This window comes from Bufo bufo, chromosome 5 (genome assembly GCF_905171765.1).
Source record: "Bufo bufo chromosome 5, aBufBuf1.1, whole genome shotgun sequence".
Classification (NCBI taxonomy): domain Eukaryota; kingdom Metazoa; phylum Chordata; class Amphibia; order Anura; family Bufonidae; genus Bufo; species Bufo bufo.
In genome coordinates this window covers 13,723,169-13,784,116 of record NC_053393.1, presented here as the reverse complement: position 1 = coordinate 13,784,116, position 60,948 = coordinate 13,723,169, and the positions used below count along the sequence as shown (strand labels likewise).

Below are 60,948 nucleotides of genomic sequence, written 5' to 3'. Positions count from 1 at the left end.
GCAACCGTGACCCCAAAGTGAACGAGCGTGTCACAGAGTGCCCCCATATACAGAGCCAGACATAGAGTGCCCCCATATACAGAGCCAGACATACAGTGCCCCCATATACAGAGCCAGACATAGAGTGCCCCCATATACAGTGTAGGACATAGAGTGCCCCCATATACAGTGTAGGACATAGAGTGCCCCCATATACAGTGTAGGACATAGAGTGCCCCCATATACAGTGTAGGACATAGAGTGCCCCCATATACAGTGTAGGACATAGAGTGCCCCCATATACAGTGTAGGACATACAGTGCCCCCATATACAGTGTAGGACATACAGTGCCCCCATATACAGTGTAGGACATAGAGTGCCCCCATATACAGTGTAGGACATAGAGTGCCCCCATATACAGTGTAGGACATAGAGTGCCCCCATATACAGTGTAGGACATACAGTGCCCCCATATACAGTGAGTCCAAACGACCATAAGAGCCCGGAGCACATACTGGGACTTGCAGTACTACACCCTCAGCACGGCCTGGCTGGAATCCATGGACTCGGTGACGTCATCACGTAGGGGCACTTCGGGCCAGTCGCTAGGTAATCGCTCTATAGCGGAAGTGGAGAGTTCAGTGCGTGTGACGTCACGGCCCGCAGAGGCGGAGCGTCATCGGGCGGGAGAGCTGGGCGGCTCCGTGCGGCGGCGTGGTGGTCAGGGGCTTCCTGGTGAGTGAGGCCGAGAGACTGCGGGGAGGAGGGGAGGACAAGCGGCTGGTAGTCAGTCAGGTCTGTCTGTGCCTGGGAAAGCTGGGTGACCGGCAGTGTGACCTCCATCATAGTGGTCTGTGCCTGGGAAAGCTGGGTGACCGGCAGTGTGACCACCATCATAGTGTCCTGTACTGGTCTGTGCCTGGGAAAGCTGAGTGACCGGCAGTGTGACCTCCATCATATTGGTCTGTGCCTGGGAAAGCTGGGTAACTGGCAGTGGGACCTCCATCATAGTGTCCTGTGGGAAAGCTGGGTGACTGGCAGTGTGACCTCCATCATAGTGTCCTGTGGGAAAGCTGGGTGACCGGCAGTGTGACCTCCATCATAGTGTCCTGTGGTCTGTGGGAAAGCTGGGTGACCGGCAGTGTGACCTCCATCATAGTGTCCTGTGGGAAAGCTGGGTGACCGGCAGTGTGACCTCCATCATAGTGTCCTGTGGGAAAGCTGGGTGACCGGCAGTGTGACCTCCATCATAGTGTCCTGTGGGAAAGCTGGGTGACCGGCAGTGTGACCTCCATCATAGTGTCCTGTGGTCTGTGGGAAAGCTGGGTGACCGGCAGTGTGACCTCCATCATAGTGTCCTGTGGGAAAGCTGGGTGACTGGCAGTGTGACCTCCATCATATTGGTCTGTGCCTGGGAAAGCTGGGTGACCGGCAGTGTGACCTCCATCATATTGGTCTGTGCCTGGGAAAGCTGGGTGACCGGCAGTGTGACCTCCATCATAGTGTCCTGTGGGAAAGCTGGGTGACCGGCAGTGTGACCTCCATCATAGTGTCCTGTGGTCTGTGGGAAAGCTGGGTGACCGGCAGTGTGACCTCCATCATAGTGTCCTGTGGGAAAGCTGGGTGACCGGCAGTGTGACCTCCATCATAGTGTCCTGTGGTCTGTGGGAAAGCTAGGTGACCGGCAGTGTGACCTCCATCATAGTGTCCTGTGGGAAAGCTGGGTGACTGGCAGTGTGACCTCCATCATATTGGTCTGTGCCTGGGAAAGCTGGGTGACCGGCAGTGTGACCTCCATCATATTGGTCTGTGCCTGGGAAAGCTGGGTGACCGGCAGTGTGACCTCCATCATAGTGTCCTGTGGGAAAGCTGGGTGACCGGCAGTGTGACCTCCATCATAGTGTCCTGTGGTCTGTGGGAAAGCTGGGTGACCGGCAGTGTGACCTCCATCATAGTGTCCTGTGGGAAAGCTGGGTGACCGGCAGTGTGACCTCCATCATAGTGTCCTGTGGTCTGTGGGAAAGCTGGGTGACCGGCAGTGTGACCTCCATCATAGTGTCCTGTGGGAAAGCTGGGTGACTGGCAGTGTGACCTCCATCATATTGGTCTGTGCCTGGGAAAGCTGGGTGACCGGCAGTGTGACCTCCATCATATTGGTCTGTGCCTGGGAAAGCTGGGTGACCGGCAGTGTGACCTCCATCATAGTGTCCTGTGGTCTGTGGGAAAGCTGGGTGACCGGCAGTGTGACCTCCATCATATTGGTCTGTGCCTGGGAAAGCTGGGTGACCGGCAGTGTGACCTCCATCATAGTGTCCTGTGGTCTGTGGGAAAGCTGGGTGACCGGCAGTGTGACCTCCATCATAGTGTCCTGGGAAAGCTGGGTGACCGGCAGTGTGACCTCCATCATAGTGGACTGTGGTCTGTGGGAAAGCTGGGTGACCTCCATCATAGTGGACTGTGGGAAAGCTGGGTGACCGGCAGTGTGACCTCCATCATAGTGGACTGTGGTCTGTGACCGGCGGTGTGACCTCCAGAGCAGCGCTCACCGATAGACCCGCCCTGAACTGTGGGTCGGGGCGGTACGGGCTCCTTCAGTGATTGGGGCCCTTCTGTTTCATGTGGCCCTCTGCCCTCCGTTGAAATGTACAATAATATCCAGCATTTCATAGGTTAAACCTGAATCTGTGGGAATGTGACTGGGCTTCTACTCCACTGAGGGGGGCTTCTCTGTGCCCCTCCCCCAGTCACTGATCGGTCCATGAGGCTGAGTATTCTGTTGTGACGATGTCCTCCTTCTGTCCTCGCAGATCATGGTGGCCGAGGACGTTCTGCGCCAGAAGCTGGAGGAGCCCAAACTGGTAATCTTGTGTTACTGGTCTGTACGTGTGAAAACGTCCGCTGCGTCCAGACTCGCCGTACAGTGCGGGCGCACGTAGCCGGACCGCCATGGGGAAGTCGAGCCGGACTGTGTGGACACGCTGTGGATCTGCAGCAGGTTTCACCCTGTACATTGCGAAGGATGAGATCAGCTGCAGATTCGGAGTGGGTTGTGATGTGGCGGGTGCAGCGTCGTACAGTCCCTGCAGCGCGGAGCAGATGTTAGAGGGGTTTGTTTCCTTACGGTATGCGCAGTAATGTTTCCACTATCTGGACTCGTCCTGCGCAGGCGCCGTGTTATCCACCTCCTCATGTCCCATCAGGGGTTGTTACTTGTACCGCGCGGAGGCAGGAGGAAGCGGTCTGTATATGACCAGTCTTCCCCCCGCTTCTTGTTACAGTATCTCAGAAAAGTCAGTGCACCCCTCACATATACAGTGTCTCGCGTCGGTGCACCCCTCACATATACAGTGTCTCACGTCGGTGCACCCCTCACATATACAGTGTCTCACGTCGGTGCAGCCCTCACATATACAGTATCTCACGTCGGTGCAGCCCTCACATATACAGTGTCTCACGTCGGTGCACCCCTCACATGTACAGTGTCTCACGTCGGTGCACCCCTCACATATACAGTATCTCACGTCGGTGCACCCCTCACATATACAGTGTCTCACGTCGGTGCACCCCTCACATATACAGTATCTCACGTCGGTGCACCCCTCACATATACAGTGTCTCACGTCGGTGCACCCCTCACATATACAGTGTCTCACGTCGGTGCACCCCTCACATATACAGTGTCTCACGTCGGTGCACCCCTCACATATACAGTGTCTCACGTCGGTGCACCCCTCACATGTACAGTGTCTCACGTCGGTGCACCCCTCACATATACAGTGTCTCACGTCGGTGCAGCCCTCACATATTCAGTATCTCACGTAGGTGCAGCCCTCACATATACAGTATCTCACGTCGGTGCACCCCTCACATGTACAGTGTCTCACGTCGGTGCACCCCTCACATGTACAGTGTCTCACGTCGGTGCACCCCTCACATATACAGTGTCTCACGTCGGTGCAGCCCTCACATATACAGTGTCTCACGTCGGTGCAGCCCTCACATATACAGTGTCTCACGTCGGTGCAGCCCTCACATATACAGTGTCTCACGTCGGTGCAGCCCTCACATATACAGTGTCTCACGTCGGTGCAGCCCTCACATATACAGTGTCTCACGTCGGTGCAGCCCTCACATATACAGTGTCTCACGTCGGTGCAGCCCTCACATATACAGTGTCTCACGTCGGTGCACCCCTCACATGTACAGTGTCTCACGTCGGTGCAGCCCTCACATGTACAGTGTCTCACGTCGGTGCACCCCTCACATGTACAGTGTCTCACGTCGGTGCACCCCTCACATGTACAGTGTCTCACGTCGGTGCACCCCTCACATGTACAGTGTCTCACGTCGGTGCACCCCTCACATGTACAGTGTCTCACGTCGGTGCACCCCTCACATGTACAGTGTCTCACGTCGGTGCAGCCCTCACATGTACAGTGTCTCACGTCGGTGCAGCCCTCACATATACAGTGTCTCACGTCGGTGCACCCCTCACATGTACAGTGTCTCACGTCGGTGCAGCCCTCACATGTACAGTGTCTCACGTCGGTGCAGCCCTCACATGTACAGTGTCTCACGTCGGTGCAGCCCTCACATGTACAGTGTCTCACGTCGGTGCACCCCTCACATTTCTGTAAATATTTTCTCCTATCTTTTCCTGGGACATCACTGAAGATCTGACCGTGTAACGTCGTCCGTGTACGGCTGGTATAACGGTGTAAATTGGGCGTGCCCTCAAAATAACTCCACACACAGACATTAAAGGGATTCAAAAGTAGGATTTGGATTAAACCAGAAATAGAGCGCACTGCTGTGTGAGGCGGCCTGGATGGTGCTCTCAGCCCACGTGTGAGGCGGCCTGGATGGTGCTCTCAGCCCACAGATTCACCCAATCTATAAGCTGCAACAATGTTTCAAAAGTGCGAGTGCCCAGCCCTTCTTTTGAAACATTATTAAGGGGATTCTGTCACCTCTTTTTACCCTATAGAGATGCGGAGATTATGCCAGCACTGCGCATGCGTCAGCTCGGCTCGCGCACTGCGAGATTACGGGGTTCTGACTTCGTGACTCGTGAGCAAGGAGGAGATTCCTGGATATGGATACAGGCGGTGCTGGGCTCCTTACCAGGTGCGTGGCTGGGCTCCAGAACGGTTAGTGCGGCCCCGTGGGCTCCTTACCAGGTGCGTGGCTGGGCTCCAGAACGGTTAGTGTGGCCCCGTGGGCTCCTTACCAGGTGCGTGGCTGGGCTCCAGAACGGTTAGTGCGGCCCCGTGGGCTCCTTACCAGGTGCGTGGCTGGGCTCCAGAACGGTTAGTGCGGCCCCGTGGGCTCCTTACCAGGTGCGTGGCTGGGCTCCAGAACGGTTAGTGCGGCCCCGTGGGCTCCTTACCAGGTGCGTGGCTGGGCTCCAGAACGGTTAGTGCGGCCCCGTGGGCTCCTTACCAGGTGCGTGGCTGGGCTCCAGAACGGTTAGTGCGGCCCCGTGGGCTCCTTACCAGGTGCGTGGCTGGGCTCCAGAACGGTTAGTGCGGCCCCGTGGGCTCCTTACCAGGTGCGTGGCTGGGCTCCAGAACGGTTAGTGCGGCCCCGTGGGCTCCTTACCAGGTGCGTGGCTGGGCTCCAGAACGGTTAGTGCGGCCCCGTGGGCTCCTTACCAGGTGCGTGGCTGGGCTCCAGAACGGTTAGTGCGGCCCCGTGGGCTCCTTACCAGGTGCGTGGCTGGGCTCCAGAACGGTTAGTGTGGCCCCGTGGGCTCCTTACCAGGCTGATTTACATATATATAAAATCATTTTTTACACTCAATAAAACCACTCAGAGATATGGGAGCGGTATATTGCGGCGATCTAGCCGTGCATGTCCGCATCTCTGTAGGGTTAAAAGAGGTGACAGAATCCCTTTAATGTCTAAACCGCTGACCACAAAAGTGAGTGCACCCCCCTGGTGTCAGTGAGTGCACCCCCCTGGTGTCAGTGAGTGCACCCCCCTGGTGTCAGTGAGTGCACCCCCCTGGTGTCAGTGAGTGCACCCCCCTGGTGTCAGTGAGTGCACCCCCCTGGTGTCAGTGAGTGCACCCCCCTGGTGTCAGTGAGTGCACCCCCCTGGTGTCAGTGAGTGCACCCCCCTGGTGTCAGTGAGTGCACCCCCCTGGTGTCAGTGAGTGCACCCCCCTGGTGTCAGTGAGTGCACCCCCCTGGTGTCAGTGAGTGCACCCCCCTGGTGTCAGTGAGTGCACCCCCCTGGTGTCAGTGAGTGCACCCCCCTGGTGTCAGTGAGTGCACCCCCCTGGTGTCAGTGAGTGCACCCCCCTGGTGTCAGTGAGTGCACCCCCCTGGTGTCAGTGAGTGCACCCCCCTAGTGTCAGTGCCCAACGTGTCAGTATTCTGCCACCATTACTTTCCAGCAGGGCTGTGGAGTCGGTAGATAAATGTCCCGACTCCTCTGTATTAATATGCGAATGTATTTTATACATTCCTTGAGGGAAAGAAACGCAACCTACCACAGGACTACTGGCCGGGAAGCCAACACGTTGTTATAGCCTTAGCTAAATGACAGCAGTTTTCCCGATGGTTTACAGCTTCAGTCTTGATCTATTGACCCTCCATTCCCTTCACTTATACAAGTGTCTCACTCTCTAGTCCTGCAAAAACCATATTTATTTAACCCCTTATCAGCGAGCGGCGAGGTTACACATGGGCGCTGCCTTCCCTGTAACAGCGGAACACAATGGAAAGTATAAGTATTGCAGCTCCTAATTGTGCGTTGCGTGCCATATAGTGAAGCATGTGAAAAGCTTCTTCACGGTCACTTAACGTGTTCGTTTTGCGGTTACGTGAGGCACTGCGTGCATTGGCCTTTATTCTTACAGTAGAGAAGTCATTAATTATAACTTTTTGTGAATTGGAACATTTAAACTTGCTTTTTTTATTTTTATTCCAATCTAAATTTAGTAGGAGTTGGAGTCGGTGCATTGTTTGCCGACTCCGACTCCAGGTACCCAAAATTTCCCCCGACTCCGACTCCACAGCCCTGCTTTCCAGCCTTTACCTCTCTTGGGCATGGAGGTCCCTGGAGCTTCACAGGTTCCTCTGGAATCCTCTTCTCTCCTCCATGATGACATCGCAGAGCTGGTGGATGGTAGAGACCTCGCGCTCCCTTACCTTCCATTTGAGGAGGCCCCTAGGGTTTAGGTCTGGAGACGCGCTCGGCCAGTCCTGCTTCTTAACCCTCGGTTTCTTTACCAGGCAGTGGTCGTCCTGGAGGTGCTTGTTGGATACTGCCCTGCGGCCCAGAAGGGAGGGGGTCAGGCGCTGCTTCAGTATGTCACAGGACATGGCGGCTTTCATGCAGCCCCAAACCATGACACTGCCACCACCATAGGCAGGACACACTGGTCTTTGTGCTCCTCAGCTGGTTGTCACCACACGCGCCTGACACCATCTGAACCAGATAAGTTTACGTACGGTGTATGCGAGGGGTGCACCGGCTTCTCTGAGGCGCGCGGTGCATGCGAGGGGTGCACCGGCTTCTCTGAGGCGCGCGGTGCATGCGAGGGGTGCACCGGCTTCTCTGAGGCGCGGTGTATGCGAGGGGTGCACCGACTTCTCTGAGGCGAGGGGTGCACCGACTTCTCTGAGGCGCGGTGTATGCGAGGGGTGCACCGACTTCTCTGAGGCGCGGTGTATGTGAGGGGTGCACCGACTTCTCTGAGGCGCGCGGTGCATGCGAGGGGTGCACCGACTTCTCTGAGGCGCGCGGTGCATGCGAGGGGTGCACCGACTTCTCTGAGGCGCGCGGTGCATGCAGGCTCCAGTCCTAGTTTTCACTGTGCCGACTCCCTATGAAGCATTCGGCGCATGCGATATCAAGTCTCAACGCGTCATAGGCGTAGTGGGCGCAGTGAAACCTAGGAGCGGAGCCTGCGTATATCAGGATGCGGAGCAGAAGATGATTGGGCGTGTGCAGAACGCCTCTGCGCGGTACAAGTAATAACCCTTGACGGGACATGAGGAAGCGGAGGTGGATGACGCTGAGCCTGCGCAGTAAAGGCCGGGAGCGTGCACTGCTGAATGGAGGGGTGGGTGAAGCGGTTAACGGGGAGCGAGGTAAGTACATTGTGTGTGAACACGCTGCCTACAGAATCCACAGCATATCCCGCGGTGCGGATTCTAGATCTGCAGGATGGCGGTTTACCTCCTCCCCGGAGCCGACACTTTGCAGTGGAGAGGATATCGGCAGCAGAATCGTCAGTGTGCGCTGCTGCCTGTACAGCAGGTGGAGCCCGCCGGCAGATCCCCATGTGGATGCTCTCCATACAGGATGGATGCTGCCGCCATACTACACTGCCGTCTTCTGCACACATTTCCTCTATGTGGCCGTGCCCTTAAAGGGGTTGTCTGGGCTTCAGATCAGTGGGGTCTGACCCCGAGCAGCCCCACCGATCAGCTGTCTGGCCAGCCGCGGCACCAGGGATTGTAGTGTGTATGGTGCAGAAGAAAGCGTCTCTGTACGCTGTGGCCGTGACGGGGTAACGCAGCGCCCATTCCTGCGATCCCCAGATCCTTCTGCTCTGTACGCCTGCAATCTCGCGAAACAGCTGATTGGTGCAGGTCCCAGGTGATGGACCCCATGAATCTCATCTGGAGGATAGCTCATAAGTGTCAACACCCCTGCCCCTTCATAGCTGCTGCCCAAGTTTATCTGCCATAGATCTAAAGTTATGTACTACTTCATGGCACTTTGTTTTTCTGATACAGAGCTCCAAATCTGCATACAGTTACATGACAAAATCCTGTTCTCTGCAGCTGCCCCTAGAGGGAGCTCAGGAGCTTACTGTATGCACAGCTCCCCTAGTGGTGGCTGTATATATCTGTATGTAGTAATCTCCTGAGCTCCCTCTAGTAGTGGCTGTATATATCTGTATGTAGTAATCTCCTGAGCTCCCTCTAGGGGTGGCTGTATATATCTGTATGTAGTAATCTCCTGAGCTCCCTCTAGTGTTGGCTGTATATGTCTGTATGCAGTAATCTCCTGAGCTCCCTCTAGTGGTGGCTGTATATATCTGTATGTAGTAGTCTCCTGAGCTCCCTCTAGTGGTTGCTGTATAGATCTGTATGCAGTAATCCCCTGAGCTCCCTCTAGTGGTGGCTGTATATATCTGTATGTAGTAATCTCCTGAGCTCCCTCTAGTGGTGACTGTATATATCTGTATGCAGTAATCTCCTGAGCTCCCTCTAGTGGTGGCTGTATATATCTGTATGCAGTAATCTCCTGAGCTCCCTCTAGTGGTGGCTGTATATATCTGTATGCAGTAATCTCCTGAGCTCCCTCTAGTGGTGGCTGTATATATCTGTGTGTAGTAACCTCCTGAGCTCCCTCTAGTGGTGGCTGTATATATCTGTATGCAGTAATCTCCTGAGCTCCCTCTAGTGGTGGCTGTATATATCTGTATGTAGTAATCTCCTGAGCTCCCCCTAGTGGTGGCTGTATATATCTGTATGTAGTAATCTCCTGAGCTCCCTCTAGTAGTGGCTGTATATATCTGTATGTAGTAATCTCCTGAGCTCCCTCTAGGGGTGGCTGTATATATCTGTATGTAGTAATCTCCTGAGCTCCCTCTAGTGTTGGCTGTATATGTCTGTATGCAGTAATCTCCTGAGCTCCCTCTAGTGGTGGCTGTATATATCTGTATGTAGTAGTCTCCTGAGCTCCCTCTAGTGGTTGCTGTATAGATCTGTATGCAGTAATCCCCTGAGCTCCCTCTAGTGGTGGCTGTATATATCTGTATGCAGTAATCTCCTGAGCTCCCTCTAGTGGTGACTGTATATATCTGTATGCAGTAATCTCCTGAGCTCCCTCTAGTGGTGGCTGTATATATCTGTATGCAGTAATCTCCTGAGCTCCCTCTAGTGGTGGCTGTATATATCTGTATGCAGTAATCTCCTGAGCTCCCTCTAGTGGTGGCTGTATATATCTGTGTGTAGTAACCTCCTGAGCTCCCTCTAGTGGTGGCTGTATATATCTGTATGCAGTAATCTCCTGAGCTCCCTCTAGTGGTGGCTGTATATATCTGTATGTAGTAATCTCCTGAGCTCCCTCTAGTGGTGGCTGTATATATCTGTATGTAGTAATCTCCTGAGCTCCCTCTAGTGGTGGCTGTATATATCTGTATGCAGTAATCCCCTGAGCTCCCTCTAGTGGTGGCTGTATATATCTGTATGTAGTAATCTCCTGAGCTCCCTCTAGTGGTGGCTGTATATATCTGTATGCAGTAATCTCCTGAGCTCCCTCTACTGGTGGCTGTATATATCTGTATGCAGTAATCTCCTGAGCTCCCTCTACTGGTGGCTGTATATATCTGTATGTAGTAATATCCTGAGCTCCCTCTAGAGGTGGCTGTATATATCTGTATGTAGTAATCTCCTGAGCTCCCTCTAGTGGTGTCTGTATATATCTGTATGCAGTAATCTCCTGAGCTCCCCCTAGTGGTGGCTGTATATATCTGTATGTAGTAATCTCCTGAGCTCCCTCTAGTGGTGGCTGTATATATCTGTATGTAGTAATCTCCTGAGCTCCCTCTAGAGGTGGCTGTATACAGGGCCGTTTCTAGGGGCGGGCGGGCCGGGCGGCCGCCCGATGCGCTGTCAGAAGGGGGGCGCCGGCAGGGGCGCCCTCTTGTCGTTTCTCTGCCGTGCGACCTGCGCCCGAGTGCCGAGTCCTCTCATTCAGGGCCGGCGCAAACATGGGCAAATGCCGGGGCCCCCTGCTCCTGGGGGGGGCCACTGTGCCCGCTCACTCCTGCAGCTGTGTCCTGCCTGTTCTGAGTTCTAGGGCCGCTTACCCCAGCAATGCAGACAATTTTCGCCATGTGCACTGCTGGGGTAAGCGGCCCCAGAACTCAGAACAGGGGAGATGGAGTTTCGGTAGATGATCGATCCTATGCTAGAATGTAGTTGTTAGAAGGAGGTCTGTGACATCACTGGTCACATGCTCCTTCATGGTCACATGACAAACCCTGACGGCAGCAGCAGCTTGTGGAAGGAGGAGGGGCTGTGCCTGCAAGAGGCAGAGTGAGGTAGGATGTGCTGCTGGAGAACCAGAACTTCGTGAGGGGCAGCATATGGAGCTGAGATATGAGGGGGGCAGGTGGAGCTGAGATATGAGGGGGGCAGGTGGAGCTGAGATATGAGGGGGCAGGTGGAGCTGAGATATGAGGGGGGCAGGTGGAGCTGAGATATGAGGGGGGCAGGTGGAGCTGAGATATGAGGGGGCAGGTGGAGCTGAGATATGAGGGGGGCAGGTGAAGCTGAGATGTGAGGGGGGCAGGTGGAGCTGAGATATGAGGGGGGCAGGTGAAGCTGAGATGTGAGGGGGGCAGGTGAAGCTGAGATGTGAGGGGGGCAGGTGGAGCTGAGATATGAGGGGGGGCAGGTGGAGCTGAGATGTGAGGGGGCAGGTGGAGCTGAGATATGAGGGGGGGCAGGTGGAGCTGAGATGTGAGGGGGCAGGTGGAGCTGAGATGTGAGGGGGGCAGGTGGAGCTGAGATATGAGGGGGGCAGGTGGAGCTGAGATATGAGGGGGGCAGGTGGAGCTGAGATATGAGGGGGGCAGGTGAAGCTGAGATGTGAGGGGGGCAGGTGGAGCTGAGATATGAGGGGGGCAGGTGGAGCCCTGAAAATGTGGGAGACATTATTTTTAATAAGGATCACTATGGACATTATTTAGAATGGAGGCTGCTGTGGGTGTCATTATAACTGTATAATGTCTGATAGGCCTAGTCCTGAGCTGAGTTATATTACCCTGCCTATGCCCTGTATAATAATGTACCCATCCCTGATACCCCTTAGTTATATTACCCCGCTGGGGTAATATAACTAAGGGGTATCAGGGTACATTATTATACAGGGCATAGGCAGGGTAATATAACTCAGCTCAGGACTAGGCCTATCAGACATTATACAGTTATAATGACACCCACAGCAGCCTCCATTCTAAATAATGTCCATAGTGATCCTTATTAAAAATAATGTCCCCCACAGGCAGGCTCTGCGGGCGGCAGCGCTCACTCACTGTACGTCACGCGCCGCGTGGCGTACAGTGAGTGAGGAGAGCACCGCCGCCCGCACTGATTGCCTGTTACCGCCCGCCCGGAGCAGTGCTGAGAAAGAAGCCTGCTGTGAGTGAGAGCCTGAGTCTGTGGGTCACTGAGTGCCTCACTGTGACCGTCCGTGCAATGTGGTGACACATTTTTTACAATGGGGAGACACTTATTTCATCGAGCAGTTTTGAGGGGGGGGGGGGCGTTTTTTTTGACACTCGCCCTGAGAGAAATTTTACCTAGAAACTGCACTGGCTGTATATATCTGTATGTAGTAATCTCCTGAGCTCCCTCTAGTGGTGGCTGTATATGTCTGTATGCAGTAATCTCCTGAGCTCCCTCTAGTGGTGGCTGTATATATCTGTATGCAGTAATCTCCTGAGCTCCCTCTAGTGCTGGCTGTATATATCTGTATGCAGTAATCTCCTGAGCTCCCTCTAGTGGTGACTGTATATATCTGTATGTAGTAATCTCCTGAGCTCCCTCTAGTGCTGGCTGTATATATCTGTATGCAGTAATCTCCTGAGCTCCCTCTAGTGGTGGCTGTATATATCTGTATGCAGTAATCTCCTGAGCTCCCTCTAGTGGTGGCTGTATATATCTGTATGCAGTAATCTCCTGAGCTCCCTCTAGTGGTGACTGTATATATCTGTATGTAGTAATCTCCTGAGCTCCCTATAGTGGTGGCTGTATATATCTGTATGCAGTAATCTCCTGAGCTCCTCTAGTGGTGGCTGTATATATCTGTATGTAGTAATCTCCTGAGCTCCCTCTAGTGGTGGCTGTATATATCTGTATGTAGTAATCTCCTGAGCTCCCTCTAGTGGTGGCTGTATATATCTGTATGTAGTAATCTCCTGAGCTCCCTCTAGTGGTGGCTGTATATATCTGTATGCAGTAATCTCCTGAGCTCCCTCTAGTGGTGGCTGTATATATCTGTATGTAGTAATCTCCTGAGCTCCCTCTAGTGGTGGCTGTATATATCTGTATGTAGTAATCTCCTGAGCGCCATCTAGTGATGGCTGTATATATATGTATGCAGTAATCTCCTGAGCTCCCCCTAGTGGTGGCTATATATATATCTGTATGCAGTAATCTCCCTAGTGCTGACTCTAGGTAGTCAGTTATATTGTGTAACTCTGTATTTTCAGGGGATTTTGAGCTCTATATCAGAAAAATAAACTTCAGAACATTAGTAAGATCTCTTTAGCGGCACTGCCCTATGGAGTTGTGCCAGGAGATGCCTGCGCAGCCATACACGAGCTGATGTGGGTCAGTGATTGTCTGAATGGGCATCTCCTGTGTGGGATCGGGACCATGATGTAGAGACTAGTGGGGATCGGTTCCCCTGAGTCCTTTGCGTGGTTTTTCCCACTGGACCGCCCTTTTTAAGTCTGTGTTCACATGCGCAGGTTTTATCACATTATTGTTCTTACAATGAAGTCTGCTGCAGATTCGGCTCATGTGAACGCAGCGTAATGGTGGCAATGTCTGCTCTGTATACTGTAGAGTCACAGAGGTCCCATCAAAGCTGTGAAAATAAATCGGAAAAACAGCGTGGAGGGAAGCCTCGGATCTCCCACATCGGATCCGCACAGGTAGGGCGACCTTCACCACTGCACAGGAGGATATTACTCCTACAAGTCATACACGGATGGAGGAGCACCGCAGAGTCTTCATTCTGCCCCCCGCCCCTGCTCTGCATGGGTTTTGTATGGCCATTGAATTCCCAAGCAAGATACCTGCAGAGGGCCCACATTATGGTTATACGTATTGCCTGCACTACCACACTTCAGCCTGCTGGTGGCGCCTCTACATCTTTACAGCTTTTCCATCACCTATTTAGGAAACGAAAGTTTAATGGAGACAAAAAAGGAGAAGATGTTAAGGAGGATTCCAGCAGAAAGGAGACGTCTTCCCCTCCGCGGTCACACAATGGTTGTATGGCGGTGAGTCTTGACAGTACGCTGTGTAATCAGCCGGGCCCTAGTCTCCGAGATTTTACTTTCGTACTTTTATTTTGGCCCCCTCTCGCTGTGCGCTGCCAGAACTTCGCCCCGCCCCAATTATAGTCAATGGGGCCGGAGCAGTAGTTCGGGGGCACGTGTGCACTAGCGGCAGCACGGATCCGACAGCCTGCTGGAGTTCCTTGCCGCTAGTGTGAAAGAGGCTAAACACCGCTCACCTGTCTGCGTTCCCTCTGCTGCTCCGTTCCTGGCCGTCCCAGTCCCCACAGGACCAAGAAGCAGCTGGGTGCCATGACCTCCTCCAAACCACCTGTTTTGGCAGTCGGAGATTTGAACGTTACCGCACTGCGACATAGCGGTATCTTACTGCCAAGGCGTGTGGTTGGCTGCGGTGGTCACGGGACCTGGCTGCTTCTTGGGCCTGTAATGGGAATGGAGTAGCGGCAGGACCGCGGACACAAAGTGCTGTTTGTTACTTTCAGGGAGGCCCGAGAGTCCCTTTAACATGTTTGGACTGATTTTCTTTCATTTTGTTTCTTTTATGATGCAGGATTCTACCTGTCGTTTTGGATGTTGACATCCTTTCTATGGTTACTTGGGGCATTTTTTTTTTTTTACTTTTTTCTCTCATCTATAGGTTGACCCAGCCGAATCCTCAGAGAAGGTGATACAGGAGAATGTAGTGTCCTGGTAAGACCCCTGCACCCAGGGCCGGTGCAAGGATTTTTGCACACACAAGCGAAGTTACATTTCGGCGCCCCCCTCCCCCCCCCCCACACAACTTGGTGGGGGTGATGTAAAAAGGAGGGAGTAATGTGACATGGAGGGGGGAGAAATGTGACATAGGGGGGTGATGTGACATGGAGGGGGAGAAATGTGACCTTTCTCCCCCTCCATGTCACATCACCCCCTTTGTGTCACATTTCAACCCCTTCCATGGCACATTTCTCCCCCTCCATGGCACATTTATCCCCCCCATGTCACATTTCAACCCCCTCCATGGCACATTTATCCCCCCCATGTCACAACACCCCCCCCCCAACATGGCACATTTCCCCCCTCTATTAATGTTGTGTAAAAAATGATGCTCCTCATCTGGGCCTGTTCCCGTCTGCTGCAGCTCCCCTTCTCCTCTGTGTCCTGGTATCTTCTCTCTGTGCTCCCGACAAGACTTTGAGGACCTTTCCCACTCAGCCAATCAGTGGCCGCAGCTGTGTCATGTGTCAGAACAGTGATTGGCTCAGCGGGAAATCACTGCCCTGACACGTGACACAGCTGCAGCCACTGATTGGCAGAGTGGGAAAGGTCCTCAAACAACTTGTCAGGATTCGGGAGCCCAGAGAGAAGATATGAGGACCACCACACAGAGGAGAACAGCCGCAGGAGGCCGGCGACATGCAAGTGATTAATGAAAAAAGTTTCATTTTTCCGCCCCCCTCCCCTTCTCAGCGCCCTAAGGCGGCCGCTTGGTCTGCCTTATTATAGCACCGGGCCTGCCTGCACCCTTACACTAACCGAATGCCTTCCTGGCAGTTCACTAGCATGTCATCAGCTTCTGACTATTGGGGGGGGACTGATCTATGAAACCCCCATGAATGTCTTCGTAAAAACGCTGAAAGGGCACTGTACCGAGGACTGAAGGGTTAGGATCGTTTCTCGGTGCTGGGTCAGGACATAGCTGCACGTCCCCTTAAGGGTGCATTCACAAGACCGTAAGTGTCTCTCGCCCATATTCATTGGGGGACACAGAGACCGTGGGTATAGCTATGTCCTCTAGGAGGCGCTGACACTAGATAAAGCGGTTAGCTCGTCCCCTGGCAGCCATACCCCCTCCAGCCTGGAGAGAGAGCTTCAGTTTCTTCTAGTGTCAATAGGAGGCAAGACCTGCCTGCTCTGCTCCTGAAGATTTTTTGTTTTAGTTAGTTTTTTTTTCTCTTCTTTTAGGTGGGAAACAGTGGCCGCCTCGCCTCCCTGTTCTCACACCAGCGTTGGTCCGCCACGCTGCCTCCTCCCCCCACAAGAAGACAAGGTGGACCAGGGCAGCCTCACTCCCTGCATCCCGCCAGCCAAGGGGTCACCCGTCCAAGTCCCTCTTCTAGCTTCCTGCCACTACAGTGCCAGTAGCTGAAGGGGTGAAGGGTGAAGATGGCGGCTGGACAGATAGGTAGATGCCTGCTCCAGGCCATCTATTTCGCCCGCCTGCCCACATGCAGCTTCACCTGGATGGATCCTCCTTTTAGTGTGGAGAACTTGCCTCATAAACAACCTGCAAGGATTATTCTTAACAGCAGCAGCAGTTTATTCTCAGCAGCATCAAGCATAGCGCTGGGGCACAGACATGGGCTTCAATCGGGGGGCGGAGCTTAGCGCTTACAAGCAAGGAAGTTCGGGGGGGGATTCACCGCTGCGGCTGGTGGCGATCCGGCTTCCACAACAATCGGGCGGCCGCCTTATGTATGGCGCAGCCTGGCAAGCAGGGGGAACAAGGGGTCACAACTGGATTGTTCCAGCCATGCGGGGGTTAATGGATGCGTACGCATCGCAGCGGCTCTCTGGAGGGATGCAGGACCTGAGGGGGCGGGGCTTATTCTTTCCCGCCTCAGCGCTCAGCCAGTTCTCTCTGGACACTTTCGGACGGCGTCTCCTGGTTCCGGTAAGAGCTGTATCCCTCCAGCCTCGGGTATCTCCTGGATACACCATGTCTGAACCCTCTGGGGCTCCTCCGCAGCCAATAGCTATTCATTACGCCTGCTCCTTATGTCAGGCTAAATTCCCTTGTGGGCAACAGGATTCTGTCTGCACCGCTTGTCAGACGCTCAGGCAGGGTCCCCCCCTTCAACCCATACCGCTGATCCCCCTCTGGCATCTGAGTTATCCGACTGGGCCAAAACGCTCTCTCAGGCGGTGTAAAACCTTGCTCAAATCTCCCAATCCACCCTATCCATAGTGTGTCGCTTGGTTAAGAATCCACCGACAGCGCAGGCTGCGCCTCCCTCAGATGCACCCTCCGGACCTTCTGGCTCGCGCGATCCCCCTAGGTCACTTCCTCCCTGTGATTCCGTCAGCGCACGGCATTCACAAAAGCGTCCCAGAGTAGACCATGTTTCCACTTGGACATCCCCTCCTAAGGTGGACCCACCTGTAGCATGGCTGGCCAAAAATACGGCTATTCCTATAGCCGATGGATCCTCCCTTCAGTCCGCTGAAGATCGTCGGATGGAATCCTTGACAAAGTCCCTCTTTGCAGCCACGGGGTCAGCCCTTAGGCCCGTGTTCGTCTCCGTGTGGGTGGCTAAGGCGATCTCTGAGTGGGGCAGCCAGCTGGACCAGGACTTGGTATCTGAGGTCCCTGCTCAGGACTTCCGATCCTTGGTGCACCTGATCATTCAGGCAGGGAAGTTCCTCTGTGAGGCGCCCTCATCGCGCGCTCTTCAGCGCTTGCAGTCACCTTAAGCTGCGAGCTTTGGCTGAAGGTGTGGGCAGTGGACGCGACCTCCAAGAGTTCTTTAGTCGGTCTCCCCTTTGCCAGTGCCCGTTTCTTTGGTTCTCGGCTGGACGAAATTATTTCTGAGGCCAGTGGCAAGAGCTCCCATCTCCCACAGCCTAGAGCCAAGGGGCCTCTCACGTTAGGTCAGGTTCCTCGCGTGGCAGACCTTTTCATCGTTTCGCTAGTTCCCACCCAGCAGCGAGTTCCTCCACTGGGGGCGGCGGCTTTCCTTCCCAGGATAGGACGTTTTTTTGCGCCTGGGGGCGTCCCAGACCCCAGGCCGCTCGACCCCCTGCGGCTAAGCAGACCTTGGCCTGAAGGTGCGCCCCCACCCAACAGGGTGGGAGGCCACCGCCTCCTCTTCCAGGACGTCTGGTGGGCCCACATGTCTGACGCTTGGGCGCTTGAGATTGTATCCTCGGGATACCTGATCGAGTTCCTGTCTCTTCCCCCAGACAGGTTTTTTCAATCCAGTCTTCCACGGGACCCCGATCGGGCAGCCGCCCTCTCCCAGGCCATTCAGTCCCTCTTGGACCGGGGAGTCCTCTCTCCCGTTTCCCCAGCAGAAAGGTTCAAGGGGTTCTATTTAAATCTTTTTGTGGTCCCTAAAAAGGAGGCCTCGGTGCGTCCCATCCTGGACCTCAAACTGCTAAACAAGTTCCTTCACCTTCGGCGGTTTCGGATGGAATCCCTTCGTTCCGTAATTGCTTCTCTGGAGTAGGGTGAATTCCTTTCAGCCATAGATATTTAGGACGCATACCTCCACGTCACCAGCGCTTTCTGAGGTTCGCGATAGGAGACTGTCATTACTGGCCCCTCTTGTCGTCCTGCTCCGTTCCAGAGGCATCTTCCTTATGCCCTATCTGGACGACATCCTCATCAAAGCCTCCTACTTTGCTCAGGCATCAAACAGCGTACAGATCACGCTGGAGGTTGCTCAACCTGCAGAAGTAATCTCTGACACACTCCAGACAATTGGTCTTCCTGGGTATGCTTCTGGACACGGACGCGGCACGGGCTCGCCTTCCCCCGGACAAACGACTGGCCTTGCACCGTTCCGTGAGGAGCCTTCTCAACTGCAGACTTCCATCCATTCGACTCTGCATGAGGACTTTAGGGAAGATGGTCGCCTGTTTCGAGGCGATTCCCTTTGCCCAGTTCCACTCTCGCACGTTCCAGAGAGCGATCCTGTCCTCCTGGCACAAATCTTCAGAGAGCCTGGACCATGTCATCCGTCTCTCCCCTCAGGTACGGTCGTCCCTTTGTTGGTGGCTGTCTGTTCCGGTTTTGGGAAGATCCTTCCTTCCGATCTCCTGGACGGTGATTACCACCGACGCCATTCTACTGGGTTGGGGAGGGGTGTTCCCTCCCTGGACAGTCCAAGGCACATGGTCAGGGTCGGAGTCCAAGCTCCCGATCAATGTCCTGGAACTCAGGGGCGATTCTTCTGTCCCTCCGGCAGTGGAGCCTCCTCTTGAAGGGTTGCCCAGTCAAACTCCAGTCGGACAACGCCATGGCTGTGGCGTACATCAACCAATAAGGGGGAACACGCAGTCTCGCGGTGATGCAGGAATCTGCAGAAATCTTACGGTGGGCGGAAGCCCATGTACCGGAAATTTCAGCAATCTTTATCCCGGGGGTGGAGAACTGGACTGCGGATTTCCTCAGCAGGACCACGATAGATCCGGGCGAGTGGTCCCTCCACCCGGAAGTATTCGAGGCCATCTGTTCCCGTTGGGGTTGCCCCGACGTGGACTTGATGGCCTCAAGGCTTAATCGGAAACTTCCAACCTTCCTTTCCCACACAAGGGATCCGGAAGCTTACGGCGCGGACGCTGTGATGTCCTCTTGGAAGGGGTTCTCTCCCTCCTCTATGTGTTTACCCCCCTCCTGCCCAGGGTTCTACGGAAAATCGGGATGGAGTGCATTCCGACGATCCTCATCGCCTCAGATTGACCCCGTCGTGCGTGGTAAGCCGACCTTGTTCTTCTTCTGGGAGACCGGTCTTCCATCAGCATTTAAGGTCTCTTCGTTTGACGGTGTGGCCATTGAAACCGCCATTCTAAAGCAGAGGTTTTTCGGTGGATGTTATCCGCACTATGATTCAGGCTAGGAAGCCTGCTTCTTCCAGGATCTATTACAGGACCTGGAGGTCCTTCCTGGGTTTCTGTGAAAACCGAACCATTCCTCCTCTTTGTTTTTTATCTCCCGACGATCCTGTCCTTTCTTCAATCAGGGTTGGTCCTTGGTTTAAGCCTTAGCTCTTTGAAGGGTCAGGTCTCGGCGCATTCTATTTTTTTCCAGCGCCCTCTGGCCCCCCTAGGGCCTGTAAGGACTTTTCTTCAGGGAGTGGCACATATGGTTCCTCCGTACCGTCCTCCGTTGCCGCCTTGGGATATGAATTTAGTCCTCCTAGCGCTCCAGGCTTCCCCCTTTGAGCCTCTACGGGAGATTTCTCTCCGACTCCTGTGTTTTCCTTGTGGCTATCACTTCCATCAGACGGGTGTCTGAGTTGGCGGCCCTTTCATGTAGAGAACCCTCCTGGTTCTTCATAAGGATAAAGCTGTTCTCCGGCCCGTTCCTTCCTTTCTTCCGAAGGTGGTCTCCGACTTCCATATCAACGAGGAAATTGTTCTTCCTTCTGTGTCCCTCTCCTTTACACCCTAAAGAAAGGGAGTTGCATCACTCGGATGTTGTCAGAGCTCTAAGGATCTATTCAGCATCCTCCGCTCCCTTCCGCCGTACGGACTCCCTCTTTGTCATTCCGGAGGGTCCTTGCAAGGGATTGGTAGCCTCCAAGGTGGCAATCGCACGTTGGATTCGGGCTGCAATTGCGGAGGTTTACCGCGCCCAGGGCAGAGTTCCGCCCTTAGGTTTCATGGCTCACTCCACCAGAGCAGTGGGCGCATCTTGGGCTTGGAGGAATCGTGCTTCAGCTGCACAGTTGTGTAAGGCGGCTACTTGGTCCTCCTTACATACTTAAACAAAATTTTACCAAGTGCATACTTATGCATCGGCGGACGCTGCCTTGGGCCGCTTGGTCTTGCAGGCGGCAGTTTCCTAGATGTCTGCAGGGATGATGTTTCCATGGGGCTGTGTTTTTTTTCCCCTGCTTGTGGACGTCCCACGGTTCCTGTGTTCCCCAATGAATATGGGCGAGAAAAGGAGATTTTTGTATAACTTACCAGTAAAATCTCTTTCTCGCTCTTCATTGGGGGACGCAGCACCCACCCAGTATTGGACCACAGTTGTGGCTGTTGCTGGTTAGAACCCCGTTGGGTTTTCGGCATGATTGATGATCCATGTTTTTCTTGGTTGGCTTGCTTCTCCTACTGCTTCTCACAAACTGAAGCTCTCTCTCCAGGCTGGAGGGGGTATGGCTGCCAGGGGACGAGCTAACAGCTTTATCTAGTGTCAACGCCTCCTAGAGGACATAGCTATACCCATGGTCTGTGTCTCCCAATGAAGAGCGAGAAAGAGATTTTACTGGTAAGTTATACAAAAATCTCCTTTTTGCGGACCACACATGGCCGGCTCTATGTAGAGAATGCCTCTTGCGGACAAGAATAGGACATGCTCCATTGAAATGAATGGGTCCGCACCTGTTCCACAAAATTGTGGAACGGATGCGGATCCATTTATACTGTTATGGAAGGTCAGTTCTTCTGAAGAGATTGACTGCTCACATTCTGCTCCTCCATTTTTATTGCCCCCAGGGTTTAGTCCTTCCCTCCCTCTTCTGCATTGAGTTGTGCAGAATGAAGGCCTTGCTCTGCCGCCTCCTGGCACTGGGTGTAATATCACCTCCGGTTATAGAGCAGAGTTGCGCTCGGTGATGTGATTTAGAGCAGTTATTACTGTGCACGTTCCTGCTTTATAATTGGAGGTGCCCTTTAAGTAGGACTCCGCTGAGGTGCTCTGTACAGCGCCCTAATATACCGCGCTGAGCGCTGCAGCTCCGTCCCATGATGGAGCGCAATCAGCAAGTGGTGGTGTCTTCTAGCATTTAAAGGGATTTACAAGATTGTAAAAGCTAGGGTCCAGGCGGAGGAAGGTGTAAAATAATGAATTTACCATTACTCGCCTATTGAATCGCAGCAGTGGCCGGTTCGTTGGTAAGTCATGCTGATTTTGGGATTGTACACCTTCCCCAACTCATTTGTGGTTGAAGGCTTACATGTAGCATCAGATGTATCTCACCTGCCAGCCTTCTGATGTGTACAGAGCCCTGATGACTTGGGGGAGAATTGGCGGGCTGTTTCCTTCCCACATGCCTGATCCTGGGAGACGTGCTGCTTCCAGAGTAGTCTGCGCGCTCAGCCACGTTGGTCGGTCTTTCAGATAGTGGAACGAGCGTTCGGCCAGCAGTTATCTCGTGTATGGTCACCATGCTCGGGTGCAGTCTGAATCATTAGATCCTCTATTTTCTGCTTTACTCTTCTAGCGCCTCCGAACATTATGTGGATCCTGGTCCTGACTGTGGAGGAGAAATCCGGAAGCATGACTCCGCAGATGAAGACACGTACGTATTACAGGATCGCTCCCTGCAGTGGGGCCCATCCTTCATCTCTGCCTCCTGTGGCCTCACACCTGCAACCTGCAAGTGATGGCGACACGTGGGGCGGGTGGAAGTGGCAATGAACTCTCCCTTTCCTTTGGGAATATGCAGGAAAGGTCTTGCCACGGGATTTCCACAGGAGGGTACTGGGGTGCGTGCGGTCAGCCATGCCAGGTAGCATTGCGGAGGTAATCTTGGTGTCTCCCTGTCCTAGGCTGCCCGTATCGTCCTCCATATTGGACGAGAACAGCAACTTACTGCAAGAGGAATCGGAGAGCAAGCATTGCAGAGACAAGGAAGGGTGCGTGATTGATAATCGTCTAGTCGTAGATTATAGAGATCAGACCTTGTGAGCAAAACGCATCCGCCGCACAGAACTGTCTGATGTTTTGGTACAATGTTTCAGTCTGGAGTCCAGAGCATTGTCTAGACCAGGAACCTTCAGCACTCCAGCTTTTGTATAATGACCTCTCTCACCATTCCCTGCTGTAGGCTGATAGTCTGCTGGGAGTTGTAGTTCTGCAGCAGCTGGAGGGGGCCGCATGTTGTGCATCCCTGGTCTAGACTGATTACATCGGTTTCCACTTGTCAGCTTAGAGCAGGACTAGCCATGTACTGAGTGTTCTTTCACTGACAGGAAGCAGAGATTAGTCATTTTGAGGAATGGAAGCACAGTCTATTAGGAAAATACGTAATAAAAGTCGGCGACAGAAGCCGGAATTTAGTTTGTTATATACCTTATTTGCATGGGTTGTCGGTTGACAATGATTATAATGCTATGTATGTACTACTGGATCTGATTCGGGTGTCGGGCAATGTATCTTTGTTTTAACTTCAGACAACTCTATTGTTTAATTAGTTTTTATAAAATAATAATGTTAAAAAAAAGAAAAATATGGAACGTGTCATGTACTGAAAACCTCCTCAAACAATTGAATAACTAGTACTCCTTGCCGTATCCCCCTCTGGCCTCAGTGGTGATGTAGGTGTATACAGCACATGACCGCTGCAGCCAATAACTGGCCTCAGTGAAATACAGCGCAAGGCCATTGCAGCAGTCGTGTGCTATATACAGCTCGAGTCACCGCCGCAGCCTGTAATGGCAAACCGGAGGTGAGGAGCTGCAGGACTCGGTGGGGTCTCTGGGGAGGTTTTATGTACATCAGACAACCCCTTTAATAGCACTCTGCTTACAATTATACCGGTTATCCGCTTTTGTATAGAGGATTGTCTCGATTTTACTATCGATTACAATCCCTTGTCTTTCATTTCTAGGCAAAACGACCCAGCGGAGGAGCAAGCGGTAGGTGCAGTACAAATGGCCTCTTCTCTCTCAGGGTAGCTGGGATGTGTCTGACCTTCAGTGCGTTACATGCACTGTACACGGAGATCAGTCATGGACACTTGATTAGTGAAGAACATTGCTTTGACCATCAGAAAGAAAAAACAGGGGAGTTAATAGGATCAGAGCATTTCCCTGTTCACCATGTAGTAATGTCACCGGTGTTCAGTGATGCATCTGATCTGTTCTAGCAGCTCTGCAGCCTCCATGATGTGGCTGCAGCAGGACGGAGGCTTCTTACATACCGTGCAGCGTGGTGCAAATCAGCCGCACAGCGGACACCGTCCCGTTCATTCAGTGAGGAACGTGGAGAGCATCTCATTACTCTCTGCAAGGAACTGTCCAGGATTCTAATATTCATGTCTGGGTATGTAACATCCCTTGGCACCAGTGCACGTCTGGGATCTGCAGCCCGGCCCATCAGAAGTTAAAGGGGTTCTCCGGCTTTTACTATTGATGACCTATCATCCATATCATTTCAGCGGGGGTCCGACACCTGGCACCCCGCTTATCTGCTGTATGAGGAGACTGCGCACGCAGTGAGCACATGCCGTCTCCCATCTTTCTTCCTGTTCACCGCTGCTGTCTATGGTTTTTGCCATAGAGGTCATCAATAGTAAAAGCCTAGACAACCACTTTAAATGTATAATAGAAGGTTTCTGGCTTTTAATCCCTTTAACAACCAGAGTGTTTCAGTTGACCAGATCGCTGCTCATCTGACCTGAAATTACAGTTTCATAATTACTGCAGCCTTTTTCTTCTATCATCCCCTTGGGGGCCATAGAAAAACAGGGGGCAGTCATTAAAGTGAAGTTCCTTGCTGAGACTGATGAATAGATGTGGGGGTCTCTGGTGGATGAGAAGGACCGCCACATCACAGAGCTGCAGGCTTCTGAACCACAGTTGAACTTTGTCGTGACCTTACCGCAGTTCACATACAATATGGCCATCCAGCCAGAGTCCAATTCCACTTCAGTCTTTCCTTGTAACGCCTTTCCTTGTCCAGTTCTTGTCTTGTAGGATTTCTGCACAGGAAAGTGATGTCCCACCCGGCCGCTTGGCTGTGACTGACGACCTGCCCGTCCAGAGCGCTGATGGAAGAAGAAACGACCATACGGTTCCGTCAGAGGACCCTGTAGATCATGCGGAAGAACCCAAAGACTATGAGATTGCTGAAGATAACAAAGACCTTAAGGAAAACAGTCTGGAGGAAGCCGCACACTCCTCTAGAAATGGAGACCAGAGGAGCAGAGCGGACAAAAAGCCGAAGGAGCATAATGAAGTAAAGAAGAAAGATCGCCACGAGGGTAAAGACAAGAGGGACTCTGAGAAGGACAAATCGCAGGAGAAAACCACAGACAGAGTAAAGGCGGAAGACCAGGAGCAGAAGATGGCAGGAAGTGTGAAGAAGGCAAGTTATGCAAAGGAGCAAAAGGACCGCTCCAAGTCCAAGGAGGACGGACACAAGGACCGCTCCAAGTCCAAGGAAGACGGACACAAGGACCGCTCCAAGGAGGACGGACACAAGGACCGATCCAAGTCCAAGGAGGACAGACACAAGGACCGCTCCAAGGGGGACGGACACAAGGACCGCTCCAAGGAAGAAAGACACAAGGACCGCTCCAAGGAAGAAAGACACAAGGCCTCTGGGCAGAGCAAACACAAGCACCTGGTAAAGGAGGAAACTCCAGACACCCATGCACTTCACAAAGAGAATGGAAAGGACACAAAGGCTGGAGTCCTGAAGATGACCCTAGTGGATCTGGACCTGTTTCAGGAAGCCCTGACCGAAGATAAGAGGCACAAGTTGAAGGACAGCACCAAGGGGAAGTCCCTGGACAAGAAAGCATCTGGCGAAAAGCAAAAGGATCATCACAAAAAGAGTGATGATAAAGACACCAAAAGGCATCACAGCGAGGAAACAAAAGGTATAAAGAGAGAACTGGAAGAAGTAGTAGTGGAGGCAGAACAGAAGAAAATAAAGGTGGATCCCGAGAAAGACGAGAAGGTCCAGGAGAAAGAGAAATCGAGGAGCAAAGCAAGCAAAAAGAGGAAGAATGCAGAAGACAAGGAAGGAGAGACCAAAGCCAAGAGGACCAAGGATGCCAAGCAGAAAGAGGAGGACTCCAAGTGGAAGTGGTGAGGTCACCCTGCTGTTGTAGTGGATAATGGGGAGAGTATTTTGCAGGGTGGAAATTTTTTTTTTTTCTTGTCTCATATTAGACCATGGATCCTTTTCTCCTCCTCTGGAAGATGGTGGCCTTCCCTTATGCAGCCATCATCAGTGAATGTCCACATGAGCACCATCGTAATGGATCGATCCCTCTAAAGAGGTTATCCGTGATGTTTTTAATTGTCCCCACCCACCGGGACCTCTGACAAGGACTATACTCGCCTGCTCCTGGCTGTCCTCATCAGACTTCTCGTCCCTGCATAGGTAGGGACATGTGCAGCACTGCAGCCAGTGACTGGCCTCAGAGGTGTGACGTGTCCACAAGCATCATGTTGCTGCTGGGCCACGTCTCACTTGGGTACACCGCTGCTGAGGCCAGTCACTGGCTGCACATGTCTCTCTCCATCCAGGGAGCCACGGAGCGGGTAAGTCTCACAGGTCTCACTAGGTGAGGAGGAAAATCCTGGAGGTTTTCCCTGCTAACATCATCCACAGGATCCCACAGTCTGAAAGGATAAGGGGATAGGTGTCTGATCACTGGTGGTCTGACCGTTGTGAGAATGGAGCGGTGTCCTGTATGTGGGACCACGGCTCCACTTACATCTGTGGCACTCCAGAGAAGTGGTCATACATGAACACCAATGCTCCATGCACATTGGGGTCTCCGGACCCCCGCCAATATCCTGAGGGTAGGCCATCAATGGTAAAATGCTAGAATATCCATAACAAACGTTTACGTCCAATCATCCCTTCCTTGTAGGAGACCCATCATCCCCCATTCTTTTCCTTCTGAAGGGATCCAGTCCCGTTCTTGCCCATGACCACCTGAATGCAGCTGTGTGCGGACGAGTTGTAGTTCTTATTGCTGCCATTTTGGTGTAACCATAATGTATGTAAACACCTCTAATGATTATTTTTGAGGGAGAGGTAAATGGGGGGGGGGGGGGGGGACATCAGGGACGCTTAGTTAATTCCTGATGATTGTCTGATACATCAGTCCATGTAAAAGGACCTTAAAGGGGTTGTGCGGGTCTGCAGGATTGGTCATCAATATCAGATCGGTGGTGGTCTTACACCTGCTCCGTGTGAACGCTTCTTCCTCTTCCTTGCATCTTCCCTGTAGTGGCGGTGTAGTATCATTACAGGTACTTGCATCAGGTGAAGGCAGCGAGTACTGCTGAGACAATGGGCAGTGTAATGAAGAGGAAGCGGGACTCTCTTCAAACAGCTGATCAGCGGGGGGGCCGGGTGTTCTGCTATTGATTACCTATCCTGAGGTTAGGTCATCAGTATAAAGCCCCTGTACAAAACACAGTGGTCTAATAGGCAGAACTGGACGCCATACAATCCTATCACACCCGGAATTCTGATGTCTAAAACCCGCAGTCACTATGGCTAGATTTGCGGGTATAGGGGATAAGCCTGCCGTGTTACAGCTGGCGCCCACCCACGATTACATCCCTCTGCAGGTAAGGGCATTTCCAGAATGTAATGTTCTTCTCAGAGCTTCTTACAAGGATGAGGTTTCATACAGACCCCGCAGACATCTGCCGTCTCCCATGGACTGATATATGGGACCACTCACTCAGGACCCTGTATTATCACAGCTGTCTGCTACATGGCACGTGGGCACGGCGTAATATTATATGTGGATGTGCGAGCAGCTCCCCGCTGTACAGCGTGCGCCCTGTGACCTTCTGGTTGTATATCGGACACTGACCTTATGTGTCTGTCCTAAAACTACATTTCCCAGCATGCCTTTAGCTTTCCAGGAAGTTCCCTCCCAGAGGAGGGGCGAGAGCTGCAGACAAGTGTAAGGGGCATGTTCAGCAATGGCTGCAGACTGCTGTGTGTGCTGCTCAGGACCCGCCGCTCTGCCCGGCCGGGACACAGGCTCCTGACGGCCATCGCCCTGAGAGTGAAGAGCTGCCAGCCGGCCGCCCGGCACTGGTGAGAGGAGGGAGCAGCGCCCCTTACCCCCAAGTCTTCAAGTTTACCATAATTAAGGAACGACCAGTATCTGTCACTGTAGATGTACAAGGGCTTGTGTTCTGTGAAAAGGGGGTCATTTTTATTAGTGCTGTTTTGGGGGTACATTGAACAAATTGGCTAATTTTGGGGGAAATGGAAAAAGCATCACGTTTGTCATTGATGTGGTGTAAATAATCAGCATTATGGTTGCAGCCAAACAAGACTATTATATCCCGAAAAAGGGGGTTAACTTTTTCTTTTTCTTTTTTTTTTTTTTTTTTTTACTGAACTGAATTAGACTTTTTTTTTAATATATTCTGTCCCGGTAAGCCATTATCTGATTGGGTCGAGTAAGTTCTGCCTGTAACGGATGTTCTTGTATCTCAGGTGGGAGGAGAAGAATCACGAAGACGGCGTGAAATGGAAGTTCCTGGACCATCGAGGGCCGTTCTTTGCGCCTCCATACGAGCCGCTTCCAGACGACGTGACGTTCTATTATGATGGTAAGCAGGGCTGGAGTCTGGTCAATAAGGGGGTTGGTGCCTCGTACCAGGATAGCCATCTTACTGCCATCTTCATGCACATAATACACCAAGCAGCACTCAGACTCTGTTCATCTGGAGCCTCCTGGTTCATGAAGAAAGAGAACAGGGGGTTAATGATTCTCATAGGCTCTTTTCACATTGTGCATATAACTCCATGTGTCTATGAGGGCTTCTGGCCTCCGTCAGGCCGGTATACCTAGGCCTCTTTTATTTTTGCTGTCTAAAGCAGTTTGTTCAGCTGTCTTGGTGGGACAGGTGATGTCTCTGCAGTTTAACCCCTTCCCACAAGTATTACTGAGTTCTCTGTATTTAGGACAGCCGATGAAGCTGAGCCCGGCAGCCGAGGAGGTCGCCACCTTCTACGGGAAGATGCTGGATCACGAATACACTACCAAGGAGATATTTCAGAACAATTTCTTCACGGACTGGAGGACTGTAAGTGTCCTGATGTGTCTGTACCTGTTGTGCCTCATCCACGTGGACGAGGGTTGTTCTCTTCTGCAGTATGGCGGTTGTATGGAGGCCCTGCTAATCAGGAACTGCACAAGGCAATATATACTGTTTCCTTGTGGGTTATAGATTATGGAAAAACCTCTAAATCCGAGCGTGGCCTCCCGTCTACAGATCTGAACCCACAACGTCTCGTTATTACCTTTCCGTTTTCTTTTTTTTTAGCAAATGACCAAAGACGAGCGGAAGACTATAAAGCACCTGGAGAAATGTGACTTCTCGGAGATACACAAGTATTTCTTTGATAAGAACGAGGCTCGCAAAGCTTTACCCAAAGAGGAGAAGCAGGTGAGGACTGGACGGGGGGGGGGGCGTTAGCGGGGTCGCTGCGGCCTCTTCTATACACGGGTGGGTTTATCACTCTTGTCACAGGTTATGGCGCACACCACACTGGCAGAATAATTGGTAATGAGAAAAGTGAGTGGGGCATAGTAGGAATGGGGGGTGTTCGCTCCAGGGCACCTCAGATTTATTACACTTTATAGCTGGTGTAGATTTGAACCTCTGGCTTGCGAGTGAATTTGGCTTATTTTGCGCCAACGGACTTTAGACTGGAGAATGTAGCGTCGGGCTCGGTGTATCTGCCCCATAAGGTTTGTATTGAGTGACGGCACACGTGGTCGACCATCGCTGCATCCAAATGTTCCATGTTGGGTGGGGGAGCAGGAGACATGGGACCCTCTGGTGATCAGTAGTGATCAGGTTCATTTAGGTAGCCCAAGTGGTAGAAACTTCTCCCGCATAACTTCTGTCCAGAAATCGCCGACTTGGATTCTTCTGTTTTAAATTTTGCTAGAAATTGAAGGAAGAGACCAGTAAGATTCAGGAGGAGTACGGATTCTGTACCCTGGATGGACATCGAGAGAAGATTGGGAACTTCAAGATTGAGCCCCCGGGACTCTTCCGAGGCCGCGGTGATCACCCCAAAATGGGAATGTTAAAGCTGAGGATAAGGCCAGAAGACGTCATCATAAACTGCAGCAGGTGTGTAGAGTGTTACTGCAGTGGTTTAGCAGGGGCAGAACTACAACACCCAGCATGCCATCTCAGAACGTAATGCTGGTATAGAGCTTTAAAGCTCAGTATGTATGCACTGACCTCTGTGACCCGCTCTGTCCTCGCCTTCTTAGGGACTCCAAGGTCCCGGAGCCTCCCCCCGGTCACAGGTGGAAGGAAGTGCGCTTTGACAATACGGTCACCTGGCTGGCGTCCTGGACGGAGAACATTCAGGGATCCATCAAGTACATTATGCTAAACCCAAGCTCCAAACTGAAGGTGAGAAATGCAGAACTGACCAGTGGTCTGCACTGTAAACTTTTTATTAACCCCTTCCCACCCTGTGCTGTAATATTCGTACCCGTGGTGAGCCTGAACACTGCCAGAATTATTCAAGGGGGGGAAAGCAAATCAAGGAGTCCTGTGCACCCCAAAAGGGTTGCCGTAACAGCTACAAGACATCCCTTCCTGGCAGGGTTCAGTGCCCAGGATGCCCAGCAGTAACTGCACTAATGATGGCAGTATTGTTAGGTATTTATCCAGTACTCCGCAGCCTGGAAGATTTCATACAGCAGCTCGGTCATCATTTCACCAGTGCTGCCTTAAAGGTTGTGCCAAGTTTAAAAGTTAGCCCCTATCCACAGGACTAGACATAACTAGCTGATCGGTGTTGGGCCGATCACTGGGATGTCCCCATGGAGCAGCAAGCTGACCATGCGCCCTGCCGCCCCATTCCTTCCTTAGGGTACATTCACACGACCATATGTGTTTTGCGGTCTGCAAATTGCAGATCCACAAAACACGGATACCGGCCGTGTGCGTTCAACATTTTTGCGGCCCTGTGATAGCAGTGCCTATTCTTACCCACAATAGGACATGTTCTATCCTTTTTTTTTTGTGGGGCCACAGAAGGGAAGTATGGATACGGACAGTGTGTGTAGTGTCCTCATCTTTTGCAGCCCGATTGCAATGAATGGGTCTGTATCTGTTTTTGCACAATTGCGGAACGGATGTGGACCCCTAAATACGGTCGTGTGACTGTACCCTTATGACTGCTGGGGTAGGTGGGAGCTGTGTGCATCCATCTCCAGCATGGCGCATGCTTTACCTTCAGCTCCAGACAGGGGATCGGGACCCCCGTTCTCTGAATCTATGGTGGTCCCAGTGGTTTGATTGTACCATTCCTCTCTTATTCCTACTAGAAGTTGGTGAAGGAGTTGCTAACAGCCTGCAATAAAGGTCCATCTGGGTGTTACCAGTTGGGGGGTCTCCTTGAGCAGTATGACACAATTCCATCAGACTGTGCAAGGATACGACCCCAGCTTGTAACACCCAGATGGACCTTTATTGCCGAGTGCTGGCAATTCAATTATAAACTTCTAGAAGGAATAATAGAGGAATGGCGCACTCCTGCTTATTAATATATTCTCCTCTGTGTCACTATGACGCAGGCGTATTGTACAGACAGTCCTGAAGTCCTTTCTGGGTCTCTGGGAAGACTATTCGGGGATCCCTAGTGACCCTTTTGACCATGCTGGGGTCTCTTTTGACTGCGGTAAAGAGACCCACATGCATGTTATCGCAAGAGCCAAACTCTTGTCCCCGGGCCCCCCAGGACATCCATGCAGGCCTTATTAGGTTCAAGTAATGGCTGCCCTGAGAGCACACATCGGCAGTGGGCGCACATCCAGTCTTCTGCCTGCGCTGTAGTTCTTCTGTTTCTGTGTGTCAGGGGGAGAAGGACTGGCAGAAGTACGAGACCGCGCGCCGTCTGAAGAATGTGGTCGATCAGATCCGATCTCAGTATCGTCTGGACTGGAAATCCCGCGAGATGAAGAAGCGGCAGAGAGCGGTGGCGCTGTACTTTATTGATAAGGTACCGAGTGATACGTGTTGAGGCCAATGTCACCTTCTGGGGTGAGGACATAGTGTCTGACTGTCATCTTCCCTTTTCAGCTGGCTCTCAGGGCGGGCAATGAGAAGGAGGAGGGCGAGACGGCGGACACGGTGGGCTGCTGCTCCCTGAGGGTGGAGCACATCAAGCTGTTTCCGGAGCTGGACGGCCAGCAGTATGTGGTGGAGTTCGACTTCTTGGGAAAAGATTCAATCCGATATTACAACAAGGTCCCTGTGGAGAAGGAGGTAATGGCCGCCACTGTCAGGGAACCTTAGACAATCCTCTGGGAAATGAATGCGTCGGCAGCACAGATTTGCTACATTGTATCAGTGCAGATAACAGGTTTAATTAGGCTTTTCGTGTCCAGACAGATGCATAAAAACAAACCCTCTGCTGTGAAAAGTATCAGGTCGTTACAGGTTTTCTGTCTGTGGATGTAAACGATTGCTTTCAGTTCTTCACCATTTTCAAGATTCCCGCTTGCTGTCAGTGAGTTGGAAGAGTCACAACTTTTAAAGGGGTATTCTGGTTATATAAAGTTATCTCCTATCATGTGGATATGGATAACTATTAGATTGGTAGGGGCCCTACTGCTGGGTCCCACACTGAGCACAAGAACAGGGGCCCTGTACATTGTGGATCCCCCCCAAAATGAATGGGGCAGCCGGTCAGGAATGCACTCAGCTGTTCCATTTATTTCTGTGGGAGTTCTGGAGATAGCCGAGCACGGCGCTCCCATAGAAGTCAATGGAGCGGGCACCGCGTGGTATAGTGTCTCTTCTTCTGCTTGTTGGAGGTCCCAGCAGTAGGGACCCTATCAAATAGTTACCTCCTACCCTGCGGATAGGGGATAACTTAATATAACCAGAATACCCCTTTAAATATTTAGCATTTAAAGGAATCGGTCACCTAGAGGATCGATATTAAACCAAAAGTATGTCCTTGCAGCACATCGCACCTTCTCGCCATACGTTTGCACCTGTGTGCGAGATTTGTCGGCGATGCTGAAGGGAAAGGGCGAGCAGGGTTGTCGACTCTGCTGCTGGGGGTGTAGTGTATGAGCGGAGAAGCGCTCTGTAGGGGGGGCAGGTCTGGGCACTCGATGGGGGCGTTCCTGGTCACCTTTAATGCTTCCTTGCCATATGGACAAAGGTGGATTTTATGAAGATATAAAGCCAGCTCCAAAGGAAAACGCATGGAAAGAAGACGCGCTGTAAGGACCTACGTTTGGTTTAATATGGATTCTCTTGTCTGCGCTGTCTCCTCAGGTCTTCAAGAACCTAAAGCTGTTCTTGGAGAATAAGAACCCGGATGACGACCTGTTTGACCGGCTGAATGTGAGTATGTGAGCTGCTGCACCCACCAGGCTTCACCTCCATCTCCTAATCTATTGTTTGTCTCCAGACCAGCATCGTTAACAAGCACCTCCAGGACCTGATGGACGGACTCACTGCCAAAGTGTTCAGGACCTACAACGCCTCAATCACGCTGCAGAACCAGCTGAAGGAGCTCACCAATGGTATGTGCCCAGACAGGAGGGATCATCGCTTTCCACTTGGTTCCACTCCTGGTGGTGATAGAGGTTCCTGGCAGCGTCTATACGAGTTGGGGAACCCTCATGATCCTTTAGTTACTGTGGTGGCCAGTGAGGGGCGAGGTCTCCAGCTGGACGAGGTCTCTGGCACTGATACAACGGTCTGTTTCATCTTCCAGAGGATGACAGCGTACCAGCAAAGATTCTCTCTTATAACCGTGCAAATCGCGCTGTAGCACTTCTGTGTAACCACCAGAGGGCGCCACCGAAAACATTCGAAAAATCAATGCAAAATCTTCAAGCAAAGGTACAGAGCTCAGTGAGGATTGCGCTGCTGGTCCAGATTTTTAGCATTTGGTAACATCTGGGAAAAAATCTTCTCAGGAAGCCCCACAACGGCACTTCCTGGGAGGAACCCGCCTCTTCCCGGACAGGAAAACAACGAAGATCAACGTATAAAAGACCCTCCCCTTTACCTTCACCGGTTATTTTCCTGCCTCTCAAAAGGCAGGTGGAGAGCGACATTTTTTCCGGAGGGCTCCTGCAGGGGGAAGGATCCCGTAGCATTGTTGTTTTCCTGTCCCGGAAGAGGCCGGTAGCCTCCAGGATGTGCCGCTGTGGAGGATAAGGGACAATCCAATTACTGGTAAGAGTAATTTTCATCTTTTTGAAGTGTGGGGGGGGAAAAACGCTAATACCAGACACAATCAATATCTGCCCCTAGACTTCAGACTGCAGAGCAGACAAACCATTTCAGACATCAAGATTGAGACCTCAGACCAGACCCCGAAAGCAGACAGATACATTGTTTCAGATCCCAAAATTAATTCAGACCCCAAAATGTATTGAGAGCCCAGAGTGGACACACACACATCATCTCAGACACCCAGACCAGATCCCAAAATTAATTCAGACCCCAGAGCAGACTTTAAAATGAATCTAGACCCTAGAGGAGATCCCTAAATTGTCAGACCCCAGAGCGGCCCCCACCAATATTTACAAAGTGACTTCCGTTTTCTTTTGTGTAGAAGGTTGAAGGGCATGCTGGCTTTTGTAGTTTTACAACAATTGAAGATTCAATGTATAGAATAATTCAGTGTATGAAACATGGCTTCAGAGGTGAATATGTAGCCTCCGCGGCTAAATGTGGGGTTCACTTATTTGGGGGACTAATTGTTGAACTTTGTAGATTGATGCGAAGGAACAGCAGCTAAAAGATGCCAAGAAGGAGCTGAAAAAGGCAAATGCTGACTACAAAGCTCACAAGAATGACCGGACCAAGAAGTAAGGATTGATGTGGTGTGTGTCGCTTCTCCCGCCGCTTATCCTCTGCCCAGATGTACTGCAGCTCTCCTGCTGCCGCTGTGTCGTCTGTGGCTTCCCCAGAATACAACATATGGTGGAGAGTAGAGTTGTTGCGATACCAAATTTTTGATTCGGTTTCGATACCATGAAAAAGTATTGCGATACTCGATACCATTCGATACTACGCGAAAAAAATAAACAAAAAAAGCCACGTGCATTCCTCATTTTTAAAAATGGCGAATCGCGCAGTTTTTATTTTATTTTTTCTGTTCCGGCATTCACCACCTAGATTTTTTTTTTATATTTTAATAGTTTGGACTTTTCTGACGTGGCGATGTAATATGTTTATTTATATATTTTATATGTGAAATTGGGAAAAGGGGGGTGATTTATACTTCATATTTTAGTGTTTTTTTTTTTTTTCACTTTTTATTTAATAACTATTTCCCCCCTTAGGGGCTAGAACCTGGGATCTTTCATCCCTTTTCCTATTCACCCTGATAGATCTCTATCAGGGTGAATAGGACTCCACACTGTCCCTGCTGCTCTGTGCTTTGTGCACACAGCATCAGGGATGTTACCATGGCAACCAGGGCTTCTGTAGCGTCCTGGCTGCCATGGTAACCGATCGGAGCCCCAGGCTTACACAGCTGGGGCTCCGATCAGAAGCTGCCACTGCACCACCAATGAGGGGGAGTGGAGAGGTCCCTGTGGCCACTGCCACCAATGATTTTAATACTGGAGGGTTGAGAGGGGCCGGCGCACTGTGCCACCAATGATTTTAATGGGATGGGGGGATTGAGGGGGGGGGGCACACTGCACCACCAATGATTTTACCCCTTTATACAGGAGGCGGGTACTAGCAGATCAGCGGCAGTTAACTGCCGCTGATCGCAGCTCCCTGTCAGGGGCAGGGTGCCGGCAATGCGATTCTGCTGCCGGCACCCGCCTCCTGTATGTGTTAAAGACTGACTACTGTATATGAGTCCAGACTTTCACTATTAGGCCACACAGAGCGGCGCCCAGCGATGTCTCAGCACTCACCATTTAGTCCTGGGCGCCGCTCCGTTCGCCCGCAGTGCCCCATTACTGTCTCCTCTCCTGCTCCACATGCTGCTGATTACTATCGGAGCGATGGGAGGAGACATCAGCTTCACTAGTGGGCGTTCCTTCTCCCTGGCTGTAGCGCTGTCCAATCGCAGCGCAGGGAAAAGGAACGCCCACTAGTGAAGCTGATGTCTCCTCCCATCGCTCCGATAGTAATCCTATCATTGGTGGCGCAGTGCGCCCGCCCCTCCTCCGCCCCTCTCTTCTCATTGCCGCCCCTCCTCCGCCCCTCTCTTCTCATTGCCGCCCCTCCTCCACCCCCTCTCTTCTCATTGCCGCCCCTCCTCCGCCCCTCTCTTCTCATTGCCGCCCCTCCTCCGCCCCTCTCTTCTCATTGGTGGCAGCGGCAGCAGCACAGGGGGAGGGAGGACAGCTTCCTTCTCCCCGTGCTGCTGAGAGAGAACATGAGCGCGCCGATAGCAGCGCGCTCATGTTCAGAGATACTAGACTGCGCAGAAGCGCAGCCCAGTATCGAAAAAACGGAAATCCCGGTATCGTATCGATACCGGGACAAAAGTATCGATTGGGTATCGAAATTTCGATACCCGCAACAACCCTAGTGGAGAGACGTTCTCCCCAGTTCTTTACACACATCTGACGCTACATCACATTCCCTAGTTAGATCCAGAGCTGGTTAGAATCTTATGTGCACGGTTATCGTCGCAAGCGGCAGAATTATGACTGCAGCTCTGAGTGTGACTGGAGTGCAATACGTGATTCATCATAATTATCAAAGGGCGAGTGCATTTATTTTGGTCTTTCAGCCAGAGCTGCATTCACAATTCTGCTTTTATAATCCCGTCTGCCACATCCAGTGCAGCGTTTACTCTTCTGCTGAAGTGTCATATATTATTTGCCAGTCACATCCAGAGCTGTAGTCCCAGTCGGACTGTATCCTCTTGTGTGACGGAAGTACAGTACAGGATATAGTGACAGAATTGTTCCTACAGCTCTGCATATGACTGCTGTATAAGATACGATGCATTGACAGAATTGTGAATGCAGCTCCGGATGTGAATATAAGACTTAAAAATTGCATATCCGGGAGTGGCTGGAGAGTAAGGCTTGGTCAGCAGATTTGTGCATGCAGCTCTGGATGTGAATAGAGTCGTACTAACTCCTCTATTTCCAGGGAGATGGAGAAAAAGAAGAAGCAGTGCGAGAGGCTGGAGGAGCAGCTCATGAAACTGAAGCTTCAGGCCACAGACAAGGAAGAAAACAAGCAAATTGCTCTGGGCACGTCTAAGCTGAACTATCTGGACCCCAGGATAACTGTGGCCTGGTAAGAGGGTCCTTGGACGGGTTCTCTGCCCCCAGCGGTTAGAGTTGGTCTTCCTATTGTTGCAGTTGAGTCTCTGTAGAAAGCGGGTGCAGGATTACTTTAGTATGGGCATCCTCAAACTGCGGCCCTCCAGCGGTTGTAAAACTACAACTCCCACAATGCCCTTCTGTAGGCTGATACCTGTAGGCTGTTCGGGCATGCTGGGAGTTGTAGTTTTGCAACAGCTGGAGTGCCGCAGTTTGAGGATGCCTGCTTTAGTACATAGCCTCGTTCTGCTCACTTACACTTAATCTGTGTGATACCACTAGGGGGCGATCTGTACCCAGGTGTACAAGCCATGACTGTGTACAGATGAGGTTTACCCCAGGGGGGGGCCTGGGTCGTGGTACTTGGCAGGTGCTGCATGTCGCAGTCTCACGCTCCTCCTTGTTCCTCCCGCTGCAGGTGTAAGAAGTATGGCGTACCCATCGAGAAGATTTACAACAAGACGCAGAGAGATAAGTTTGCCTGGGCCATTGACATGACCAACGAAGACTTTGAGTTTTAAGGTCACCCCGTACTCTGCTTAGACTGACCCCTGCCCAGACCCGTGCCTCCATGATGTCAGGACCCAGCTGGGGTGTCGTCTAGGAGCTGGACCCGGTATCATCACCAGACGAAAGAGCCAGCATATGAAGTCCTAAGTCCTTTGTGAGGAGGTTCGTCCTCGGGTTGTTTCTGGATAAGCTGGGTGACAACCGCTATGCACTTATAGCTCCTCTACAATGGTTGTCACCCAGCTTTCCTAGAATCCAGACCGGCAAATCTGCTTAAGGCCTCATGCACACGAACGTAAATTGCTTGCTGCAATGCATGAACACGACCGTGGGGCAGCGGATCGCGGACCCATTCACTTTAATGGGTCTGCAATCCGCCCGTTCCCCAAAAAGATAAGACATGTTCTATCTTTTTGCAGAACAGAAATACGGGACGAAACCCCATGGAAGCAGTCCGTAGGGTTCCATTCTGTGCTTCCGTTCCGCACCATTCCGCATCTGCTGCTTTGCAGACCCATTGAAGTAAATGGGTTCGCATCCGTGATGCGGAATGCACACGGAACGGGGCCTGTGTATTGCGGATCCACAAATGCGGTCTGCAATACGGCAACGGGACACGTACGATCGTGTGCAGGAGGCCCAAGTATACAGTTCTGCAGCCTCGGCTCTTTCTGTATAACTAGGCAGGATTACTGTTCTGTTAGCTGGAAAAGCTGCCCTGTAGGCACCCAACTTTCCCAGAAGCAGATAGAACTGCTTAACTAGTTGACAGAGGACGGCACAGGGGCTTGTAATTGCTGGCGGATTGTTTGGAGGGCCACGCTCCTGAGTCTCAGGGATTTTTGTGCCATTTTGTTTCTGGTTTCGGAGCTCACTTCATACGTTTCATACTGAAGTGAGAGATACATTTCTTTTTCTGCAGGTGAAGTGTTATTATGTTTCTATTCAGAAATCCGTTACTTTAATTAAATTTATTTAATTTAAATTTCTTGTTACCTTTCATATGACGAAGGCCAAACAGAAATAAAGTAAATGTATTTGTGTATTTATGGCGTTGTCGATGCAGGTCATGTGTCAAGATATTCCATTAGTCAAAATTTGCAGGTCTCCAGGCTCCTCCCCCCACTCTGTGCTGACCCCGCCTTCTAATGCTAATAAACTCTTGCACCGCCCACTAATTATAAGTTGACTGGGTCCCGCCCACTAATGTGTGGACTACTGACTCCACCCACTAATCATAATCTGATACCTCCACTGACCCCCGCCTTCTAATGAGATGACTCCGCTGGCCCCACTCACTAAATTTAGTGAAGTGACTGTGCTGAGTCTGCCCTAGTCTACACAGCAAAGTTGTCAGCTTATCGTGTACAGATTGTCACGTTGAGAATAAAAATAAAACTTGCAAGCAAGTTTTGTCCAGCCTGTGACATTCAGAACGAGGTATGTACAAGAAATATGAGTAAGAGCGACCCCAGTGTGTGCGTCGCTGCCTCAGTCTCCATGACGGAGGATGAGACACTCTGTATCTACTCTGTCGTCTGTCATGAAGCTTTATCGATGCGTCCACTCATCGGGGATTTACTGCGCCATTTCTTAGAAGTTCCACTTTATTTAAAAAACTGTTTAAAATCCATAATCAATGATTTCACGTCTGGGTACGATTGAAGCCATAGAACTGGACAGGTAACAGAAAAACACTCCCAGGCAACGCGTTTCAGAGCTGCCGCTGTACACTGCTCAAAAAAATAAAGGGAACACTTAAACAACACAATGTAACTCCAAGTCAATCACACTTCTGTGAAATCAAACTGTCCACTTAGGAAGCAACACTGAGTGACAATCAATTTCACATGCTGTTGTGCAAATGGGATAGACAACAGGTGGAAATTATAGGCAATTAGCAAGACACCCCAATAAAGGAGTGGTTCTGCAAGTGGTGACCACAGACCACTTCTCAGTTCCTATACTTCCTGGCTGATGTTTTGGTCACTTTTGAATGCTGGCGGTGCTTTCACTCTAGTGGTAGCATGAGACGGAGTCTACAACCCACACAAGTGGTTCAGGTAGTGCAGCTTATCCAGGATGGCACATCAATGCGAGCTGTGGCAAGAAGGTTTGCTGTGTCTGTCAGCGTAGTGTCCAGAGCATGGAGGCGCTACCAGGAGACAGGCCAGTACATCAGGAGACGTGGAGGAGGCCGTAGGAGGGCAACAACCCAGCAGCAGGACCGCTACCTCTGCCTTTTGCAAGGAGGAAGAGGAGGAGCACTGCCAGAGCCCTGCAAAATGACCTCCAGCAGGCCACAAATGTGCATGTGTCTGCTCAAACGGTCAGAAACAGACTCCATGAGGGTGATATGAGGGCCCCACGTCCACAGGTGGGGGTTGTGCTTACAGCCCAACACTGTGCTGGACGTTTGGCATTTGCCAGAGAACACCAAGATTGGCAAATTCAGATAAAAGCAGGTTCACACTGAGCACATGTGACAGTCTGGAGACGCCGTGGAGAACGTTCTGCCTGCAACATGACCGGTTTGGCATTGGGTCAGTAATGGTGTGGGGTGGCATTTCTTTGGAGGGCCGCACAGCCCTCCATGTGCTCGCCAGAGGTAGCCTGACTGCCATTAGGTACCGAGATGAGATCCTCAGACCCCTTGTGAGACCATATGCTGGTGTGGTTGGCCCTGGGTTCCTCCTAATGCAAGACAATGCTAGACCTCATGTGGCTGGAGTGTGTCAGCAGTTCCTGCAAGACAAAGGCATTGATGCTATGGACTGGCCCGCCCGTTCCCCAGACCTGAATCCAATTGAGCACATCTGGGACATCATGTCTCGCTCTATCCACCAACGTCACGTTGCACCACAGACTGTCCAGGAGTTGGCAGATGCTTTAGTCCAGGTCTGGGAGGAGATCCCTCAGGAGACCGTCCGCCACCTCATCAGGAGCATGCACAGGCGTTGTAGGGAGGTCATACAGGCACGTGGAGGCCACACACACTACTGAGCCTCATTTTGACTTGTTTTAAGGACATTACATCAAAGTTGGATCAGCCTGTAGTGTGTTTTTCCACTTTAATTTTGAGTGTGACTCCAAATCCAGACCTCCATGGGTTGAAAAATTTGATTTCCATTTTTTTATTTTTGTGTGATTTTGTTGTCAGCACATTCAACTATGTAAAGAACAAAGTACCGTATTTATCGGCGTATAACACGCACTTTTTCCCCCTGAAAATAGGGGGCAAATCATGTATGCGTGTTATACGCCGATATTCATTGCGCTGTATGAGCCGGGAGAGAGGAGGGGCTGGAGTCCGTAACTAGGGGCGGGGCACGGTGCAGTCACTGTACTCTTACACCGGGCCCCGCCGCTCAAAGTATTTATAAACGTGAATCCTTATCCTGTTATTAAGCTGCCCTCTCCCATGTTCCCATGTCCCCCCTGTATCCCCATAGCACTTACTTAAGCTTCAATAGCAGGCAGAGCGGACGGCAGCAGTAACGTCACTCACTGACGTCGAGCGCCTGCTCCGCCCCCTTTATGAATGAAGCAGGCGGAGCAGTCGCCGTCCGCTCTGCCTGCTATGGAAGCGTGTGAATCGTAAGTGCTGTGGGGATACAGGGGGACATGGGAACATGGGAGAGGGCAGCTTAATAACAGGATAAGGATTCACGTTTATAAATACTTCGGTGAGCGGCGGGGCCCGGTGTATTGGGGGACACTGTTATGAGGGGGATCTGTGGATGACATATAGCAGTGTCATCCAAAGATCCCCCCCATAACGGTTCCATCCACAGATCCCCCCACCCCATAGCAGTACAATTTGAAATGGACACTGTTATGAGGGGGATCTGTGGATGACATATAGCAGTGTCATCCACAGATCCCCCCCCATAACAGTTCCATCCACAGATCCCCCCACCCCATAGCAGTACAATTTGAAATTTAATTTTTTTTCCTGAAATTTCCCTTAAAATGAAGGGTGCGTGTTATACGCCAGTGCGTGTTATACGCCGATAAATTTCAGAAGAATATTTAATTAATTCAGATCTAGGATGTGTTATTTTTGTGTTCCCTTTATTTTTTTGAGCAGTGTATTTTCACAGACACAATTTGTCTGAAATGCGTTGCTCAGAGTGGATGGGACCACACTAGTTCCCTGCGTGGACGGTCGGCCGGTGCACCACAATGTTGGCGCCCGCTTTGCCCGGTACACACACACACGTGTATCATTGATGGGTTATGTCTGTATTACAGATGTGTGAACTGCCCCGACTGCTGGAGTAACGCCCCAGAGTAGCCCTGTCCTAAAATCCCTGCAGTGCTGTGAGTTCGGAACTTAAAGGACCGTTCACACTGCGGTTTATTCCAATGGGATTTTGGCGTGGGGTCCGTAACCCATTGTGTTTAGCACGAGGCAGAGCTGCAGTTTGCACCGCCGGCAGTTTTACATCTTCGAACACGCCAAGAAGGGACAAGTGTGTCTGGATGGACACCGCCAGGAGCCACAGGGGTGTTCGTTTGCGGTTCAGCTGAATTCAGTGGGGGCGAAACTGCCAGCGAGGCCACGGTGGACTTTGCAGAGGTGAAATCCACCTTGTGAATGCAGCAAAAAATGGATGCCTAATGCACTTGTCAACCTGACCTAATTCCCAGGGTCAGTTGGGGTTCCAGACGACCCCACTGATGACACCCCAATGGCCTCTCTTCCCCTCCAGACACCCTGTTTTTAAGGTGATCCCCCTCTGATCATGCATCGGTTTTTCCTCAGCAATCTGCATTACAGCTTTGGATGCTGTTCCAGTAACCAGACTTTGGCTAGTGGCGGGTTCACATCTGCGATGAGCTTTCCTTTCTTTCAAAAGAACAGAAAAAAAAAAAAAAAAGCCTGGTCCGTTATTTTTTAGCTTCTCTGTATGCATCATTTTTTGTCAGTTCCGTCAAACATCAGTTATTTGTGCACACAGGACTTTTTTACGTACGCCTCCCACAACGGCACTTCAGCAGGAGGGTACCCCGCCCCCAGGGACAGGAAACGACGTAGAAAGCAGAAGTTTAAATGCCTCCTCCCCATTACCTTCTCTAGTCGTTTCCTGTCCCTTGGGATGAGTGGAAAGCGGGCAGGCTCCCTCCTGCCGAAGTTCCATGCGCCCAGCCTGCGGTGAGTATTCCCTGTGGCAGAGCGGCGGACGCTGGGGGCGAGATACGGCTCCCACCGCATGCTTGTGGCGTGAGTCCTGACTTCAGGCAGCCCTCGGACGGTGCACGGGCTCAGGAGAAGCCAGTTGCAGGGCCAGAAGGCGCCCGGGATCTCTGGGCGGAGATCTCGCGAGATCCGGTCACGTGACCTCGGCCGGGCCACGTGACGCGCCAGCAGGTCATGTGACCAGGAAATGATTCAAATTTGGCGGCGGGAAGCTGAAAAACGCTGCAGAAGTGTCTCCAGCAGAGCAGCAGTGGATTCCTCATCATTAGTGTTGAGCGAACTTCTGTTTTAAGTTCGGCGTCTAAAGTTCGGCTTCCGGTTAGCGGAGAATCCCGATATGGATTCCGAATTCCGTTGTGGTCCGTGGTAGCGTAATCAATAATCAGCCATTATTGATTACGCTACCACGGACCACAACGGAATTCGGAATCCATATCGGGATTCTCCGCTAACCGGAAGCCGAACTTTAGACGCCGAACTTAAAACAGAAGTTCGCTCAACACTACTCATCATGTCTCTGCAGCAGGAGAAGCCTTCTGATGCCCTAAGGCCCCCAGTCCGGTAAGCCTCCTTCTCTGGAGTAGTTTTATCTATACGATCACCTGTGGGATTTTGTTTTCTTGTTAATCCTGGTGACGGTTACCCCACTCCTTCCCCTACACTAAAGAAGAGCCCCTGCTCTCTTTTTGTACTTTCAGAATAGAGAAACGGGAAGGAGTGGGGAATCTACACAGAAGAAAAAAATGTGCTATTTGCAAAAAGCATCTGGCAGCACATAGGTTTTTTGCTATCTGCCAAAAATGTACAGACAAAATAATGGCTTAAGATTCCCCTTCTCTAGTGGAAAATTTACGATCCATTATAAGAGAAGCGAGTTCAGCAGTGGAAGCAAAAATGGCGTCCTTTTCCCAAAAACCTTCCACTTCTAAAATGGTCACGGAGCCCCAGATAGAATGGGATATGGAGGATGACGATTTTAATGATTCGTCTGACTCAGGATCCTCCTCCTGATGAGGAGGTCAGCGGTCTGTTATGCTCAGTAGAAGACACTGACGGTCTCTTGAAAGCGATAAGATTAACTCTCAACATTGAGGAATCTAGACAGTCAGTCGGTTCAGGATCAGATCTTCAAAGGGCTGGGTGATAGGAAGAGGAGAGTGTTCCCCATCCATGACAGAATCCGAAAGCTTATATGGGACGAGTGGAAGGACCCAGAAAAAAGGGCCGGTACTTCAAAAATCTTTAAAAGGAAATATCCCTTTAGCGAGGAAGATTCGGCTCTTTGGGATAAAACACCAAAGGTTGACGCCTCTGTTGCGCGAATTTCTAAAAAGGCAGCCTTACCTTTTGAAGATGTCGGCTTATTAAAAGATGCTATGGATAAAAAGTGTGAATCCGTACTTAAAAAAGCTTGGGAATCCAATACCGCTATGTTGAGACCTAGCATAGCTGCCACCTATACGCCTAGATCTCTGGCTCTCTCAGCTGGGGGAGCACCTGGTCTCTGACACCCCCAGAGAGGATATCCTGGCCTCCTTGCTGGTTTTGAAACAGGCCTCTAACTTCCTGGCAGACGCGTCTGCCGATCTTGTAAAGTTATCAGCTAGGTCAGTGGCTCTTTCAAATACGGCAAGGAGGTCAGTCTGGTTACACTCCTGGTCAGGCGATACCGCTTCAAAAAATAAACTCTGCAGTATCCCTTGCGAAGGAGATTGTCTGTCTGTCTGTCTGTCTGTCTGTCTGTCTTTCTTTTCGGTTCAGTCCTAGATGACATTCTGGAAAAGGCCTCTGATAGAAAAAAGGGGTTTCTGCCAGAGTCCAGGTTCTTCCAACAGCGTCGTTCCTTTCGCCCCCAAAGAAAGGGTAGACAGGACCGTAGAAAAAAGGATCCCTCTAGTTCTTAAAGGGGAGAGGTAGGAATTTCCTCTTTAGCCAGGATAAGTCTACAAAACAGTCCTCCCAATGACGCCATGAGCCCGATGGGGGGGAGAGTGAAAGAGTTTGTCCCTTCCTGGGAAAAGATCTTAAACTCAGCCTGGGTCCTAGACGTAATCCGTCAGGGATACCAGCTGGAATTTTGCACTCTCCCTCCAGACTGATTTGTATTAAACAAAAGATTGAAGTCAGATCACAATCTCCTAGAGTCGCAAATTTCTCTTTTGTTAGAAATAAGAGCGGTGGTTCCAGTTCCAGCAGACCAGGAAGGAAGGGGATTCTACTCCCCAATTTTCCTCGTAAAAAAAACAAAAAAAACAATGGCTCCTTCGGAGAGATAATCAATCTAAGGCTCCTCAACAAGTATATAAAATACAAAAGGTTCAAAATGGAGACTGTAAGATCTACAGTGAACCTTTTAACCCAGGACTGCTCCATGGTAACACTTGACCTGGCGGACGCATATTACCATGTTCCGATCCATCAGAAACCTCAAAAATATCTCCGTTTCACCATTTTCAGGGGAGAGTGTCTTCTCCATCTCCAGTTTCAGGTGTTACCTTTTGGCCTGGCCTCAGCACCCAGAGTGTTCACTGCAGAAATCTCAGCTTTTTTCCACCAGAAGGGGATAAACTTCATACCCTATTTGGACGATTTTCTCATTTACAGCAGCCTCCCAGACTCAGTTGCAGTTACAGGTGAAGTTTGTCCTGGAGACCTTAAGATCCTTAGGTTGGAAACTAAATCTAGAAAAATCTAATCTATCACCCAGCCGAAAGAGGATCTTTCTAGGTATTCTTCTGGATTCCAGCCAAATGACCTCTTTTCTTCCAGAACAAAAGATCCGGGACATCAAGTCAAAGATTTGTCTTTTCACGCCAGAGAGAGGTCACGTTCCAAAGGATTATGAAAATTCTGGGACTCATGACTTCGACGATTCCTGCGGTGATATGGGCCCAGGCTCACGGGAGACCACTTCAAGAATTCCTGCTAAAACAGTGGAACAAAAGCATCTTCTCCCTGGAAAAGGCAGTTACCTTACCTCCAGGGGTCAAACTCTCCTTGCGGTGGTGGCTGAACGAAAGAAACTTAGTCAAGGGGGTCCCTTGGAGGCTCTCCAATCAGATAGTGGTAACAACAGACGCAGGCTGGGGAGCCCATTGTCAGGGTCAGCTGTTACAGGGATCCTGGGATGCAGAGACCCTTCCCCTTTCTTCAAACACCAAAGAGCTTCTGTCCGTGTTTATGGCCCTAAAAGCCCTGGCTCCAGTCATCCGAGGACAAAGCGTAAAAATCCTCTCCGACAACTCCACCACGGTGGTATATCTCAACAAGCAAGGGGGCACAAGAAGCAGTTCCCTTTGTCAGATAGCATCTCGGATCTTTTCTTGGGCAGAGTCAAACATCCAGTCCATAACCGCAGTCCATCTAAAGGGGGACGAGAACACACTGGCAGACTTCCTGAGCAGGAAGAGAATTTGGCCAGGGGAGTGAAGCCTCAAAAAAAGCAGTGTTCCAGAACATCTGCAGCAAATGGGGAGTCCCAAGAATAGACCTCTTTGCTTCCCAAAAGAACAAACAGGTGGACCTTTTCTATTCCATCTCGGCGAAGGACCACCCGGTGAGAGTGGATGCCTTAGCGGGTCCATGGCCATTGGGTCTGCTCTATGCGTTCCCTTTCCAGCTCATACCAAAGGTTCTGGCAAAGATAATAGAGGAACGAGCCCATGTCATCCTAGTGGCACCATACTGGCCCAAAAGGCCTTGGTTCTCCCTCCTTCTGAACCTCTCCAAGGGGGACTTCTGGACCCTTCCTCAGTCTCCGGACCTCCTCCATCAGGGCCCAGCCTGGCATCCGGCAATCAGCCAACTAAAATTGACAGCATGGAATTTGAGCGCTCCATTTTGAAGTCCCAGGGGCTTCTCGGATGCAGTTATCTCCACCCTGCTCTCTAGCAGAAAGCAAGTAACTTCCAATATCTACTGGAGAACTTGGAAAACCTTCCTTTCATTTGCCAAGGAATCCTGGAATCCCACTCTTCCCCCAGATATGAGGGTAATTCTAGACTTCCTTCAAAAGGGGCTAGATAGAGGTCTTCGTGTCAGTACAATTAAGGTCCAGATATCAGCCCTTAGTGCCTTCTTGGATATGAGATTGGCGGATTTGGATGTGGTCAAGAGGTTCATAAAGGGAGCCAGCAGACTTCACCCAGTTATTAGATCTACGGTTCCACCTTGGGACCTTAATTTGGTCCTTTCCGTCCTTATGGGACCATCCCTTTTGAACCTCTTGAGTCAATCCCCCTAAGGTTGCTGTCCTTTAAATCCGCTTTTCTCATAGCTATCACCTCAGCCAGGAGAGTGGGGGAGATCCACGCTCTTTCATGCAGACCTCCATACCTAACCATCCTTGACGACTGTCACGGAACCATGAACCAGACGTACAACAAGAGATAAGTGAAAATAAGAAGGCTTTATTGAAAATAAAGCTGTAAAGCAAAAGTCCAAACGAATGGTGAAACCGAAGCAGAGTCTTTGAGAGGCCAGAGATCAGGAACCAGAAGGGTAGTCAGACGAAGCCAGGATCAGGAACCAGCAGGGTAGTCAGACGAAGCCAGGATCAGGAACCAGAAGCAGCAGCAGTCTTAGAAGCATGTGAACACAGGAGGACCAAGCAAGGAACTGAAGCCACAGACCTCCTATATATATGAGCTAGGCATCCAGCTCCTCCCAGTGGGAAGGAGGAGCCGCAGGGTGGAAGGCTACAAGAAACCCAGAAACCAAGATGGCCGCCAGCACATGTCAAACGAAGGAGAACAGCAAGAAGGTAAGACCATGACAGTACCTCCCCCTCAAGGGCCCCTCCTCCGCGGAGCAAAAAACGGTTTCTGAGGGAAGCGTGCGTGGAAGGCTCGGAGCAAGGCAGGAGCATGGACATCTGCGGAGGGAACCCAGGAACGCTCCTCTGGACCATAACCACGCCAATGGACCAAAAACTGCACCCGACCGCGGACCAGGCGTGAGTCCAGGATATTGCTCACCTCATACTCCTCATGATTGCCCACTCGGACCGGACGAGGCCGAGGAACCGAGGAAGTGAAACGATTACACACCAGTGGCTTCAACAGGGAGACATGAAACACGTTAGAGATCCGCATGCCAGGAGGAAGCGCAAGGGCATAGGCTACCGGGTTTACCCTGCGAAGCACTCGGAAGGGACCAACAAAGCGAGGCGCCAGCTTGGGAGTGGGCACTCGAAGGTTGAGGTTGCGGGTGGACAACCATACACGGTCTCCGACCTGGTAGGAAGGAGCAGGCGCTCGTCTGCGATCAGCCTGGAGTCTCTGGCGCTGCGCAGAGGCCTCAAGGGACTTCTAGATCTGTACCCAAGAAGCACGTAGGACGGAAAGGTGATCCTCCACAGCCGGAATATCCTGGGGAGAGAATACCTGGGGTAACACGGCAGGTTGGAACCCATAATTGGCCATGAAGGGAGACGTCCCAGAGGAAGAGTTCACCGCCGTGTTCCTGGCAAACTCAGCCCAAGGCAGGAGGTCAACCCAATTGTCTTGGTGATCGGAGACATAGCAACAAAGGAATTGCTCCAAGGCCTGATTGGATCGTTCTGCGGCCCCATTGGACTGAGGGTGGTAGGCCGAGGAGAAGGAGAGATAAATCCCCAACTGGGAGCAAAAGGCGCGCCAGAACCTGGACACAAACTGACTCCCCCGATCCGACACAATCTCCCTGGGCAAACCGTGCAACCGGAAGACCTCCCTGGCAAAAATCGTGGCCAACTCTTGTGCAGAGGGTAACTTCTTGAGAGGAACACAGTGGCACATTTTGGAAAACCGATCCACAATCATGAGAATGACCGTATGGCCTCGGGATGCAGGGAGGTCCACAATGAAATCCATCCCCAGGTTTAACCATGGGCGCTCCCCGGTGGCTATGGGTTGCAGAAGGCCCAACGGAAGGTGCCGAGGGGACTTACTCTGGGCACAAACGGAGCATGCCGCTACATATGCGGCGATGTCGGAACGTAGGGAAGGCCACCAGAACAGACGTGAAACAGCCCAGGACAGCTGATTCTTTCCAGGATGCCCCGCGGTCTTGGAGTTATGGTAGGTTCGCAACAACCAAGTGCGCAACTCCTCAGGCACAAAACATCTGCCGTTGGGTCTCCCAGAGGGAGCACCAGATTGAGCCGCCAAAATCTGCTCACCCAGGGGAGAGGTCAGGCTGGTGCGAATGGCGGCCAGGATCTGATTCGGAGGTATGACCGAAGTCGGATTCGACTTCTCCCTGGACAGCTCGGAGTACTGCCGTGATAGGGCATCCGCCCTGATGTTCTTGGAACCGGGTAGGTAGGAGACCACGTAATTAAAACGTGACAAGAACAGAGCCCATCTGGCCTGACGTGGTGTCAATCTCTTGGCCTCAGAAAGGTAGGTCAGATTCTTATGGTCCGTCAGGATGAGAACCGGAACCACCGAACCCTCGAGCAAGTGCCTCCATTCTTTAAGGGCCTGCACGATGGCCAATAACTCCCTGTCACCAATCTGATAGTTGCACTCCGCGGAAGACAGTTTCCGGGAGTAAAACCCACAAGGAAGCAGAGGACCCTCTGGTGTTCTACGCTGAGACAGAAGGGCGCCTACTCCCGTCTCAGACGCGTCCACCTCGAGGACAAAGGGCAACCCAGGGTTGGGATGCGACAGAATCGGAGCCGACACAAAAGCGGACTTTAGGGCCTCAAAAGCTCGGATGGCCTCGAGCGGCCAGACCTGGGAATTACTGCCCTTCCTGGTCAGATCCGTGAGAGGCTTGGCCAGCATGGAAAAGTCCCTGATGAACTTCCGATAATAATTGGCGAAGCCCAAAAAGCGCTGCAGGGAACGAAGACCACTGGGCTGGGGCCACTGTAAGACAGCCGAAACCTTCTCAGGATCCATGGAGAACCCCTCAGCGGAAATGATGTAACCTAAGAAGGTTACCTGGGATCGGTGAAATTCGCATTTCTCAAACTTACCGAACAGCTTGTTCTCTCGTAACCGTTGCAACACTCGTCTGACATCCAGAATGTGGGCCTCCATGGATTCAGAATATACCAAGATGTCATCCAAATAGACCACCACACACTGCTGCAACAGGTCACGGAAAACATCGTTGATGAATTCCTGAAAGACTGCGGGCGCATTGCACAACCCAAAGGGCATAACCAAGGATTCATAATGACCGGTCCTGGTGTTAAACGCGGTCTTCCACTCATCGCCCGCCTTGATCCTTACCAGGTTATATGCCGCCCTCAGGTCGAGTTTGGTAAAGACCGTGGCCCCTTTAAGGCGATCGAACAGCTCGGAAATCAAGGGTATCGGGTAAGCGTTCTTGATCGTGATGCGATTGAGACCCCTGTAATCGATGCAAGGCCTCAACTCACCGCCCTTCTTTTTCACAAAGAAAAATCCAGCCCCTGCCGGGGACGAGGATTTGCGAATGTGTCCGCGTGAAAGCGCCTCCCTCACGTACTCCTCCATGGCCTCATTCTCCGCTACCGACAGTGGATAGACTTTGCCACGAGGAGGAACGGCACCAGGTTGTAACTCTATGGCACAATCGTATGGGCGGTGCGGAGGTAGGGCAACCGCGCGCACCTTATCGAATACATCCCGGTACTCCTCGTATTCAGGAGGCAACAGGGAGTCCGAGGAAGTACACAGCAACTTGACAGACCCATGGATGCAACTAGCCCCACACTGCGGTGACCACGAGAGGATCTCGGCCGATCTCCAATCGAAAGTCGGATTATGCTTCTGGAGCCAGGGGTACCCCAAGACCACCAAGTAGTGTGGAGACGAAATAACCTGGAGGCAGACCGACTCTCTGTGAACGGCACCAATGGCTATCCCCACTGGAAGGGTCTCATGAGTCACGTGTGACGACAGAAGGGGTCTGCCGTCTATCGCCTCAAGAGCCAGTGGGGAACCTCGAGCCTGCAGAGGAATGGAATTGGCGGCAGCGAACACACTATCAATGAACAAACCACCAGCACCAGAGTCCACCAACGCCTGGGTCGTCACCGAGCCCCCGACCCAGGAGAGGACAACAGTGATCAGTGGTTTGTCAACACGGGAAACCGGGGACGAGGAGACTCCACCCAAGATCTGCCCCCGACAGGATCTCAGGTGCAAGCGTTTCCCGGACGGTTCGGACATGCCAACCGAAAATGCCCACCGAGACCACAGTACATGCATCGGCCCTCGCGTCTCCGGAGTACCCTCTCCCCCTCGGACAGGCGAGCAAACCCCAGCTGCATGGGTTCACCCCCAGACAAGTCATCCCCAGGAGGCGTGGGAGGAGAGGGAGGCACGGGTGGGACAGCAAACGTAGGCGCCAATCTGTTAGAAAACCTCCGCAGGCTCTCCTTAAAGGAAGGTCTCTCCCTGAGTCTGGTGTCAATCAAAATCAGGAAAGAAATAAGAGACTCGAGCTCCACTGGTAGGTCCTTAGCTGCAACCTCATCCTTCAAGGCATCCGAGAGACCATGAGAGAAAGCAGCGACCAGAGCCTCATTATTCCAGCCCACCTCTGCTGCCAGGGTACAAAACTCAATGGCGTATTCAGCTACGGATCGTGAACCCTGTCTGATGGACATAAGGAGCTTCGCAGCAGAGGCAGCACGAGCCGGCACATCGAATACCTTCCGAAGAGAAGCAACAAAACCGGAAAACTCGGCAACCACCGGATTGTTGTTCTCCCATAAAGGGCTGGCCCAGGCCAAGGCCTTGTCCGAGAGCAGCGAGATCAAGAAGCCCACCTTTGATCTCTCAGTAGGAAAGGCATGTGGCAGCAACTCGAAATAAATGCCCACCTGGTTAAGGAAACCTCGGCACTGAGTTGGCTCTCCCCCAAAGCGCTGTGGAAGAGGGGCAGAACCAGTCATACCCCGAAACACCGCAGGCGCAACAACAGGTGTCGGGGTAGACTCTGGCGCAACAACCGGAGCGGCAGTAGGAGCGACAACCGACCCATCGGCAACGGGAGCGAAATGAGCCGTGCGTTCAAGCAGGGTTTGCAACGCCACAGCGAACCGACCCAACAGGTGATCCTGCTGATCAAGTCTGGCAACCAGCATGGGTAGCGAGGATGGCCCTGTACCGTCAGAACTCATGGCTTGGTCCTAATGTCACGGAACCATGAACCAGACGTACAACAAGAGATAAGTGAAAATAAGAAGGCTTTATTGAAAATAAAGCTGTAAAGCAAAAGTCCAAACGAATGGTGAAACCGAAGCAGAGTCTTTGAGAGGCCAGAGATCAGGAACCAGAAGGGTAGTCAGACGAAGCCAGGATCAGGAACCAGCAGGGTAGTCAGACGAAGCCAGGATCAGGAACCAGCAGGGTAGTCAGACGAAGCCAGGATCAGGAACCAGAAGCAGCAGCAGTCTTAGAAGCATGTGAACACAGGAGGACCAAGCAAGGAACTGAAGCCACAGACCTCCTATATATATGAGCTAGGCATCCAGCTCCTCCCAGTGGGAAGGAGGAGCCGCAGGGTGGAAGGCTACAAGAAACCCAGAAACCAAGATGGCCGCCAGCACATGTCAAACGAAGGAGAACAGCAAGAAGGTAAGACCATGACAACGACAGAATTATATTGAGACATGAACCCTCCTTCTTACCAAAGGTTTTCTCAAAATTCCACTGCCAACAGGAGATTTCCTTACCCACCTTCTGCGCAGGGGCAAAATCTTCAAAAGAAAGACGTTTTCCACCATCTGGATGTACGCAGATGCATACTTGGCTATCTGGAAGCCACAAAAGGACTTCGAAAATCTGACCGTCTTCTGGTCCAGTATGCAGGCCAAAATAGGGGGCAGGCAGCATCAAAAATTACTATAGCCTGCTGGATAAGAATGACCATTGCAATGGCCTAAACAGTTAAGTGTCTTACTCCTCCAGATGGTTTAAAAGCCCATTCAACCAGAGCGATTTCCACCTCCTGGGTAGATTCTGCCTCTGCCTCCTTGTCTCAGATTTGCCAGGCCGCTACATGGGCAAATCCTTCCACCTTTTTCAACCACTATAGGTTGGACGTTCAGTCCAATTCGGATTTGTCGTTTGGACGAAAAGTCCTTTCAGCGACAGTCTCTCTCCCCCCCCCCCAATGGATTCCTTTGTTATTCCTCCTGCTGAAGTGCCGTTGTGAGAGGCGTACGGTAAAGATGATAATTACTCTTGCCGGTAATTGGATTTTCCGTATAGCCTCCACAACGGCACTGGGTTTTTTCCCACCCATTGTTTGCTTGTATTCTTTTGTCTATTATAACTTGATTTCATATCTCCTTACAAATAAAAGGTTACTTCTTCAGCATCATCCTGGTTCCTTTGGTACTTACTGGAGAAGGTAATGGGGAGGAGGCATTTAAACTTCTGCTTTCTACGTCGTTTCCTGTCCCTGGGGGCGGGGTACCCTCCTGCTGAAGTGCCGTTGTGGAGGCTATACGGTAAATCCAATTACCGGTAAGAGTAATTATCATCTTTCTCCCATCTAATAACTGATGCTCAAAAAAAAATTTTTTTTTTTTTTGTTCTTAGAAGAAAACTCAATGCAAATATGAACTCACCTTAAGACAGTTAAAGTTTTTTTTTTTTTTTTTTTTTTAAATCTCTCCCGCCTAGTGGCAAGTGTTAACAGAATTATAGTGTTAACAGAATTATGATTTTTTATTTTTTTTTGCGTAGCGGTTATGTTGTGGGCACTCCCAGGATCACGTGCTGTGCACTGGGCACATAATCCTAGAGCTGTTTCAAACCACGACGTTCCCAGGTTGCACCTGCGCGGTCAGGTACCCTTGGGCGCGGAGAGCTCACATAGCCCTAAGCGCCTTTCCTGGACTTTTGGGCTACAAAACTTCAGGACAATGTAGAATCCAGCCATATTATACTCTGGGCAGTTGGGAGGGAGTGCTTGGCCTAAAAGGGGGCAGCCGCCCCCCCCCTTCCCAATGTTCAATGCAAAAAACAGACCAGAACCTCCAAACAATTTGAAAAAGGGGTTGGAAAGTCAGGCGCACGCTGCCATGGCTACAGGGTAAAAGCAAACCAGGACTACAAGTAGCAGCACACTGCCATGAGACGCATGTAAACACTAGAAACATGAATAAATGTAAACTGCCCCACTTATCTACTTTCTGTACATATTTTTGATCAAATTTGAGTCGTGCCCATCTACCAGCGACAAGGTGACTTCCAGTTTTACCAGTCTGTACGACCAGCATGAAACTACTGGGTTGTCGGACTTCTGCAGTGGATGCTGTGCAATGTTGTAGGACTCCTATTCATTACCTCTGGGTCCTTTGAAGAGAAACTGCCTTCCTGGACAGTATGATGTTAATATCTCACGAAAACCTGAAATGGTGTCTGTCCCTGACCATGTACTGGGGTGACCATGTACAGAACAGCAGCAGCCAGTGGAGTTGGTCTTCTGCGGAGAAACTGCTGTCTTCCAACATGGGAGGGTTGAGGGTGGACAGCCTAGCCCTGGCTCACATCTATTCTCCAGGATCAGGAGCGGCTTTTCCTGACAACCTTGAAGTCATTTTTTGCCTGAACGAGAACAAATGGCCAACACCTTATGGGAGAGTGCAAGACTAAAGGGTCCAGGCGGAGGAGTCTCTGCAACAGAAAGGGGTCCCCTAAAGACCAAGGCAAACAGCGGGAGCCGGGGGAATGGAGCCTGGATCGTTACGGTTTTCTCAGATGGTGAGTAGCCCAGTTTTGAGCGTCTTTCTTGGAAAGTAACATAAATCAAAAAGTATTTGTCATCCAGCAATCTGGGCTAGAAGATTCACCATGTAAGCTACACCTCGTGGACATGACAAGATCTGGTCCGACTGACAGTCCACGCCGCAGTGACTTCCGAAAAATCAGAGCCATTGTTTCTACAATTTCAGGGGGTTATAGAACGACTCGGGCAACCCCTGTAAATAGCCTAAAATGACAAAGGAATGGACACTCGCCGGCTTCTTCCTGCACTGTGCTCCAGTCCCCCCACTGCGGATGTAATCTTACTGGCTGCGCCGGTGATGTTCCGTGAGCACAGGTGACTGCTGCAGCCAATCACTGGCCTCAGCAGAGACATCTTGTGCACTAGTGCCTGGAAGATGATGTCAGTAGCGGGAACGATGGAGCTCCGCACAGGAAGAAGCAGGGGAGAGATCGGGCGAGTAGCCGTCCTTCAGTTATTGTAGGCTATTTACAGGGGTTGTCCAAGTCTTTATATAACTAGGACAACCCCTTTAACGGATATGGACATCTTCAGGGCAATTATTTTTTATTGGATTTTTCACATTGTGGGATAAAAAATAAATAAAAAGTTTGCAATTGATTTTTATTAACCATTTTGCTCCGTCTTCTGCAGCCTGCATCTTAATTGCAGGCTGCTCAGTCCTGTTCAGTGTGAAATGCATTAGGCAAGCTGATGGGTCGGTCTGTAGCCTCCCCACTCTACTCTCCCGAATCTTGTGAGCGGACACTTTTTTTTTTTTTACATAGAGAAGTAAGGGCCCCATAGCAAGGATGAAACCAGCCCCCCACCCCACCCCCCACAGGACAGAAGGGTTTCCGTCTAAACCCCTTTCAATGACCCTTGGGCCATTTTTCCACTGCCTCATTTGCTAAAAGTTGTTCCTTTAAAGCAGGCATGCTCGACCTGCGGCCCTCCAGCTGTTGCAAAACTACAGCTTCCATCATTACCTGACAGCCTACAGCTATCATCCTACAGAAGGGCATCGTGGGAGTTGTCGTTTTACAACAGCTGGAGGGCCGCAGGTTGAACATCCCTGCTTTAGAGGGTAGAGTCCTGACCAAGTTTTCACCTCCAGTAGAAGAGGAGATGATCCCAACTAAGACTGGGCCCCACAGCAGTTGCATGGTCTGCTGCTATGACAGTTAAGCCCCTGCTAGGGGGCATGTCTTTTCTGCTGCAGCTGGAGACAGTTAAAGGATGGAACTGAGCATGTGCTTCCGACTTGTTGAGCAGCAGGTGGTGCTATACAGATTAGATAGATGTCAGTAGTTAGAATACATTTTTAATTACATGCAGTCCCAAAAGTATTTAGATCCAGGTGCTGGTTTGAAAACTATAGAATATATGTTTTTACAGCTGTATCGTGTCCAAAAAAAAACTACTGGGGTTTTCTTTACAAGGCTTTAAGGGGTTTCAAGGGCCCAGCGTGTCTGGCAAATGCACCTTTTACACTTAAAAAAAAAAAAAAAAATCATAATATACTTATTGTCCCAGAGGACTGACCTCTAAGGAACCTGGTCACAAGAGACTCCTCATCTAAAAAAAAAATCCAGCTTTGGACGATGTCTCGTCTATAACTAAGTTTGGAGGCGGTGAGTCATGATGCTTCCATTGCATCGACTGGACTTTAGTCTCCGGATCATAGTGATGGACCCAGCTTTCATCCTGTGTGATCAGTCTGTTGAAAAAGTCCTCCTGGTTTCCATGGCACATCGTCAATAGAGCCCGAGAGCATTCGACTCGTTCCTGCTTCTGGAAAGGTGTGAGCAGCCGGGGAACCCAGCGAGTTGTTACCTTATGCATGTGAAGATGGTCTTGGATGATTTTTTCCACGGACTCCACACTAATCTCGACCTTTTTGGGCTAGGTGGCGAATGGTTATGCAGCGTTTTTCCAAAATGGCGACCTCCACTTGCTGGATGGTGTGTTCATCAAGTGGGGTCGCCCTGGAATTGGAGCTGTTTCCACCGAAGTCCGACCACATTTAAATTGACGATGCCAGTTCTTGACTACATCATATGATGGGGAATCATCACCATAAACCTCTTTCATCTCATCGAACATCTCCTTTGTGTGCGGCCTTTCAAGTAAAGGAACTTGATGACTGCTCTGTAGTTCACTGGGTCCATTATCAAACCTCACACTGCTTCGGCACCTGTAAAATCAAGACCGTTATCAGTTCTGAGTTGCAAATGGGCATGTAACCTATAGAGACTTATATCATTACACATGTGCAGTTTCAGCGTCCTGTGATAACTAGAAGTGGGTCAGGGGAAATCTTTTAATGAATGCCCCTCGTATATCCCCAAAAACTTACACTGGGCGGCCCCCTGGGCATTGGCCCACCAGGAAATTTCCCTGTCTATGGCCAATCCGCCCCTGGTGACAACTGACAATAATCCGCTCATCCTGAGGGCAAAACAAAGAAACTGCCAAGAGCTGGAATTACCAGCAGAACAAGAAGCCGTCACTAAGAAACCCACCGCCTCCTGGAGACCAAGAGAAGAAGCAATGCCCGAATGGAGGTCCTCCTAGATCTGGAGATGCTGAAAAACGTACAGAGAATACGACAAATTATGTTCTGATGTAAAGTTTTATTGTTAAAGAATTTTGTTCTACTCTTTAAATCATCTTATATTAGCAGGAATAAGGAATTAGATAGATATAGAGATATCAGATAGATTATGAGTGATAATAGAAATATTAGATATAGATGGATTAGACAGGAGATAGTAATAGTGCCCCCAGTAATGATAAAGTGCCCTCAGTAGTAATAATTCTCCCTATAGTGCCTCAGTAATAATAAACCCACCAAATGGGATTAATAAAGGCCCCACTGTGTGCCCAAGTAGTAAAAATGCCTCCTTCCCATAATTCCCCAGTTCTAATGCCTCTTTTAGTGCCCACAGTAGTAATAAAGCCCCCACATAGTATTTCTAAGTAATAATAATGACCCCCGCTACTGGTCTAATAGTATTCTCCCCCAAAGTGGCAAAGAGTAAAAAAATCAAATATTCACCTCCCTCCCGTTCAATGCCGCTGTCTGTAATGCGATGCAGGACATGGGCTTCTTCCATCCTTCATCCTGGGCTGTCTGTGTCCTCGGTCAGGTGGTCGCAGTGACATCATTGCACCGCCTGCCTCATCCTCTCCTAGGCTTCAGGCCTAGTGGCCTATGAGAGTGAATGGTGGTGCCTTCAGCAGATCAGGGCACTGTGAGGGCCATGGTAAAACCTTCAGCAGACCAGGGGACTGTGAGGGCCACGGTAAAACATTCAGCAGATCAGGAGACTGTGAGGGCCATAGTAAAACCTTCAGCAGATCAGGGGACTGTGAGGGCCACAGTAAAACCTTCAGCAGATCAGGGGACTGTAAGGGCCATGGTAAAACCTTCAGCAGTCTGTGAGGGCCATGGTAAAACCTTCAGCAGATCAGGGGACTGTGAGGGCCACAGTAAAACCTTCAGCAGATCAGGAGACTGTGAGGGCCACAGTAAAACCTTCAGCAGATCAGGGGACTGTGAGGGTCATGGTAAAACCTTCAGCAGATCAGGGGACTGTGAGGACCATGGTAAAACCTTCAGCAGATCAGGGGACTGTGAGAGCCATGGTAAAACCTTCAGCAGATCAGGGGACTGTGAGGGCCATGGTAAAACCTTCGGCAGATCAGGGTACTGTAAGGGCCATGGTAAAAGCTTCAGCAGATCAGGGGACTCTGAGGGCCATGGTAAAACCTTCAGCAGTCTGTGAGGGCCATGGTAAAACCTTCATCAGATCAGGGGACTCTGAGGGCCATGGTAAAACCTTCAGCAGATCAGGGGACTGTGAGGGCCACGGTAAAACCTTCAGCAGATCAGGAGACTGTGAGGGCCACAGTAAAACCTTCAGCAGATCAGGGGACTGTGAGGGTCATGGTAAAACCTTCAGCAGATCAGGGGACTGTGAGGACCATGGTAAAACCTTCAGCAGATCAGGGGACTGTGAGGACCATGGTAAAACCTTCAGCAGATCAGGGGACTGTGAGGGCCATGGTCAGGGCCGGCTCCAGGTTCATGTGGGCCCTTGGGCGATAAATCCCAGTGGGCCCCCATGAGGCATTTTTTTACATTGACATGTCCCCCTGTGGCTCCTACACGGTATAATGACCCCCAGTGGCCCCTATACAGTATAATGACTACTAGTGGCCCTTCACACAGTATAATGAACCCCCAATTCCCCCCCCCACTGTATAATGACCACCTGTGGCCCTGCTTTCAGAATAATAACCCCCAGTCGCCCCCATTTAGAATAATGACCCCCAGTAGCCCCCACACTGGGGGAATACTGTATGGAGGGGGCTCTGGGGGTATTTATACTGAATGGAGGGTCATTGGTGATCATTACTAAATGGGGGACACTGGGGGTCATTATACTATGTAAAGGGCCCTCACAGTATAATGACCCCACAGTGGCCCTCCATTCAGAATAATGACCCCCAGTCGCCCCCACACTGGGGGTTATACTGTATGGAGGGGGCACGAGGGGTTATTATATTTAATAGGGGCTCTGGTGGTCATTATGCTAAATGGGGGGCACTGGGAGTCATTATACTGTGTAAGGGACCCTCACAGTGTGATGAATGACCCCCCAGTGGCCCCCTCACATACCTATCATTGCAGGGGAGCTGGTGGTCCTGTCATTCACTAACCGCAGCTCCCAGCTCTCCACATGAACCTGGAGCCGGCCCTGAATGATGACCCCCAGTCGCCCCCACACTGGGGGTTATACTGTATGGAGGGGGCACGAGGGGTTATTATATTTAATGGGGGATCTGGTGGTCATTATGCTAAATGGAGGGTCAATGGGGATCATTATACTAAATGGGGGGCACTGGGAGTCATTATACTGTGTAAGGGACCCTCACAGTGTGATGAATGACCCCCCAGTGGCCCCCTCACATACCTATCATTGCAGGGGAGCTGGTGGTCCTGTCATTCACTAACCGCAGCTCCCTGCGCTCCTTCTCTCCTCCGGCCCGCTGCAGCAGTGAGCCAGGCCTGGAGGAGAGAAGGAGATGTGCAGTGATGGAGCTAGAACTGACTGGGCCCCACAGCGAAATTTAGTACGCCCCCCTCCCCCCCAATGTGTGTTCACATTACGTTTTTCCTATCGGTTTGATGTATACACATGTGCAGCACTCCACGTTTTTGTATCCTGCAGAGTCAAGTAAAAAATGCATACATTAACGTATATGTCTTTTTACCATGGAACTGTATGGTGAACGGACGCCACTGTACGGCATCAGTCTGAGGCATCTGTCAATGCATACATTTTCAGTATGCATTAAATGGATGGCAAAAATGTGATGTGAACCCAGCCCTAGTGTCAGAATAAGCCCCAGTACACAGCGGAGCAGCGTACCGGAGAGGGGAGGCCGCCATGTACTGACAGAGCGCTACCTGGTCCTGGTGGTCAGGGATGAGGACTGTGCTTCCCAAGGATCATTTTCTACTGGGAAATACAGGGCACAGTATAATACACTAGAATCTATATACTATAAAGATATTAGCCCTACCCCGAATAATCATACGATTAGGGGGTCATTTATTATATAGAAATACGTCTATGTTAGGCGTATTTCTGACACAGATGTGGCGCAAAGGTCCTTAACACCGCAATCTGTATCTTTTCCCGCTCATGCCAGGTCTAAAAAAAGTGGTGTGGGCAGAAAGGGATACAGTTATGGCCATCCAGTTATTGGATACCACCGCCATATAGTGATAACACCGCCATATAGTGATAACACCGCCATATAGTGATAACACCGCCATATAGTGATAACACCGCCATATAGTGATAACACCGCCATATAGTGATAACACCGCCATACAAGGATAAAACCACCATACAGTGACCGGATAAAAGGGTATAAGAGGGCACAGTACAGGGAATGACTATGGGCACTGCACAGGGTGTGGTAAGAGGGCACAATGCAGGGTATAAAGGGGCACAGTACGGGGTGGGGGGCACAGTCACATGACCCTGTGATGTTAGAAGGTCCTTATGGTGAATGCGGTTCAGATGCCACCATAATGAGAGGCAGAGGAGTGAGACAGGGGCCCGGGGCCCTGGATGGACAGGAGGGGTGGACACAGCAAGTAGGTTGAAGGGGCTCTGAGGGGGATTCATACAAGTAGTGGCAGGAGGTCTGTGCAGGGCAGCAATGGGAGACAGGAGGGTGAAACAGGAGCTCTGGATACATGAGGGAGGAAAGGAGACAGCAGGGGCCCCATGAGGATGATATAGGACAGGATATGGGGGGGGGGGCAGGTGTCATGGAGACAATCAGCTTAATAAAACAGTAACACAACTAAATAGAATGAAGCAGCAGTGTCCCCCCCTTTCCTTCTGTCCCACAGAGAAGAGACAGTCACAGTGCAGACTCACTCACAGACTGTCTCCACACTTCTCTGCTCCAGCTCCAGCCCTGCGGTCTCTCTCCAGTCTCCTCAGGCAGCGTGTGTCCTGTGTAGAGGGGGCGTGTCCTGTGTAGAGGGGGCGTGTCCTGAGTCTCTGCAGCTCAGGGGGCCCACCAGAGGGGTACTGCGTATGTGAAATGACAGCAGTGAGAGCTCCCATCTGTATTGATGGAAGTGCTCATAGCAGCTCAGTGGGCCCCCCCAGGAGCATTGGGCCCCGGCACTTGCCCGGGGATGCCGGGTTATGACGCCGGCCCT

At 51.2% G+C, this 60,948-nt stretch overlaps 2 protein-coding genes across 2 annotated transcripts; both read left to right on the top strand.

Moving 5' to 3' along the window:
• Positions 1 to 670: 670 nt before the first annotated feature.
• On the top strand, positions 671 to 25,572 carry LOC121002355 (splicing regulatory glutamine/lysine-rich protein 1-like). Its single transcript, XM_040433820.1, has 9 exons — positions 671 to 715; positions 2,788 to 2,838; positions 13,585 to 13,673; positions 13,922 to 14,024; positions 14,680 to 14,732; positions 21,974 to 22,051; positions 22,302 to 22,388; positions 23,363 to 23,390; positions 24,436 to 25,572. Exons 2-9 carry the CDS (start codon positions 2,791 to 2,793, stop codon positions 25,570 to 25,572), a joined length of 1,623 nt encoding a protein of 540 aa, XP_040289754.1. The 5' UTR covers positions 671 to 715; positions 2,788 to 2,790.
• Positions 25,573 to 27,402: 1,830 nt separating this feature from the next.
• Positions 27,403 to 37,310, top strand: TOP1MT (DNA topoisomerase I mitochondrial). The gene is made up of 14 exons (XM_040432829.1): positions 27,403 to 27,552; positions 27,961 to 28,076; positions 28,432 to 28,553; positions 28,794 to 28,916; positions 29,425 to 29,612; positions 29,759 to 29,903; positions 31,357 to 31,500; positions 31,581 to 31,766; positions 32,790 to 32,858; positions 32,926 to 33,040; positions 33,235 to 33,362; positions 34,245 to 34,339; positions 36,600 to 36,749; positions 37,194 to 37,310. The coding sequence occupies exons 1-14, from the start codon at positions 27,425 to 27,427 to the stop codon at positions 37,294 to 37,296; spliced, it is 1,812 nt and encodes a 603-aa protein (XP_040288763.1). The 5' UTR covers positions 27,403 to 27,424; the 3' UTR covers positions 37,297 to 37,310.
• Positions 37,311 to 60,948: the final 23,638 nt, after the last annotated feature.

Bases quoted from the DNA above. Each gene is read 5' to 3' on its own strand.
- LOC121002355 (XM_040433820.1), top strand. From the start codon at position 2,791: ATGGTGGCCGAGGACGTTCTGCGCCAGAAGCTGGAGGAGCCCAAACTG. The intron at 13,674-13,921 runs GTAGGGCGACCT...TCACCTATTTAG, and splicing joins CCCACATCGGATCCGCACAG to GAAACGAAAGTTTAATGGAG. The intron at 14,025-14,679 runs GTGAGTCTTGAC...TCTCATCTATAG, and splicing joins CACACAATGGTTGTATGGCG to GTTGACCCAGCCGAATCCTC.
- TOP1MT (XM_040432829.1), top strand. From the start codon at position 27,425: ATGTTCAGCAATGGCTGCAGACTGCTGTGTGTGCTGCTCAGGACCCGC. The intron at 32,859-32,925 runs GTGAGTATGTGA...GTTTGTCTCCAG, and splicing joins ACCTGTTTGACCGGCTGAAT to ACCAGCATCGTTAACAAGCA. The intron at 34,340-36,599 runs GTAAGGATTGAT...CTCTATTTCCAG, and splicing joins AAGAATGACCGGACCAAGAA to GGAGATGGAGAAAAAGAAGA.